Source organism: Glandiceps talaboti, chromosome 17 (genome assembly GCF_964340395.1).
Source record: "Glandiceps talaboti chromosome 17, keGlaTala1.1, whole genome shotgun sequence".
In the NCBI taxonomy this organism is placed as follows: domain Eukaryota; kingdom Metazoa; phylum Hemichordata; class Enteropneusta; family Spengelidae; genus Glandiceps; species Glandiceps talaboti.
The window spans coordinates 19,786,729-19,858,817 of record NC_135565.1 but is presented as its reverse complement, the minus strand read 5'-3'; the positions used below and the strand labels follow the sequence as shown (position 1 = coordinate 19,858,817).

General features: G+C 36.4%; 2 protein-coding genes across 3 annotated transcripts in view; one reads left to right on the top strand and one right to left on the bottom strand.

The window, feature by feature from the left end:
* The first annotated feature begins 20,745 nt into the window (after window positions 1-20,745).
* On the top strand, window positions 20,746-39,554 carry LOC144448430 (homeobox protein DBX1-B-like). The gene is made up of 4 exons (XM_078138675.1): window positions 20,746-21,190; window positions 21,952-22,065; window positions 33,066-33,265; window positions 37,205-39,554. The coding sequence occupies exons 1-4, from the start codon at window positions 20,878-20,880 to the stop codon at window positions 37,490-37,492; spliced, it is 915 nt and encodes a 304-aa protein (XP_077994801.1). The 5' UTR covers window positions 20,746-20,877; the 3' UTR covers window positions 37,493-39,554.
* A 26,941-nt stretch (window positions 39,555-66,495) lies between these two features.
* Window positions 66,496-72,089, bottom strand: part of LOC144448709 (band 7 protein AGAP004871-like) — a 27,432-nt gene continuing 21,838 nt past the window's right edge. For both annotated transcript variants that reach the window (XM_078138998.1, XM_078138997.1), the window contains exons 8-10: window positions 71,988-72,066; window positions 71,393-71,562; window positions 66,496-69,862 (exon numbers count right to left, since the gene is read on the bottom strand). In XM_078138998.1, coding sequence (XP_077995124.1) covers window positions 69,841-69,862; window positions 71,393-71,562; window positions 71,988-72,066 — 271 coding nt within the window. In that variant the 3' untranslated portion in view covers window positions 66,496-69,840. The remainder of the gene's footprint in view (window positions 69,863-71,392; window positions 71,563-71,987; window positions 72,067-72,089) is intronic.

The following is a 72,089-nucleotide window of genomic DNA, read 5'->3' as shown; positions in this document are numbered from 1 at the left end:
TAAATTGCTATTTGAAAGTAAAATACGAAACTGAGAGAAAATTGAGAAGCCTTCTGTTGTATTTTATTCAAACTTGTAAAATTCCGTTAGAAATTATTCCAATTTATGCATTTATAGTAATAGCAGAGTTTTCTCCTGATAAATTATTATCTATCTTTCTATCACCAAAATCTAGGATTGTCTTATGTGTGCTGTCACCAAACTTCATATGTTTGTCTTTTGAAGTAAAGAATAAAGGAAAAAGTCGAATATGCGTGTTTCCGAGTCCTTTGTTGTCACCCTTTCCTGGCTTTATTATTCTGTCCAGCTGGAAGATGGAAAACAATTTAGGTTAATTATCGAATCATCCTGTAATCCAATACTTCCTTCCCTTTTAATGAGGTACATTTATTAAGTGAAAATAAGGCGATACTTTTCACACTTTTTTGTAAATTCGAACTTCAAATTTAATCATTATTGGATTAACAAGGATCAGGAATATGACTTCTTTTAATTATTTAAAATATGCCCAGAACAATGAAAGAACAAATTATAACATTATGGATTATTCTTATTCGGCAAATGTAAAAGCGAAAGGTACAAGAAGTCGAGTTTTAGTTCACATTCAATTCATTAGAAAGCTGTAGATCAATTCATTCCTCCCCCTCTTTCCCGTCCTTCCTGTCTCACCATCTCGTTCCCTTTCACCCCCCCCCCTCCTCCCTCCCCCCCCTCTCTCTCTCTCTCTCTCTCTCTCTCTCTCTCTCTCTCTCTCTCTCTCTCTCTCTCTCTCTCTCTCTCTCTCTCTCATAACACATTTTCAATTAGAAGTCGGACAATCTAGGTCAAAACATTATAAGCTTAAGTATACTAATTATTCTTCACGTCTGAATTTATCATTGCACCAATATATTTTAAAATCGACGTCATCAGAAATTGAATATTTTCAAAATGCATCAGACTCCTAGATACGTATATAGTTAGTGAAGCACTGGTGTTCCACAGATCATGGGTTTGATTGTATACTGAACGGTGCCGGAAAAATAACAACCATAGATTATTAAATTCTTACTTTTCTTTCTGAAATAACGAATATGTTTTGGGTGGTTGTAATTTTGAAGGAACAAGTAGAAACTGAATCATCAGTATTATCCGCTATAAGACTGACGATAAGTTTCATTTTATTTCGTGTGTCTTACACCTACCATCCACATTGAACATGGACAGCGCCATCATCAATATCCTAACAGATTTAGTTAATGTTATCACCTCTATAGCTTATTGTTCAGGTCTAATTAGATGTCTGTAGCTATCATAGTTTCGTTGTCGGACAAGCTTGCCTTACTTTTATACGGCATTCAATATCTATCGTTCATCTACCAAGTATTCATAGGGTGTACATGTAAATACCTCAGCTTCCAAATCGATGATAACGCTGAAAGCGTAGGCGATCACAGTAAACCATGACAATCAAAATACACGTCGAGCTCCACGACAATTACACGAACTCCAAGTTTATGAATAGAGCTGATATCGTTACAGCCTGTACTTTCGATGATTTTCGATTCACCTTCAAGTTTTATAAATTCCCGGTGGACTTAAATAGCCGATTGTTGTACCCAATAGAGGCCGAGGTTCTCGTGCTTCCAAAAGTGGAGCTATTTCCATTTTTATTACGAATTTTCTAGGCGTCCTTGGAGATCTTACATTTGAACGTTTCTTTATCCCCAAGGGAAATTATATAGACCGTATACACGTGGGTGTAGGACGTGTGTTGCTTTCTCTTGTTTGTTTTCTGTCAGCATGGTAATATTTGTACCACCAGTGGAAGTTCTTTTTAGGCATCTAAAGTAGATTATAGGGCAGTGATTCTTACCGTCTCTACCCCCACAATGGGGCTCAGACTGTAATGAAAGGCATTATATTTGCAAGGAGACAAAAAGAAACACAAATCTCGCTTTTAAGTCTAAATCGCGTCTTTGTGTCGCGGGGTTTCACGAGATTAGCCGTCTTATGCTGATGGTTACGGACGTACACGTATTTACCTTTATTTGTCAAATCAGGCCAGATTTAGCTATGTATGCTCGCTCCCGATACGTTCTCCTACCAAAATTACATAGTCAGTTTGCAGGCTTTCTAAACGACGATTTATATGAAAAACGACAGACGACGGCCAGGTACGAGGGTTATGCTATGTACATGGATAACACTCGAGATCATAGAGTTTTCTGCTTAAAACTAAAACAAAATCATACTTTTTATGAGAATTCCCCATCTATTACTGATAGTTAACCTCAGCCTTTTGTTTTTCGTGAACGCTTCTACAAAAATCTAAACAGCTTACACTAAGTATGCGAACTGTGTGGATCTGAGTGCTTTCAGTTATGGACAACATGATAGTAATAAGGACATGGTCGTGTATTCATTCCTCGTTTGGTTAGCTATTGTTGGACAATTCAAGCCAACACTGGCTTCTCTGCTCTTCAATGCGTCTCACGCCGTGAATACATACCCGATCTATTCAAACCTAGTCTTCTGTGTCGACTTTTCAACCCGGCGTTGTTGTGTTGATAGCAACCCTATATCGGACTATAATAAGGTCACTATTACATCTGGGTTTCGTAGCTCTTCATCGTAACAAGTAGCATGGCGCCTTGCAATTATACTTTGATTGGGGAAGAGGATAAACGTATCGCAATCGACCGCTTTCATCTATTGAAATAAGTATCTTTTATGTAGAAAATTAGCAATGGAGGAAAAGAGTTGAAAATAATTTGTGCAAAAAAAAACACGATACGTTTCGAGATACCACGAGTAGAAGCAATATTGCTGACCCCTAAATTTTGTGTGGATGGACTCTGCATCATTTCGTTTTCTTTACAAAAACTTCCATAAAATGTAGCTTTATTTCAGATGACATATCAGGTTTTCCCCAGTCTCTACTATATACACATATATTAATGATTCTCCACAGTTTCTTGAAAGCTATTGTAAGGCGCACAAGGAGAGTGAAGGGTCATGGGTCATGGTCAAGGCGTAGGAAGTTGCCTCTCTACATTGACTACAACACCATACAAACACTCAAACGAAAAATTGCGTAAATTAGTTATACGTTTATAACAAACAAACAAAGGAAGGCAAAACTAGTAACCATGGTGATATCATATGACTCAACGAACATTAGACTGATTCTAACGAACTTCATGAATCATATCAGATAAGAACGAAATGTCGCTAACGGATGCTTAATAGGGGTAAGTTTTTATGGGTCGCTCTTTTTTTAGTACACGGCGTTTGATAAAGGTGGTACAGCCGTGTAAAGGGGAGTGGGAGGATCGGGAGGGAGAGTGCAGCAACTTCGGCCATGGATATTACTCTGCTGAGTTCAATGGTTGAGCACACAGTAGAGATGACATTCTCCTCATCAGTTTCTAAACAAACACTAACTCTCTACTTCCTCTTTTGTTTATAAACACAAGGCGTTGGCCAAATCTTAGGCTTATAGCGACCAGGCACAATAAGGTTACCAAGACTCGCGTGTCATCTCCATGGAAACGCTGAATTCATTATCATAATCACCCGAGTCTGACGCCGTATTCCCCCATGTACGTTACAATTCGTTACTGGCAGTAGCTTACAATGACAAAGGTAAGCTGAAACAGTCACAGGGAACCATACCTTTGACAGAGGGGTTATCAAAATTTCCCAAAATTTCACCGTTTTGTCATTATTTTGGCTGACCACCATCCCCTCTCCGATAAAAGTCTCTTGTAATGTCGAAACATGCATCTAGAAGAGGTTTATTGATAACCGTGGATAAAACGTTATCGGATATCGTTCATATATACTTATATTTTGAGATTTCATCATGTTGCTAGCTAATTTTGTTTCATTGAAAAACAGATATAACACAAGAAACCATTTAAAGCGATACTCGTTCAATAATACGTACAGTAGTACTGCTAAACTGTGAGAGTCTTCGTGAAGGCGTTGCTTAATGTTCGAACCCCACAAACTGTAACCACAGACAATCCACTCTCTCAGTGACACCGTTCTTTTCCAGGAGTGTAAATACTATAAAATAGCATGTCGACTGTCTTACCTTTAATACTGAAAAGTATTGGTCGGTGTTTTCGAAAAAGAGGTCTTCCCTCTGAAAACGAGAGTTCATGGATGACGCCCTGATGAGCAATAACACATATTACGCTTCGAACAGTTATTGATGGCTCTCCATGCACCTCGGGACAAGTTAGCTGGTGGTTTTGTATAAGTTGCTTTATGTGATTTATTCTATTGCTTCTGCTTTCTTTGCTAAAAAATTATGTATAACATTTACTATTATTTCCCTTAATGGTAGTATTGGCTAAAGTCTTTAGCCAATACTACCATTAATAGTGTTTGTTTCTTAAGAGTTTAGCGCCCATGAACTTAAAGGAAGTTTCATTGAAACCGGAACGCCTGTATTGATTGAACTAGTCGAATCGATCCAAGTAATCACTTTCGTTTTGTTTGTTTATTTTCATTGATCGCCCATGACAATCACAGTGTGAGGGTCTGTGGTATTTAAAAATGGCGTTGGCTTCTACTCTATGTCGCTTCACGATAAAGTAGACCACTGTATCTAGCATATAAACGACATCTCGAAGTATTACAATTTACAATCACCCCAGTCCTACTGCATGGACGTTTTGTCAGACAAGCTAGTTGATTGCACTCTCGTTGAAGCTACGAGTGAATGAACTCAGTTATATCAGACTTTCGTAGTTCACTTTATCTTGAAATAAAATCCGCTGTTTTTATTTGGTTTCTTGTGGGTTTGCATTGAAGTCTACAGAGAATAGGAGGTTCAGTCAATTGTGTAAATCGAACAATGAATTCTAACGATGTGATCGCATGCGCCATCTAACTAATTCGTTCTGGAGACAGTGTCCGTCCCTTACTACGGTCCCTTGTTCTTGTTTGTTTGGCGTAGAACATCAGCCAATGACACCAATCTCCGCTACCGGGAGACCAGCTTCTTTGCATCACGTTTTAGAATCGCCAAAACAGACCCAACCAGGCGTAGTTGTGAACCGGGGACATTTTCGCGGCAGATGGGAGTAAGGACTAAATTTTTTACCATTTGTTTTCGCCAACTATGAGTTGTTGATGGCGGTAAAGTAACAAAAAGTAAGCGAGGTTCCATTGTTCTTTTCTGTCTGTCCATGCGATCGGGACTACTTTGCCGATGAATTATAGGGAGCTGGAAAGTCGCACGTTGTGCGTTGTGTGCATGAGCGAACCGAAAAGACCCGTTATACTCTACCATGTGCGCCTCAATTACAATTGTATTGTTTTGTTGTCTTTAATTCGTAACCATTATGTCCCAAATTTAAACCCTGCGGCCTCCAATATATCCTGTTCTAACCTGTCTCTTTGTTTTTATGATTTATGTAGATTTGCAAGCGAGAGCGTTTGACCAGAAGCCTTGTGGTATCTTGGAACGTCCAGCAGATAATGGGTACTCTAAACCATACGTCCTACTACGCTTTTGTACAATTTTCAACTTTTGACAATTTTTTAGTTCAGGGTCACGAAATACGATGGATCGAAAAAAGTTCAGTAATTAAACCAGATAATAAAACATTGTGTATATAGAAGCGTCGTTTAGTCAACGTCTCTGTAAGTGCTATGAAGAAATTAGTTTTCAAATGGATGCAGATAGGAGCCAAAAATTATAGTTAGGTTTTTTCCGATTTTTGGGTCATAACTCGCAGCCAAAACAAGATTTTACCGGTGGATTTTCTCTAATCTTTCTCGGAAAAATATTTGTCTGTGTCTTCAAGAGCAAAACAACCAGAGAATTAAACTTTTGGGTAGTTTTGCAGAGTCCTATACAAGATATAGATAATGGTAGGTGACGGTGTGCCACTTTACATAGGAAGCGCTTCTCCGCGGCTTTTTCTGTCAAAATATTCGACGAAATTACAACTCAACTAATTCTTAAACATGTCACTTTATTATTAAATTCATAAAATATGAAAAAATCGTCGAAGAAAACCGTTTTCGCTTTGATTTATAAGACAGAACATGGAGGGGTAGTTTTGAGGCCGTAACGCACCTCTGAGCCTTACTTACTACAATACGACGGAGTTCCACTCAAACGGCGTTTAACAAAGGCTTTCTATTATCTAACAACACAGTGCAGATAATAGGTAATTGAACTGAGTGTGCGCACTCAAAGAGCGCAAAAAGTACGCTGGAAAAAAGTTTGAAGCGAAGCAAAATTTTCCTACTTATCCAAAACGTTGAACACGTTTTCGCACAGACGTTCGGCGTATATATGAACTATATATATATTAAATCTAAGGAAATTGTGGTTTAAACGTGAAAAGAACCTTTTCAGACTATTATCCTTGCTTTGTTTGAAAGCGCTTTACATTGAATGAGCCGCGCTCGCGCGTTTTTTGGCTGTCAAAAATTAACAAATTTTTGGCAAATTCGCGTTTCTTTTCAAAACGCGCATACAACACATGGCTTAAAGTACCGAAAGTTGTAATAACTTTTTATAAGGTACAATTTACCGCAAAAATGAGGCCTATTATTGCGATTAGAAGAACTTTGTACGTACTTTTGCATATGTATGCTCTGGTCAAGTTTGGAGACTGGCGGTTGGTCGCCTTATGGGAGCCTCACTTGTCCCCGCACGTGTAGCAGCCTTTTATGATATGAATAAAGCAGAGACCACGTTATATCCCAGCTCGGAGACTTTTCATATCTTTCCACAGAGAGGCTTTTATCGTACAGACGCGGCAGCTGCCGTCCAACAGATTGAATGTATTTGATCGGACCCCTTGATCAATTCCTAGCGGCTGCGACTAGTGCCCCTCGTTTTGTTTCTATGCTATAAATGAGCCAAGGCAGCTGCCTTTTCTAAATGAAGTCTTTAAAACATATAAATAACAACTATAAGACTTGACAAAGCCTGAGACATGGTATTTTTACACTGGGCAGTGTTTAGGGATCTGAATAACAATTCGAAGGCCCGCATGTTCAATCCACAGTAGGATACATATGAGAGATTTCATCTGCCTCTAAAACACTAAATAGGCGTAATTACATTTTGCCGACTAAATTGTGATGCTAACTGAGGTTTTCTTTTGTGAAATATACAAATAAAATGCGTAAAAGTGCATCTATTCATGAATGAAACAATTGTGGCTGGCAAGCAGGTGCAGGCCTGGACGACGACCAACATATCAACCTAACGCAGCAACAGTGTTTTGCAGTGAAGGAAACTCGGCGAAAAAATGTTTTTTCTTTAGAGATGTTGCGCTAAAGTAGAGAAAAAAGTTGCACGTTTTATAGAAATGGTCGGTCTTTATAGAACGATGTGGTAGTTGTTTTACTTTTAAGAAGATTATAAACTTCTGTCTCGTCTCGTCTGGGAACTTCTAGTCGGATTTAGAGTCGATAGGCAGACCGTCTGTTTGCAACGAGACTACACACGTGGAGAAGGCACCCAAGACGTGTGCTGATCGGCTGATTTAGTCGGCGTTAAATCGTGCCAAAATTATGCTGGAAACAACAGGCGTATGGCTTTGTCCTGCGTCCGATTCTAGCTCTCGCTTCCTGTCACTTCTCTTTGCCTTACAGTACTGCCACCGATGACGGACGTGGGGTACTATAGATTAGCACTGATACTACGTGAGAATTAATTTACAGTCGAAACTTTGTCAGAGAACACAAACTTTTTCTCTTAGGCTGGGTTTTATTAACATCCTAGAATATACACTGAACAAAACACGTCGTATCCGTTGCTATATATGATATATATCTTACATAAACTTTCAAACATAGGTACCAATATGAAGAATATGTTATGTTTTGAGAATGATATAATTAATCATACCCTTTATGAAAAATAAATAAAAGAATCACGAAATGAAAACTTTTAGAAATCAATTTTCTTTCTGACCTTATTACCTCAGAGATAGGTTTGTACGACCTGTTAGTCGTAGAAACATGCACCTGTTTCAGCTGTCATTGTCTTTCAGTACTTTCATCCCTACAAGCTTCAATTTTGTGTTTCATTTTCTCTGCCTAGGCGTTGGAATTGGTTGGCAAGGGTTGTCGAGTTGGTTGCCAAGTACGTATTGCACGTTTATAATTCTTTTTAGCGCGCCAATTACGCATAATTTGAGGGAAACAAAGACGAACAAGTGGGCCAGCTGTCAGCTTCTTCGTTTAGTTTTCCCCCCATCTTCCACTTCTCTGCACTCACCATGTCCGGTTGAACGAGAGAGACTTCACTCCAACTAACATTCACTGTTAGTCATCTGTTTAAGCATTAGGGGGCCTACACCATTATCAATATCCACACCCCTAATGAAACCGACACCATATCATAATCATTTCATTTTTAACGTACCATATTGCCTCCAAAAAAGATTCATCGTCCAACCAATAAAAGCTACCCTCTAACTTTGCTCCATAACATTTCAGTTCAATGACCCATTAAAGGAAAGAAGGCAACGAAATAAACAGATGTCGGATTTCATTTACTTTTCCAATGGGTCTCTTCGATTTCATACATTACGGAGACCAAAACCCATAAATCCGTGTTCATTTCGTCTCATATATTCATTCAGTTGGTGACGTCATGTTTTGTATCGCATGCATAAATCAATCTCCCAGTCCCCCGGAAGAAACCGTCCAAGCAGAAGTCTTTAAAGCAACATAAGGAATCCACATCGCGTCTCGCAGAAAACTGACACTGTTGTACGGACTCATTTCGACAGGTGCAAAATGCATATAGCCAGGAAGCAGTTGAATGTGAAATGAAATGGGGCACACACAAAATGATGATTTGGACCTAATACTCGTAGCCAGGACGTCGGCAAACTCCCTCAGGCTTCTTCCCCAGTGTTTCTCATATAAGAAATTTACATCAATATTTGAGCAGATTATGTTGTTATGATAGCTTTTATGACGTAAATCGATCACTCGATGACATGTGCTCAGTGTTTGCCAGAATAAAACGAGGGCAGGTATAGAAATGGACGAAGTTCGTCAGACTTGCCAGGTTTACATAGGAAGCATACAAGGTGACTTTTTGGCTATAAAACCCTGCTAATAAAAACGACAACTTTTATTACCATTCATTGCAGTGTGTTGATCAATACGAGATGTCTCAAATCATTTAAAAAGTAAACCAGTGTGATTTATTTGTTATCGTAAACACAACAATGTGCCACCTTTGTTGATTTCCACAAATGATATTTTACAACTGAGAAATGACCGGAATCACTGGGATTGATTTCCAAATTATATATATATATACTCTGATATATACTCTGATATATAATATACATATACTGGAATAACAAAATTTAGCGGTAAATCAAGTCAATGGTTGCCCATACGTAACACATACACAGAACACCAAAATGTGGAGCTGGGGGTTATCAATATTCTACAAAAATGTATATCGAAATAAATGCATTCGCCATTTTCGTTTTTCTGTACAATCATTGTTATAAAATGTTGACCATGTAACTTTCGACTTTACTCTGTATAAGTAACCTGATCATGAAAATACGAAATATATTAACTTAAAACTGTTAACAGAACGAAAAGAGCATCAGAAAAAAAATCAACCAATGTCATAATCAATCATATGAACGACACAGAAATACACGTAGGAGGATAATCAAGTTACTTGTAACAGACCTCATCAAAAACTACATCCTATCGTCTATTTTCTTAGGAAAACATCTCCTTTCTGGTTGCGATGCAAGTTTCCTTTAATAATATGACATATTCTCTATCCGCGATTGCCATGTACCTGTCTTGCTGTTCACCTCAGAGATGCAGGTAGCTTGAGGTCAAAGTTCACGCTATCTATTGTTAACTTCCATCGTGACAGGTTGAAGATTTATGGGCGTCACGTGATCCTTCCAAGACGACACACTCGAGTGGAGACAGAGATGCGAGTTCGAGGTAAAATGTGTACATTTATCGTCTTTGTAATCGAACGTACGTAACACTTGACGTAACAATTTTCACACTGTCGTCTCAGATCTCACTTTGTCTGTCCTCCTCGCCAGAAAACGGTCGTAATTGTCCGAATTCTTGCAGAGAATATAAGAGGAAAGTGTTGCACATGCGCAGTGCAATCAAGTATTGCCAGTGGCGTGTTGCCGTGGACGCCAGTAAACAAAGACGGCAGCCATGGGTGGTCAATCCTTTCTCACGATAAGCAAAGAAAACTGTTTTCCAATATTGTATATGCTTTTTTAACATGATGTGCTGTCACGGTGGGTGCACGAGACTACTTGACCGTAGTTTGACCTTCGGTTCTGTACATGTCCTGCGAGTTTGTCTTGCATGAACCTATTCATTTATCGATGCAGGTTACCCTCAGTCCACTTTATATCATACCTATTTGTAGTACTACACATCTTCCCGCCAATTTTAATTTAGCAAAGTTAAAATTTTGTGTACTTTCTGTCACACAAATCAACCAGATTTATCAGAATTAACCATTTGTATTTCATGTCTCTTTGTTCAATGGTCGTATTAGAAGTGTTTGCCCCAAAACCATCACCGAAATGTACAGTCTTTCATGTTTTTTCACTCTTTATGTAAAAGGGTCAGACATGTTTTGATATTTTTGATAACCGTTTCTACAGTACTAAAATAACGCTAACGGGTCTGACTTAAAGACTGCAAAAAGTCAATGATTAGTACTGGTTACATCAATAAATGTCGTCTAATTACACAGAACATTCATCAAATTTCCAAGTATTCATTTCTGTAATTTTTGATATTGATCAACTTATTTAGGTCTTAAATCCAACATTTAGCAGTTATTAACACAAATCATTAAAAAAAATTCAAATTACACGTAAACTTTCGAAATTAGGTACGACCAATATTAATATAACTTTTATAAGGTTTTTGCTGGAGATCATGATCTTTCTATTTTTTGTGTTATTTTCTGATTTTCGTGTCTTTTCTTTAGAAAACGAGCTACATTATCGAGGCACTTGATTTTTTTTCAAATTCAGAGAGTTGAAATGTTCAAGTTTCTTACATCGACTAATTTTTCCATGCTTAGACTAAAACTATGACAGAGCAGTGACGTCATAGATTATGACAGAGCAGTGACGTCATAGATACTACAAGCGCTGTCATAGATGTATGTTGTATTTCGTTCTACAATAGCCTACTGAATCAAAGAGAGGATGAATATTTGACACAGACATGATAGAGAGATTAATAACAACTAGGACTGTCGTTCACTTGGTAAAAAATTAACATTTATTATAGAATATACTATTAATTTCTTGTTATCATATTAATAGATATAAAATTAAAAATCTCAATCTCGTCACAGGACTAAGAAAAGACTGAATGACTGCAAAGCCTCATAAACTAGATAACAATGTAGTGACGTAATAATGCACAGTTCTCCAATTGTAATTCCCAACCATCCATTCATACCCCACCTTGATTGCGATGGAGGTAACGGTGGTGGTGGTAACGGTGGTGATGATGATGATGATGATGATGATGATGATGATGATGATGATGATGATGATGATGATGGTGGTGGTGGTGGTGGTGGTGGTGGTGGTGGTGGTGGTGGTGATGATGATGATGATGGTGGTGGTGGTGGTGGTGATGATGGTGGTGGTGGTGGTGTTGTTGGTGATGGTGATGATGGTGGTGGTGGTGGTGGTGATGATGATGATGATGGTGGTGGTGGTGGTGATGATGATGGTGGTGGTGGTGGTGGTGGTGGTGGTGGTGGTGGTGGTGGTGATGATGATGATGATGGTGGTGGTGGTGGTGGTGATTGTGGTGAAAATGATGGTGTGGTGATAGTGGTGGGGATGATTATGATGATGATAATCGTGGTGGTGGTGGTGGTGGTGTTAGTGGTGATGATGGTGGTGATCGTGGTGGGGACGATTAAGGTGATGGTGCTTATGATGATGGTGGTGGTGGTGGTGGTGGTGGTGGTGGTGATGGTGGTGGTGGTGGTGGTGGTGGTGGTGGTGATGGTGGTGGTGACGACGATAACGACGACGGTGGTGATACATGTATATATATACATGATGAATTCGTAAGTAAAATGAGTACGTAATGAAATTTATAACGACGTCAATAAAGCAATGACTCACTTCTTGTACAATTTAGTAAGATTTATCGAATACTCCATATTTTTACAATAAATCAAAAGTTGGAGTGAGAGACGTTGACCAGTAACGAAATACTTAAAAATTTAAGTATACCATTGTATTCATAAATCCGTTGGTTAATTGGTTTCTTTGTTTGTTTGTTTGTTTGTTTGATTATTTGTTTGTTTGTTTGTTTGTTGGCACTTTTTGTATGATTTACAACATTCAAAGTTCACTGGTCTATAAAGTCTTGATTTTGAAGGTAGATTTAGAAGACGAGTATGCAATACATACAGGAAAGTAACACTTTCTTAGACTCCAAAGACATTGTATATAGATTGTATATCAGAGTTATTACTTTAATAGTTCAGAAAAGATATCTTCAGTTTACTGCCTACTGCTTTGTTACCACTATGCTGAGAGGAACATATTCGATCAATTGTATTGATATCAATTGCTTTTTGAATAATTTATTTATTTTCAGTGATTTAAAATGAATAAGTAAAAAGTAGAAAGTTACATTGAGACCGAAGGAGGTTGCCACAATTAGATGAAATACGTCATCAGTGAACTACTCTCTTCCCTTGATTTAAAGTAATTATGATTAACCTAAATTGATGTATTTATAAATCCGATTGTAGTTAGTTAGTTGGTTAGTTAGTTAGTTAGTTAGTTAGTTAGTTTGTTTGTTTGTAAAGATATTTTATAGGTACTGGAGTACATGAAATTCAATTCCAAATGTACAGATATGACACTAAGTTCAATGTTGTAATTTGACAAGAGTAAAGTATTCATTGTTGTATGTACAGCGCATCGCAGGTTACTGTTCACTTGCTCTGCTTGATACAATCTCACATAAATCAAAAGGAAAATGTACATTCCAAACTTTCAGATTAACAAGATAGCAATTTCTTGCTACATTTTGTCTAACTGACGTACATGAACGTACTGAAACTAGATGAAGACACGCTGTTTTGATGTTTTGATGTCTGCATTTGACGTTAGTTCGTTACCTTCAGACAAAAAATGGTCAGAAACTGTATTCAGTCAATCTTGTTATCTTAAAGTGTAGCATATGAAGTTCCTAATGGTTTTTCTGTGGTTGTATCGAAAAGAGCCAGTGGACAGAAACCTGCAATGCGCTGTAACAATTTTCTCACACACCACAGATAATAAGATTATTTTTGAGGGATGTGTAATTGAAACTTTAGAACACAAGGATAAATCTGATATATCTTGATGCATAGTACTGGTATAATCAGTCTACCATGAGTATTATCATTCGAAGTGTATTGGCTTATTGACATAGTAGGTCAATGACCTTTCGTTACAATTTTAAACCTTCAGAGGTAAAATTTACATTTTAAAAATTAGAATTGAACACAAACCAAACACGACACGACACGACACGACACGACACGACACGACACAACACAACACAACACAACACAACACAACTCAACACAGCACAGCACAGCACAGCACAACACAACACAACACAACTCAACACAACACAACACAGCACAGCACAGCACAACACAACACAACACAGCACAGCACAGCACAACACAGCACAGCACAACACAACGACTCGGGTTTGCAATAATCCATTCTTTTCCCTTTCTTTGCGACTTTTGAGTTCATATCTTTTTTATCTGATTTCACGAGATTTATAAATTTGTTATTTGTTTTCTAGGTGGTGTGGGGTATGGCCTCAGAGAAGGAGGATGTGAAAATGCTTTTAACCTTTGTCAGTTATTTGATCTACAAAAATGACGGACATTATTGGTCAATTTCGTTTTGTTAGAAAACTTTACGTATCCTGTCATTTCTTTCTGTATTCAACTGAGTGTCTTCCTTTCACAAATACCAGTTTGATCATCTCAGTATCACATGAACATCTAGTAGCTGAAATAATAAAATATATTTCCATAAGGAGTATGATTGTATACGTGTTCATTAAAATCACAATTTACGTCTCGGTCGTGGGTTTGAGAATTGAACAGCTTAAATAAGTTGGCACTTTTGTAGTATGGTGGTAGTAGTAGTAGTAGTAGTAGTAGTAGTAGTAGTAGTAGTAGTAGTAGTAGTAGTAGTAGTAGTAGTAGTAGTAGTAGTAGTAGTAGTAGTAGTAGTTTGACCGGAAGAGTACCAACTGTACCCATACCAACTGTAACCATACCAACTGTACCCATACCAACTGTCACAGTACTAGTGGTGAAACAAAACAAATGCTAGGTCTAGTCCTCAGACAGTACCCCTCATTGTTCCATGGTTTGGTGATGTCGTATGAGTTGTGGGCGTTAATGTACTGCCAGGTTCACAATAACATACCTTCGTTTCATAGCCCCACACCAAACCGCCAACTATTCATGAATGATTGATCATTGTTTTATACTATCTTAGATGACAGTCGACCAACTCATTGGACTCTTGCCTCCATACACAGTCTAAGAAACTGTTGTCATGGGATACACATTTAGTAGCAGCACCCGGTATCTGAATCTTTATTATCCATGGTTTATCAATGCATCACGTGACGTACAGACTTTGCTAAGTTAAACCATCTATTCTTTATAACTGTTTTGTGGTAATTATATGCATCAGTATATATTACTATATTTTGTTCATCACAATTCATCAGATTTCCATCCATCCATCCATCCATCCATCCATCCATCCATCCATCTATCCATCCATCCATCCATCCATCCATCCATCCATCCATCCATCCATCCATCCATCCTTCTTTCTATATCTCTTTATTTCAGGAAATGTCTGTCTGTCTGTCTGTCTGTCTGTCTGTCTGTCTGTCTGTCTGTCTATCTGTCTGTCTGTCTGTCTGTCTGTCTGTCTGTCTGTCTGTCCGTCCGTCTGTCTGTCTGTCTGTCTGTCCGTCTGTCTGCACGCACGCACGCACGCGCACCTGTGCGTGCATGCGTCCGTCCGTCAATGCGTGCGTGCGTACATCAACCCATCCACATCATCCATACATGTCAGGTAGGTAGGTAGGTAGGTAGGTAGGTAGGTAGGTAGGTAGGTAGGTACGTACGTACGTAGATAGATAGATAGGTAGGTAGGTAGGTTGGTAGGTAGGTACATGTACTTACGTACGTACGTACGTACGTACATAGGTATATACGTAGGTATGTACGTAGGTAGGTAGGTACGTACGTACGCAGTTGGTTAGTGAGTTGGTTGCTTGTGGATTGGTTGTTGGCTGACTGGCTGGCTGGCTGGCTGGCTGGTTGGTTGGTTTGTTGGTTGGTTGGTTGGTTGGTTGGTTGGTTGGTTGGTTGGTTGATGTGCTAGTTTGTGTGTTTATTTTTTGGTTAGTTGACTTGTTAGTTGATTTTAAATTAATTGTTTGCTTTTGCATGGTCGGTTGGTTGATAAACTGGCTGATCAGTTCTTTGTTTGTTTAGTTGAGTTTGCACGGTACTAACATTAATGATTATAATATACTATTACTAGTATCACATTGGGTAATCGAAAGATTCAAATTATAGTATCCATTTCATTACCAATCTTTTCTAAATGTATACTGACGGAAAATCTGTTTTAGATTATGTCTATTTAGTAGCACCATATCAAATGATTCATTCATTAGCTTTATCATTTATTGCCATGGTTTCCGTGATATACGTCATCATGACGTCACCAGGGCCTAAGCCGAAACAAACGTTCTGGAATACTTGTGATGAACGAATAACTTACAAAAAAACGAAAAAGTGAAATATACAAATTTATCAAAGGTACGTTTCCGTTGATTTTTAAATTAACAGCATGAAAATGGAGCGTTCACCAGAAGATGTGGTGTAACAAATATACAGTTACAGTTGAATTTAATAGCAAGCATTCGTCAGAAGACTGTACGATGCGTAACAGATGTACACTTACATATATTAATTTACTATTGAAGACCATAGGATTATAATTTAGGGGAGTCTTATTCATTCAATCGATGCAAACAAAACTCTCCCCTCCAGAAGTATAAATATCAATTTGTGCTCAACCTGGGCAAACACATGAAATCATAATACGTCATCATTTTTGACTATGTTTTTAGAATTGGAAACTCTGTGACATAACAACCCAATTCTGTGTTTGAATTTGAACTCAATAAATAAAAACCATGCAAAATGTTTGTTGCAGTACGTACAGGAAATGATTTGTAAATAAACTGGGTATTGATAAATATGCATGATCACTTTCAATGTTTTGGGAAGCAATAGCGCATGCACCAAAACAAAACCCGCAACAAGAAGAAACATAAATAACCAAAATTACTTTGGTTATAAAACTCTTCATCTCTGTTGATTGACATACATGGTTGTAACATATTGTCGTCGTTGTAAGGCCGAGAAAATTTTTGTTGTTGTTTCTCGTTCAAGGGAAAATGCAAAAAGTGATGCGATGACGCGGTATTCTCTTTTAAGCGCCATCATTCCGATCTATGTAGGAATATAAAACCATGATCTTCGATCAACGTTAACGTTGTATTCAACTCTACAATAAACATTGTATGTTGACTCGATTTATGCATCAATATCATTATTTAAAAAAAATGGCTGAAACGATACCTATTACATTTTATGGTATTGGTGCATTATGAATCTAAAACTAAGATTTGAACAGTATCATAGAAGCACAGATAACACTGACGAGCAGCCTGTCATTTCACATGTTGGGGAAAAAAAGCCAGCTAAAAAGCTCCGTTCTCAGGTGATACGCGTGGAAACGTGAAACAAAATAATTTTTTCTTGGCCTTAATGACGTACGAAACTACAAGAGGGTAGTGTTTCATTATACTCTTCAACTTCAGCACGATAATATATCATTTTGAATTATAGGGTTTATAGATATATCTGTTTGCCTAAACTTGACATAAAGTTTAAAAACAAACACTACAAAGGTTTTTTATATGTTTAATGATAGTGTTTCCAATATTTCAAATGTCACAAGTAGACAGTATCACTGTACGGCAACTCATTGACACCAGATGTAACTAGTTGTGGTAACAGCATGAAAGGAAATGTGACATTATCATTTCAGCAAAAGTAAAGAACACATGTGTCTCTAATATAGGCCTTTACGTTACAGGTACTAACTCAATTCAGACCTTTAATGAAATGAAATGAAGGAAATTGTAACATGAGCGTTGGGGATGTTAGAATACAGGATAAAGTTGATAAAATGGTGGCGAGTGTGACATTAGAGTTAGGGATGTCAGAATACAGGATAAAGTTAATAAAGTGATGGAGACTGTGACACTAGGGTTAGGGATGTCAGAATAGAAGATAAAGTTGATAAAATACCTGTAACAGACTTTAATAAGTGTGACATCGTTATCAAATAAAGGTTGGGCTTAGTGCCTTTTAGGTATGCCTTATTGTTACTCTACCAGAATGTCATGTGATAAAAGAGGCATTCACAACCACCTCCATAACCTGACTCAATATCCATGTCCAATATTTAATTTATATTGATATACGTGTTATCCAAAATAAATTGGTTCAACTATTCATGGCTAGATCTGTGAAATGGATATTACGTAGATTGGATAAAGATGAATAAAATATTGTTTTATACAGAGATTAATAACTACTACAATGGCGGTCAGTTACTCTGGAACAGAATGTTGTCCGACACAACATATCTTACTAAAACTGATTGCTACATTTCACCAACTACGATAAACATCTTAACAACATTGCTAAATTTTTGTTTGTGTTAGCTAACTTTCGGTGATAGGCACCCTTATATGGATTAAAATGTAACAATTATACTTACACGTTTGACGCGATTTACGATACAATGTAGCAATGTTGGTTAGATTTTTGTTGAGGCAGACGACAAAATGTAACAATGTTACTAATTATTAGTAAGATTTCTGTTGCGCAAGATGACGGGGGTTTTTCAGGTTAACTGGATTCTATTTGGAATACTTGCAATCTTGAGTGTTTTAGTGCCTTAAACCAACTTTGATAAACTTTGAAAAAAAAAATATTTGTAAGTGACATACTGCAGCTAATAAGGCCAAGGGTCGGTTTTCAACTTACATCTGTGAACAAAGTGCAAATACGTTATGAATTTAGAAGCAAATTAGAGTCGTCAAATATGTGATAGATGTATTTAAGGCTGGGGTCAGAATTTACGGCAGGGAGAAACGGGGGGGGGGGGCATGAAAAAAATGAGGGTTCAAAGGGGTGGCATGAAAATTCTGATGGTCTGAAAGGGGGCTAACCATGCGAATGTATATGTGTATGCCTTCCTCTGTCTGTCTGTCTGTCTGTCTGACTGTCTGTCTGTCTGTCTGTCTGGCTGGCTGGCTGGCTGTCTGTCTGTCTGCCTGTCTCTCGGCTCTCTCTCTTTCTCTCGAATATATTTTGAACAAACTAATTTCTTCCCAGCCACCCTCCCTCCCCCTCCCTCAGTAAATTCTGACCCCAGCCTAAAGAGCCTCAGGATAGAAAAGCGAAACTGTTTTAGTCCCCGAATTATTATACCCCAACGTGATACCACGATGTAACTAAAATTGCTAAAATTTTCTTTCAAGAGTTGCCATTACCTCATGAAATTATGCACAGTTAACAACGTGCATTTCTGTATGTGCGCGTGTTTATGTGACAACTTAATCCCTTTGTCCTTCAACTCCAACCAGAACATACAACCCATCCTGTGACCACACTCCTTGTACATCCCGCATTTAAACAGTTGATACCCCTTGTGTATATTCATTGCACGTGAGAAAAAGAGTGCATGGAGATTCTACACGGACGCAAAATACCACCCAATGGCTCAGAACAACAATTCACAAGTGACGGGTCTGAGCCGAAAGTATAACAAGCTTTCTTTATCTTTCATTTGTCATTATCATTTTGTGTAAATCTGAGGTTAACTCTTAGTGAAGTTAAAGGCCTGGATCTCAATCATAGGTTCTCGTGTTATTCTGTCTTTAATGTAGTCATCAAGTCACACAGGATCAATTTTTTGTTCTGGACTAATCTTTCCTATAGCTTTGTCAGACAACCTTTTTCACAGCTAACTTGTAATCCTAATACGAAAAGGGGCTTTGAACGGTGTTTCAGAAGAGGACAGTTTCCTGACAGTAGTTCGATTTAATCATAGCGGTACACTCTCAACCATGGTCAACCACCACTGTACCAATATATCAATCACGCCGCTACAAGACTCCAAAGTACAGTATTAATCAAAGCGTTTAACAAATGTGTTAATTGAAAACTAATTGTATCTTTCACTGTGTCTTAAAAGAGTAAATGACAGATCCAGGACACCAAACAGTGGCGATCTCTGAGTTTCACAAATACAGCATAAAAGTGTATCTGAAACTTTACAAAGAAATTCCCAAAACCACTTTATGGTACAAATCGAAACCAAATCGTCATGTTCGAGTAAGTGACCCATCCTTTTCTGACTTTTGTAGGCTAGATGTAATGTTGAACAGAAGTCATTGTAATGTCTTTCTTTTTGAATCTTGTAGTATAATTTGGTTTGTTGTAGTGATTACTAGTAGAATCACACCAAGTTCTATAAGGTCGTGTTACTCACTGATGCGGTACTGAATTTTATATTCAAAGAGGGATATAAATGCTTTGCCTTCAATTCATGGTATTGTTCGGCAAGTCATACAATTTATTAACATTGTGTTATATTTGGTTTGTTTCTTACATTTGTGTGGGTTTTTACTATAAATGCTACAAGGGAATTATGCTCAGTTTCGCCGCAGGCGGTCTTATACGACAAACAGAGCCTTTCCGCAGCACAAGAGCGCCACTTCGGAAAGCTTATTTAGGTACCTATTGTTTACCTCGGAAGTCGTTTTGGTTTTGTTTGAAAGATCACACACGCAAAATTTATGGACTCGGTCTACAATACAGAGAATCCATACAATGAACATTTGTGGAATTCTGAAATATTTGACAATGTTATGTTAAGGAGACTTTTTGAATATTAAATTGCGGAACTCCAATGGCATTAAAATTGAGTCATAAACTATATGAGATTTTATTAAAATATGCATAACAGGAAAAAAATCAAACTTGCAAGCAATTTGAGTACTTTTAATTTCATTTTCGTAAACAGGTGCTGAACAGTTATTACATGGAAAATTGGTTATAAAATTGTTTAGCGGATGTTTTTTGATTTAGTAGAGTTATGTTGATGTTTTATATTGATGGTGATCATGGCAATAGTTGTTATGGTATTGGAACTACTGAATTCATTGGCATTGGGAAGCTGTCCAAATGCTGTACCATTGCCCCGTGATTAATTCAATGAGTCCTTCAGTAGCCGATTTCGAGTCGTTCTCAATGACCATTACATAGGAGGCGTTCTTTCCAATACGCGACAAAAGCCAGACACGAGTGATGAAAAAATTATGCCCGCCCTCTTCTCTTTGGTAGAGCTATAGCAAACATGGCTACAACCGAGGCAGTGGACCAATCCCCGCCCACTAGCGACTGTCAATCAAAATGACGAAGCAATGACACCTGTGAATGGATAGTGTTGATAAACCGGTCCACAGTGTATCTCATATACAGTGTGCCAAAGCATTGATACTGTGGGTAACCATTCAAAGAACAGTGGATGAGTGTTGGGAGACAACTTGTGTATGTGGCGAAAATATTGTCACGGTCACGTCCCTTCTAGCTTTACTGAAAGCGAAGTATATTACGACCTTGGATAACACATTCGATTTTGTTCCACTATGTTTCACAACGTACTTGCACCTTCTCCCGTCTACCAAAACGTGTTCCGTCCCCCAACAGCCCCACCGCCACCAACTTCAGCGAGTACATCTTTCTATGTGGAAAACCTACTTCGGAACAGCACACCGACTTGTTGTATAGCAAGACCCATACCAACAACGCAATCCGTTACGACGGTACCCACTCTATGCATGAACTCAGAATGCCGCACATGTACCTCGACAGCTGTTTCGACCACCGCGGCAGAAACTACGGGAACATATTTAAAATTTGGCGTAAATGCAATTCTTTCGTCGGCTACGACGTCCACAGGTGAGACGAAGTCAAACTTTCTCATTTATTTCAGTGATGTTAATTTCATTTCATTTGATTTGGTTTTATGATGGGTCTATGAATTGTATTGCTGACATTCATTGGCCGGATTAACATCAAATGGTGAGAGGTGATGGATTTCAATGAAACATACACAGCTATCGGCAATTCAGTATACAAACTTAACGTGCAATATGCTACCAATAAAACGTATTGCAATGTATACACAACCTAATTGTTGGCCAAAGATCAACATTTTACGGATTTCTACTAATTCGTTCAATAAACACTATCTTACTTGATGGGTTTTCGACACCTTATGTACATTTCTGGTTTTCAACTCCAAAATCTTGAATCAACATTGAGCGAAATTTGTTAATATTATTTTTTTTTTGTACATTTCAACGTAGACGTCTGTGATTTCAAGCCCAAAGTGACTGGTATTCTTATACGGACGATGCTTGTCTCTCCTAACCAGTGTAACTCTTTTGTCGAAGTTAACTCTACTTTGATAATTGACCTTCAACGACAAAAATAATACACCCTTAGTCAGAACACAAAAGAAGTTATCTTTTCGACTCTTAAAACATTTCACCAACTTCGAATGTTAACTAAAACCAATCAATTTTATTTGGAAATGGATTTTTACAATACTTATATTGAGACTGATTAGAAGTTAATTATTTAATTAAAGTAATATTTAAATATCAGTAAAAAAATTTATGTGATGTTTTAACATTTCATACTTAATGTTCTTCTAGGTACAAACTCAAGTGCGTTCAGTTCCTACGCTCCTGCCAAACCAATTCCAAATCTCCCCAGACCATTTTATGATTCGCCGCTACAACCGATAGCGAGAAGTCCTTACTTCCCAGGTAAATATACCCGTACGTTGCTACAAATCTACCCCGACTTGTTTCACTTAAATCGAGCTTTGCTTTCAGTGTTTTCTTTTCAATGGTTCTTGTTTTTCTTGGTCCATTGTGCCTTTGACCGGATAATTAGTTAAATGTGACCCATCAATGGTTGTTTATTTGTGACTAAATGGACATGTAGTAATTGAGTTTCATTTGAAAGTTAACACAGTCTTGGTAATTTGTAAAACCATATCACCGTTCACAGATAGCAGTGTATACGAATTAAATGTTTCGCTTCGCATTCATTGGTTGTTGCGTTCAGAGCGCCAGAAGAGCGTGTCGACCATCAGCAGAACTCCGTGAAACTTGGGGGCGTCCTTCAACTTGCATCACTCGTCAGCGTACGGATTGATAACGTAACAACCTGAAATTCCCCACTTTCTTTATAGAAGCATCGAGTATTTTCACATTTGCCGCCTAATTTTGCAATTTTACTCTTCTAAGAAAATCAAGCTGCACTATTCCTTGCATCTCTCAAACTACTCGACTACACGTCCATACAGATCGATATGTGTAGATGGTGCGCCATTTTCACTCCTCGATTTCTCTAAAACTAACGAGTTTATTTAAAAGATTTTATAAGACAAACGGACTTTTAATACAGTAAAGAGCCACTTCTACTTTCTACCAATCTCAGCAATCGGTGCTCGTTAGAGGGTGCCGAACGATAGTTATCTTACAAAACGGAGTTCACATTTTAACAAAGACAAAAACATACACATCGATTGTAATTATAGTTGGGTATTGTGTGTTTGGTTTGAACAAGGCTATAGTCGTGTCTCACACGTTGTACCCCCTCAGAGACAATCTGGTAGACGAGACCCCCTACTTACATGAAATACCAATGAAAAAGATAAATATCAACGACCCCCTGCAGTGATTAGCCAAATCATGATACATTTCCCATACCATATTTGGAGAAAGGCTTGCTACTGTGGCCACTGTACTTACAAGTCGTATTAACTGTAATTTGCGGCACATTGATAAAAATATTGGGTTTTTCTTTGCAAGACTATTTATTCATTTACTCTGAGTCAATGGTTTATTAAGACGTGATTTTTTTTGTTCGGCAATTTATTTATATTTTTTATTTCATTTGTTAAATCATCAATCGTTGGTACAATTCTGATATATGATATATGATATATGATATGATGTGATGTGATATGATATGATGTGATGTGATGTGATTTATGATATGATATGATTATGACGTATGAATTTATATGATGCAGTATTATAATTTATATTATATTATTTTATAATTTATATCGTATATCATATCGTGAGTGTTGTATCATATCACATCATATCATATCATATCATATATATTATCATATCATATCATATCATATCATATCATATATCATATCATATCATATCATATATCATATCATATCATATCATATCATATCATATCATATCATATCATATCATATCAAATCATATCATATCAGATCAGATCATATAGCATATCATATCATATCATATATCATATCATATCATATCATATCATATCATATCATATCAAATCATATCATATCAGATCAGATCAGATCAGATGGTATCGTATCGTATCGTATCATATCATATATCATACCATATCATATCATATCATCATAAATCATAAATCATAAATCATACCCTAATTAATACCAATCTATATCGTCAGCATACCATTGTGTAAATGTAATATCATTTCATATCTCAATGGAGTATTAAACCATATGCTGCAAAGCACAGTAAAAAAAATCATAAGTTTTGTCATAGATTATATAAATCAAAATTTTTGGTTTTCCCTTTCAATTATTGTAAGAGGATTAAAATAGATATTTACTAGATTTATACATTGGTACATACATACATACATACATACATACATACATACATACATACATACATACATACATACATACATACATACATACATACATACATACATACATACATACATACATACATACATACATACATACATACATACATACATACATGCATGCATGCATGCATGCATGCATGCATGCATGCATGCATGCATGCATGCATGCATGCATGCATGCATGCATGCATGCATGCATGCATGCATGCATGCATGCATGCATGCATGCATGCATGCATGCACGCACGCACGCACGCACGCACGCACGCACGCACGCACGCACGCACAGACAGACAGACAGACAGACAGACAGACAGACAGACAGACAGACAGACAGACAGACAGACACACACACACACACACACACACACACACACACACACACACACACTACTATCGATAAGTTATTCTAAACAATATAATTCCTGTTTCAATCGAAAAGTCCTCAGGTCATCAAATGTCTCCAATGCTTGAAAAAGAAATGTGTCATTGAAATTTGATACTTTCAAACTTGTAGTACAGAACTTGCCTCGTTTTTTTTGTATAGAACTAGTCGTACTCTTAAACGTGAGTCGGATGTCACATTGAATATACACATAGACCAACGGTTCACTTCATTTCATTTCACTTCACCCATTAGATTTATTTGGAAGTAAATATTTTGAATTTACACCTGACACAAAAAATGAGAAACTCTACAACAGCAAACTGTTTTTCTTAGAATAAAATAAACAGATCATTATGTGTTAAAACGAACATACAGGGTATACACATTCATGAAAGAGTACGAGTATTGTGACTTACTGTGAATATGAATCGCAATAAATATCATATTTTCCAAAAACAATAAAAAATCATTATTTCTATAAAAATAATAATAAAAAATAACAAAAAAGCGCGTTTTTAGTATTCATAAAAGAATAGGTATGGATCGTGAACTACTACTAATAATATGAATAGCAATAATTATGTATTCAAACCCAATATGGTACAGGGACTTAGGGCTTCTCATAGCGTTAACGATATGTTTTGATAATGTAATAATCATACAGCAATATACAGAGAGCATGGAGAGTGTTATCTGTCGACACGCACCTACCTTCACCATAGAAACAATATAACGTGTAGTTAGGGAATGAGAGGCCGACACATCTGTTGTTGCTTCAAATACCAACAAAGGGATTAATTTGATTGAGATTTACATAATGTAGAAGACCTCTTCGATAGTTTTCTCTCAAAACCGATAATCCATGTGCAGTCAACAATAGACACTGATTCCTGGTACAAATCGATGGTTTTGTTGTACACCAAAGAAAGAGACATTTTGAACTCAGCGTCCATTTTCATTGCAATTGAACATCTAAGTTTTGTTCATTTTTCGCAAATAGAATTGTATTCATTTTTAAAAAGTTTTATCAGTATATAAAATGCACATAAAGAAATTAACAAATCATAACATTTCAATCGTTACAACGTTTTTGTAAACATATTTATGCATAAAACCAATAATTCTAGACTCAAGGTCACGTGATGTTAGTGTTGAGTCAAATGTGCGGATTTTACATTCTAATAAACTGTGTATAGGGTCACGTCAATCGTATTGAAATCATACGGTCACACATTGATATTTTTAATAAGTTGACATATTTCAAATAATGTTCATGAAACATAAATCAAATGATAGGTAATGTTTACAATCTCACAAACATTTAACTAAATCCAAACAAATCATCGTTTTATGTAAATCAATTTTTTTTCACTTTTGAATATAGATATGGTAAAACAGACATATTTGGGTGTTTTAAAACAACAAGATTGCGAATTATAAAAATGATATGAGATTTACGACAATTTATGAAACAGTTACACATTTTGAAATACACAATGGAGCAAACCCAGACGATTCAAATTCCTATTCTAAAAATATTCCAAAATAGTTCCAAAATTTATAAAGTTGTGAGTACTATAATTTTCAATAATAAAAATGTTGTTGATTTTTTTTGTAAATTCTTGGTGAGATTCATTGAATGCAAACCTTCAAATAAAATTGATCAGTAAATATATACCAACGTCTGTCCAAAATAATCACATTCATTATTATTTTCATTACAAATGTCTGTATTTTACACATAATTTGATAATGACCACGTAAAAGGACACGAATACGTAATCCAATAGTTCTGATAACTTGTGCATTAGTGTAGCTTTCATTAAAATTCTTCTTTGCTACTATTAGTTCCATACACAGTAATAGAGACAGGATTATAACATGGACACTAGTTGTTATTAAATATAGGAATGTAATATGGGTTTTATTTATTCACTTTGTAATGTATTCATGTTTTGTCAAATATGAATTATTATCTGTAAATCCATACGGTCACGTTATTAATCTTATCCTGATTGACGTACCAGATTTGATAGACGTATTAATACACAGGCTTAAAATGCTAACATATATTTAATCCCAATATCTCTATCAAAACATGTTACCATTTTCCAATATATTGAGGTTGATTTCGTGTCAAAGGTCATGCGTCAATGGTTATAATTTTATCGATTTTTATGGTCATACCTAAGTATTTTTGTGACATAGACAGTTCAGTTTTAAAACATGTATACTCAATCATACACAAACTCTCTTCTTCCACTTTTGATTGGCAAACAAACACGTTTTGAACAAATCAATTCTTCTTCAGTTTCTAAACTGGGTCTGACAGAATGGTCCAGACTCGCTGGGGGTCATTTGGATCATTTCTGTTAGATCCTGTTTAGGCACTGAAGAGGTACAAGTGATTTGTTTGACACATGTCTCTTTGCCAATCAAACGTGGAAGAAGAGAAATTTTGAATGTTGGTGTTTCCATGGCCAGCGTACATAGTGTTAACGTATAACCATGTCTAACAGAGGTTAGAGATCACAACAAGAAGTTTAATATAAAGATGAAGCCATGACGTAATTCATTAGTTACTAACAAATAACGTCACAGTCTTAAAGTAACACTAGCTGTAACAGGAGTATTACTTGTTTCATCAGAAAATCAACAATATATTCACTGAAAATAGTTAAAATACCAATAACATGAAATCCATTTCATCCATAAGTTGTAGAGCAACAGGTTGAAATCATGGCTTGATAATTTTAGGGTGCGGACCTAATAATCATTTTGATTAGATTATTGTACTATATTATGTATACAGCTATATGATTACGTTTACCATCAGGTGATTCAATACTATTCAGGGTGTATGCTATTACGATTTAGTCATTATTTCTACCAATTCAAAAACAATTTTTCAGTTGCTAGTGCGGTATGTCTTGTTGCACATACTATTCCTATTAGTTAACATTAATTGATTTTTAAATAAGCTTAGGGTGTGCTCTATGTCAGTATATTTTGTAAAACACTGATTTTAACTGAAAACACATCGGTCTCGGTTACAACTGTACCACTTACATTTACTTTGTCAGGTGAAAGAATCAAATACAACAGAAAATGACTATTGTAGTGCTCAGATCGACCAGACGTTGGTGGTCAAAACATAGCATTTGACGGCGGAAATCAAAAGCGACACACAACCAGGCATATTTCAAAACAGAATTGTCGAAAATATCACAAACCATATGAACACATCAAATGACAAACCACAATAGTGTAAATCCTACAAAGCTAGTTTTGATTTCTACCAGCATGTAAGCTAATATCATTAACTAGTATTATATTGTCTCGAGTGTGAAACTGTAATCTTAGTCAAACAATATTCTGTGAATATACAGTTTGTTATGGGTCTTGTATTTTACATAACTGTGGAAGTCTTAAACAAGCGTATATATCATGCGTATATATATATATATATATATATATATATATATATATATATATATATATATATATATATATATATATATACGTGCTAATGGACGGACAGACAGACAGACAGACAGACAGACAGACAGACAGACAGACAGACAGACAGACAGACAGACAGACAGACAGTGAGGAAACGGAAAAAGAAACCAAGCAAATGTTTATCATAACACGAATCAACTATAAACCAATATAAAGTAGTCAAACTCTGACTAATATATATCTAGATATTTCAGAATCAATGCTGTAGTTATCATTTCAAATTGTAGACATGTTAAACTCAACATTATCCACGTTTACCTACATTGGACTGACATTGGTGGCGTTTTGGATGAAATCTGTGAACCTTTTTACTCTATTATGATATTAATGTTAGGAATAATTACATCGTCATCATATTTTTGTATACCTGCACGATTCAACTGTATTTTTAAAACAGTTTTGCATCTATGGGGCTTACGGCACCGTTGTAAAAACTTCATGGCCTTTTTGCGGCAACAGTAGAACGCACTTCTTCCGCGAGAGTGGGCAGATTACTCCGACTAGCGACGAACGGTTTGATGAGAATTTGGGGCCAACCTTGGAAATGTCACGGGCCAGCAAGAGCCCTACTTAAAATTGACGTTACTTTGTAGACACACGGTAGCAGGCATAATGATTAGTCAAAAGGCACTCGTGCCAATCTTTTACCTATTTGAAAACCACCAAAGTGAGTACATGAATTCGTATAAGAGACATTATAAATAAATCGCCAAGCCACTAAAAGCTTGCCCTCACCTACAGCGTTGCTGTTGACAAACTTTGAAAGACTGATTATTCAACACAGAAAGAGACTTTGTTTGATGTGGGTGGTTGGACTTTTATTCGTGTACTCACAGTCAAAGTACCTAACGTGCTTCTTTATGGTACTGTGTACAAAGCCCCATTCAAAGCAAAGTTTGCTTTCGTCAACTTCGTTTGCAAAACTGATCACACTCAGCTTCGAGATTCCGTAGACCACAACCGTTAACTGAACAAATTTGTGTACAAGAAAATACTTTGGCAAAAAAAGATAACAAAAAATACGAATGTAACATTAAAAAATATTTCTTAAACTCAAGTACTTTTCGAGGGGAAATAATGTGTGTTATATACACCATGATGTTCTTAGAATCAGACGAATACTATAGAGGGGAAAACGTTCATCTAATGTACTATCGCTTTAACCCAGAAGACCATCTGTGTGATAATTTGAATCCAAGGTCACTGGCTTGGTCGGAGTTGTTACAAAGTCACCCATCAATTAAATATAGAGTTGAAACCCCCAGTAGCAAAGACATATGTGACACAAATATGGACGCTCAATTAGTTGCAGTTTTGTGAGGGCATAGTCATTTTGAAATCACCGTGTCGACAGCAATTTATCATCTAACTATCAAAGTCTGTGTGCTTTGATTCTGGATCTGGATCTCCAATATGATGTGCAAAAAGTCTTTTTTATTCAAAACATAGAGACTTGTCGTCACTCTATGCCCAGAAAGAACCTGTGCTCAAACAGAAAGGGTTAAACAGTTTTCACATTTGACAAAGTATATAACTTTTGTTTATTTTTGGGTAATATTCCAAAGATATCTCGAAAATGACGAATACTTTAACCGGTTTGACGACATCATGTGCCAAATAAAAAACAGCAATATTTTGTGAGATAAAGAATGACCAGATTTCAAATTTGTTTCCGATATATGTTCATATTTTTATAATTATATATGGGAATGGCTCTGCTTTTCAGTGTTTCTATTTCATGGAAATGAAGAAATATTGGCAGTGATTTGACTGATAAGTTTCGGGAAAAGGGTTTCTAAGACTCCATTACTGAAATAAATCCGTATTTTTGTGAGGACTACACAGCTTTCTTTGAGGTGTCGAAACGATTCATACATATAACTATTTGTTAAAAAAGAGACTTTGCTGGCAACCTAAATAAAATGTCGTTGTCTCTGTATTTGTGATATTCTATTCAAGCCAAATTTTAGAAATAAAGAATTGTGTTATGAGAGAAGAGACACATTTTATTTCTATTTCTTTAAGTTCAAAGTTATACTTGTAATTCACAAATGCATGTGCTATAAAATCGTCTTTACAGGCTGATTTGCAAAAACTGTAACATTTTTCATTTGAAGTTGCAAAATTTGATGATGGACTTCGGAACGAAACATTAAGGCGCGAAATTAGTCGATAAAAGAGCCTATTTTTCTCCAGTCTATTTGAATTCATAATATTATTCTACTGTGACACAATTTCAGACGTGTGAGGCCTTACTGGTAGAAGTGTTAATCCTGTAACGTCAGCAATTTTTCAACTTTTTTTTTACTTAGTACATCTTACGCACCTTTAGTCGAGGATTCTAGACGTTTTTGCACTCGTTTATTGCAGAATATTTGATGAACTAAAATGTTGACGTTCAGCTGCCTATGTTGTCGTTTATCCCGCCAATTGGATTCAACCCCCATTCGAAAACTTGTACTACTATTAAGAGTGTGTTTAGTTTTATAATTGTACATGTACCGAGACAAAAACAACAATACGTTTTATGTCCAACTGATTATGTCCTCTTTAGAACCACAGTGTGTAGTTTATGGTGAGTAAAGACCACGTCTATAAATAGACAATAGTGGTGCCTTCAAGACAACATGGTTTATTCAAACCAGTGACGACAAATCATTAAATCTTGCTTTACGGTCCTGCTACCTAACACCACAGTTCCTCAAATCGTCCACAATTTACAATTCTTGTGAAGCGTTTGCTATTTGAAGGAGATCCACATTATATATTTGTTATGAGACTGTACCTTCAAAAGAGCTGCGATCATCTCTAAGTTTCAAAATCAACACGTAATTAACAGTACAGCTTAGGGGTGGGCATTTGATGGGAACCGCTTAGTAAAGAAACTCCAGGCAAAGAAATCACGACATTCTGAAGTTTTTGATCGGTGACATTGAACTCCCAAATGACGAAACTTTAGATTTTAAAAGGTTAATGATTTTCTCATTGGCCGAGTCCCCAAAGGCGGTGGGGTTTTTTTTGTTCACGATAACTATAGCAGCCAAACAGCGCGCACCCCTTCTGCTCACTTGACTAATTTCGGCTTTCAAACTCAGCGTTTTTTGTAAAACAGTCGAGAATGATAACCGACCACCATCTGTCAAATCGTAGTTCTACATTCATTTCATGTTGTTTTTGAGATTGGTCTGGATGTAGGTTGAACTATCGGCTTAGACTCTATGATTGACATGTGTTATTTCGCACATCACCCATGATTTAATTTGTCCCAGGTAATTTGTAACTCTACCCGTGGATACAACTGACCTGACGTGTACATAACACTTTTGAACACGATTCTATGATGGCATAGTTGATTGGCGTTGACAAATTTGTTAAAATTGTTTGAAGCAATTTATCAAGTGTGTTATTGAAACCATACGACAGGGTGCACCGGTGGACATTCAGCGCAAAATACGGTCGCCTCACTTCCAAATTAAAACTTAAATACCACCGGTATAAAAAAGCGACAGCTCTAACTACCCGCCTAAAATCTGAGATGTAGTTGTAGAAGTGATACTCAAATAATCTGTTAAAAGATTACATTTGACTCAAATGATAGGGATAGATAAAGTCAACTTGACACGGTGCACTAGAGAACGCTGTCTCAATTCAAAACGATTGCACGGACACTGGTGAACATACGCGCCAAACAACGCAGGGTCATGAAGGCCACTTTTGTAAAGGCATAATTCGGCGGGAAATATAGGCAGACGACGGGAGGATAAATTAGGAACAATAGACATCGGATCCATATGTTGTAGCGAAATGCACACATCAATCTAATAATACTGTTATTGATTCGGAATATAATAACTTTTGAATGAGTATAGTGTTAGTCGAGTTTTTCCGCTAATAAAGTTGTTAACTCGCAATTAAAGGTAAAAAGCTTACGCTTTGAACAGTTTGATGCCGACCAGTAGATAGCATTATAACCACTGACGTATTAACAGCCCTCCGGCTACTGTAGTCACGAGCTCGAGTTATCTCCCGCCGAATTGAAAAATAAGAAAATATCGTTTGAATGTAACTTTTTCGTAATTCAGAAATCGGTTTTGGAGTGGGATCACGAAAATTATTTTTCTGATGACAAGGATGTGAAAAATGTTTTCTTTACTTACGTTTTTTTTTAATTAACTAAATTTTTTTAAAAATCAACTTGCATCTGAAAAAGAGGACATTTACCAACCTACTTGTAAATAGAGCAGAGTGTAGATACTGTGTGTTAATATGGAAACGCCAGGAGTTATCTTCTTCATATGTTCATGTGAATGTACTATGTGATGTACTAAGTGTGGCTGTGGGGAAGGATATATGCTGTTATGCTTTTAGTTAGCAAGACATTATTTCCTAGGATCAACTTCGTTCAAAGCGTATACCAAGCAACATTACATCGATACCAAATGATCTTTTGCTTGAGTAAATTTCTTAATAAATTTCACCGTGATGCTACTATCGAACGCTTGTATTTTTGACAAATTAATTTCAGTCCATCTCATTGAATTTAATTATAGGGTTGATTTCACATAATTTTCGCCAAGAGATAACACTTTTTTTGACGAATCATAGCCGACTTCCAAATGCGGTAAAGCGACTATGCTTTCTCTGCGCTCGTTCAACTTGAACCAGTGCTGTCGAAAGTTGCTGCTTCGCATTGTCCATGGCGGTGAGAACCCACAGACGTGAGTCGAAGCAGTTAGACCGGCTAAACGAGATATAGATTTATGTTTAACGGACACTCTCCGGTACCTAACTGTTGCGGTCGCCATAAAATTGACACTTCAATGGGCCACAATTATTTATTTATCGTCGGCATTTGTTTTATTTTGCCGAGCCTTTAGGCACTGCTGTGATGACTGAAAAGTTCTAAAAGAGGCTTTGGTCTGTGTACATGATAAAGAGAAATGAATTGCTTTTTCAAAAGTCATTTATCAACGTGTTTAAACACCCTTTTAAGTACGTGTAGTAAACTTGATAAAAACCAACTAGTTTCAACGAACAATATCACCGACGCCTTTGTCATTCGCTAAGGTTTTCTATTCTTCTATTATTATTAACGGTCTTCTATTGTTTAACAAAACCCTTTTACTGGCATCTGTTGTCATCATACTTCCCCCTTTTCTTCTTCCTTAGCGTCCACGGTCATTCCCGTTCCGGGTACGTATGCTTGGCCGGCAACAGCGAGGGGGAAACCCCGGAGGGGTATGTTACGAAGAGCCGTATTTTCCGACGCTCAACGGAAAGGCCTAGAAAAGAAATTTCAACAACAGAAGTATATCAGTAAACCGGATAGAAGGAAATTGGCGGCAAAACTCGGACTTAAAGATTCCCAAGTAAGTGGTATGATGTGTTGACTGCACATAGTACTACTCGATGACAGTGTTACGTGAAATAGTCGGACATGCTGTTTGCTGTACGTGTGTGTGTATAGTTGTATGACTGTTCGTGACTTTTGCCATGGGCGGAGAACTCAAAGGTGTCACGCTGTGTGTTTCGACGGTGTATGATGAAAAAATAAGCTGTAAAAGGGTAGCCCATGAATCAACACTGTATTATCGTTAGTCACCAGCATTACATAGTGAATTTCATTATTGTGATTTTTTCCCTCATAAATTTTGACAGGCGACATAATGGAGGGTGTGGTGCTTATGGCATTTACTGAGGGGTTCACACAAGGGGAGGGAGTGGGAACAACACATCCTCGTTTTTGTAAATTTGAATAAAACATTCGTCGATAAGTACCAGCAAAGAGTTCAGTGCACTTTACAATATTACAGTTGCAATGATTCTGCTTGTTGTTGCCATTGTGATCACCATCTACCTTTCTAGTTGTCACTCAACATTGCATCCACTCAATAATTACTAAAATTACGCACAAGTTTAAGTTGAATATCATTCTAGGGTGCACTCACATGAAATATTGATCATTGTGTGTAATTCCAGTGGTGAACGATTTTTAGTGAAATATAAGACCGTATTGTTGTGGTAACGGCTCCCCAGGTCCCTTTGCCAAATGTTCCCTTTTTACGAGATTTTAAACGGACTGACGTATAGTTCTTATCTGTTCTCTAGGGGACAATGAATCAAATACTACAAAGACAATAAAAATGATTGTTTGATAACGACTAAACGTTCCAGTTATTGTAACATGCCTACGTGATTTATATTGAATCATCTCAAGCACGTGACATCAGGAAATCAAAATTTCATTTCGTAAATTATCGTTTGAGTATTTACCGTATGTTTGTAACTATGCTCACTAAAATAAGAAGCAGGGTTTTTTTGTTGATTTTTTTTTGAAAAAAGGGATTTTTCGTTGTTTTCGTTCAATTTTTAATATGTAATGATGATGCATGTGATAGTTCCATAATAAAAAAATGAAATAATGGTAAAGAAGTCGTCAGTTCTGTCGTTATGGAGTATAGCACCAGGCTGACACTGTATGTCAATAATCCAATTGGAGTAGTGTATGTTGTTTTACACGATAATTGTTATTACTATAATTGGACCGTTATCGAATTAAGCGATCTAATCTTTCGATGGCTGTTTAGTAACTCCCTCCCTGGATTCAGTCTTCAACCTGTTTATTGACAACAGTCCAGGAACCAAGAAAGAAAACGTGAATATAATTATTCAAACTATAGTCACACATCATACGATATTAGAATCGGTTCACGAACAAGAATCGTATCTTAACAAGGCCAAACTTGATCAAAATTGAAAGGGTGAGAAAATCAGGGAAAATTAATATTTTGTGCAAATAATGTAGGCGGAAACGAGCTTTGTAAGCCTACTGTAACTGTTATAACATAAACTGTGACAATCTTTTAACCAACTTGAGTTTATCTCCAATTTCCGAACTAAATTATTTGTCCAAAAATAATCGGTTTGTCGTAACTTTTCGTCGAATTTGAACTTCATTTCGGATTAATACTATATAAATGATAATTTCCAATTATGTTATATAAAATATTTAGAATAATTATGATAATTTGTCCAAAATGTTTGACCGAAAAGGAATGACATTTTTTCTTTAAAATATGTCAATGGTCGTCATGGTGATGGAGTTCAGGTCAGTTCATTTCATGGTATTCGTACTTCTACCTCAGTAATTGGCCAGAAACGTGATATGGCTGTATATCCTTACAGCTTCCGAATGTTCTTGAGTTGGGAATTCGAAATAAATGTGTTAAGGGCCTTAGACTGTAACATGATTTTGGGCTGTACATAGTTGTCTTTTCACATGAACACGTACTTTTAGTAATCAAGCCATCGAAACAAAGTTACTCTTCGGTAGCCACAGGTAAAGCTCCAAACTTGTATCTCCGCAAGACATGGTAACGATTTCATAAAAGAATTTCCATTGGGTACATACAAATGTTACACAATCATGTATACGTGTATGATATTAGATTCGTATATTTCTGTTTCAAATATCGGGAAGAAGGGGATTCCAAGTTGTGAGTGTGTTTTCTGTGACATTTCGCTTTTGTCATTTCAAACCATCTAATACAAGTACTAGTAGAGATGCCTGCTAATTGGCTCAACCCGTAAGAAATATTCTTTGCCACTCTTTAATTCTCTTGCTTACAAGTTTTTAACTTCAAAATTCGTTACAAACGAGTTTATTTTTGCAGTGAAATATTCATGTACCTTCTGTGCACTGTAAACAACCATAGAAACGAAAGTAGTCGGTACGGTACGTTAGTTTTGTGTAACTGTTACAATAGTCGTTCGTATGCCAGGCGACGTCCCGTCTATAGAACTTTGAACAGAAAGGGACTGAAGAGGTTCCCGCCAAAATCAAACGAACACAAATTCTTGTTTCTCCGTCACTTTTGCGACATTTTTTTAAAATTTCTTTTGGACAAATTGTAGAAATCAGCCTGAGTTTGATATTGATACCAAAATTTTGTTCTAAAAAGATCACGTGTTACAACTTGAAACATTTCAGTAGAATCGAATCGAATTCGAACCTACAGTACATCTCACTTTACGGACAGTTCAAATGGGGAAACAGCATATGAACACACGTACGGGCGTAATATCTCATAGAATTTCGAAGGAAAATGTCGCGGATGGTGATCGTGGCTGCCGATTTACCGTTTTTGAAAAGAAACACACGTAGCATAGAAAAGTTTGTTATTTTGTTTAATCAAATTAAACATTAACAAGGGCACATTTGGTCTACTTTTATAGTTAATGGAAAAATCCAATAAAAAAATCGACCATTCTGAACAGGGAGAACATAACACAATTGTCAAGTTAAACGTGTGGATTATGAACAGTTAAATACATTTTTATTCTAGTCAATCGACCGTTTGATCGATTTACATACTAGTTATAGAAGTAAAAGTTGTGCTTTTTACAGCGTGTGAGATTTAGTCTGACCCACAATCTGGCTATCATTTTGGTTATTTCAAGTAGAGTAAATAAAATATACTCAATTTATTGATTTGCATGTGATCAGTTTAATACTTACCGTCTGTGTTGGATTTTGACAAATGTCACGCCATTTTGCAGTTGTATATACAGCCTTTATGCTTGGTCGACGATTTTTTTTGGTCTATTCCGTACGTTTGGTTTTTATTTGTCTTTTTGTTTTTGCGTTTACGTTGTTTTATTGACATCTTCGCTAATATGATATTGTTGTCCGTTGTCAAAAAGATGGGATTCCAGAATTTAATAATGAAAAGAAATTGACGGACATTACTAGATCACGGGTACTTTGTGTTACCGCTTCTTACAGTCTTCGCGTCATATTGTGTTTTGCAGCAGTGTATTACTAGTATGTTGTGTTACCGTGAATGGGTGTGGTGTAGTGTGGTGTGGTGTGGTGTGGTGTGGTGTGGCATGGTGTGGTGTGGTGTGGTATTGTGTTTTGTGGCACACGTGCGATTCACCTATATTAATGTATGGCATTAAGAAATTGTTTTGCATTATTCGTTTGTCTATATTTTTTTATTTGAATTTTCCAAATGTATCAATCTTATTTTAACTTAGCATCAAAGTAGTGATTAATTATGAATCTATGTCAAGGGTCAAGGGTCAGGTCATGTACTGAATACGTGATTACATTTACAATAAAAATTACATGACAGTGTTTCCATCATCCTGCCACGTTACAAATATCTGTAGCGGAGGATGTGTGCGTGTGAAATTTACAATCGATTACTGACGTAATTCAGTTGATATGAAATTGTTGTAAAGCTTTCTCCCGCGTATTTGTAATTGTTACAAAACTTACACTGTCTTTTTTCTTTGGATTCCAGGTGAAAATATGGTTTCAGAATCGGCGAATGAAATGGAGGAATTCTAAGGAGAGAGAACTTCTATCATCCGGGGGTTCTAGAGAATCAACACTTCCCAACAAATCGAACCCAAACCCTGATTTAAGTGATGTTGCAGAGGATAAGAAAAAAGACCTCTCAGACTCCGATAGAGAATTGGATAGTCCGGTCAGTAGCCCATGCGTTAGCCCCCTTCCAGATGAATCCCATGATGCATTGCAACTTGAAAATAATGATGATTCGGATGAGGAAGAAATTAAAGTTTTGTAGTCACTGTAGAAACGCGTCTTTATTCGCATCCAAATGACGTCACTGTTTGTACCATGTACCAGCCACGTCTCTAGTTGCCAAGGTTACCAGTACTGTTCGCTAGATGGTCGGCACCAATTGGTTTAGTGGAGATCATGTGACCTCAGAGGCTCAGTACAGTTAGTGAAAAGAGTAGCAACACGACAGTACTATACGATTGGTTGCTAAGTGACGTTGAGTTGATTTGATTGGATCATGTCAGGTAGCAGGAACATCAATGACCTGCTGGGATCAGTCTTGAGTGTCAGAACATCGAGAAGTGACGTCTTCTATCCAATTCAAGTTCAAACTCAAGGTCAAACAGACTCGTAGTACAAAGTCAGTCAGTACTTACGTCATTACCATATCAAAGAATGGCAAACCATGTCTTCCATCGACTCAAACCATTGGACGTAGTGATTTTGTTGCGTTTTTTTTATACATTTGTTTTGCCAGGCAAACTTTTGAATGGACATTCTATACTTTAGTTTTCAGTACGTGTTATCGGACGTTCGCCTCAAAGAACATTGTCACAAATTATTTAATTCAGAAATTGACCTCTTATCAGACCTTCAAGTGATTCTATTATTAGCATTAGTTTGCTACACATATTTAACTGTGTCTTCTCAATTTCGTTAAAATAAAAGTAACGAATTTCAACTCAGTCATGACTTAAATTCACGCATGCGTAGACTGCATGACCATGATGTTTGAAGACAGCGAGTAAAGAAAAGCTCATTGTATTGAATGATAGTTACACAATACACGTTTTATCGTGTCTAATAGACAAGTACATATTTCAAATGTCCGTGGGAAGGTACGCGACAAGGAACAATCCAATTAAAGCTAATATTATATGTATTTGCTGCCACCCAATCCTGATAGACAGGCAACTTTTGAATGACTTCGCCAATAAAAATTCTTTTCCTTAAAGCCATTTTATTTCTTTAATTCTCCTTCAGATTGGAAACAAAAGAAAGGGAATAAATACTGTTGTATTAGTAGAAGGCTTGGAGTGGTTACAAGTAAAACTTAAGGCGCCATGCGTATTAGGCTCACCTTTCAGTAACATGGCAAATGACGTATTGTCCATTTGAACGTCTTTAAATACCACATTAAAATATCAACGTTGAAAGACACAAGTTTGTTCATAGTCTTTAAATTGAGATTGGGGTGGAGTGCTTTTTTTACAAGTCAAATACCGTTACACAGAGTAAGATGTTAAGTCAATTTAGTTTACTTTAATGCTTACATAATAGAAATGCTGAAGTCACCTGTAAGTCATACGAAGTGGTCTTCCCATGTGTACAAGTGAAAGACAACGAGTAGAGCATATTTAGGGGTGATGATGTCCCGCCACCTAGTATGTGAGTTTAGCTGCAAATTTGGCAACAACGACCTGTTAATAGCTGCATTCTACGATGCACAGCTCCGTTCATCAACTCTGTTTTCATTACGCATTGCTATAGAGTCTTCCTGTAGATAACTTTGCGGCTAGTGTTACTATTAATCTCATCTCATTCGTCTGATAATTTCCCCTTTGTTCCGTTTCACTTATTTTTCTTGAGGTTTTGACCTGTGAAGTTAGTGCTTACACATAGATCATCTTAATCACACCTTTTCAGTTGCTGGTTGTTGAACGCTTCTACCAATCCCGTGTTCATAAACATATACTACTGGAGTGACAGCGTTGTCCATTTCTGATCAATACATATCCACTTATTTCAAGTTTGAAATAAAACGACCCAGTTTCAGATTTTCAACAAAGACAAAAGAGACAGTCTACATGTATATATTATGGTTGCCATAGTAACACATTTTGTGAGAACTCCTGTAAAACACGGCTAGATAATCCAAAAAAAAATGTACCTTTCCTGTCCAAATACATTCTCTTTTCATTGTCAAGGAGAGAAAATTATGCAAACTTTAAAATATTTTACTTGCTCATCTATGATGCGTTCAGTTCTTTAAATTGTATTTTTTTTTCAAACTTAGAAACTGATTTGAGTACATTGAAATGAACATATCGTATCAGACAATTGCTGTGTGACCACGTCGATGTTGCCATGGCAACGCGATACAAGTTATCAATTCTATACATCTGATTAGTATGGCCTCTTTGGTCACGAAGCGATTCTTTACCATATTTATACCTTGTGGCGTTAATTTTGATGTAAAATTAAAATCCCATTTCTTAATTTATTTATGACAGTATTTTAGCATATACATATTGAAACACTGTATATTATTTTAATAAGGTTAAGTAAAATGAAAATTTTGGCAAAATATGTCGAGTGTCAAAGTTAATTGACCGTATGTTTGGTTGTGATGTGACGTTTTTGATGATGTGGAGAGAGAGAGAGAGAGAGAGAGAGAGAGAGAGAGAGAGAGAGAGAGAGAGAGAGAGAGTGTGTGTGTGTGTGTGTGTGTGTGTGTGTGTGTAGACAGGAGATGATTGCAGACATATGCCGACAGAAGTGGACAGTGGTTGCCAGTGAACTATGGATAAAGAGGGGCAGATATCGAATCAGACAAATCGGGGGGGGGGGAGTGTGTGTGTGTGTGTGTGTGTGTGTGTGTGTGTGTGTGTCACACAGTTTCAGATGTATCGGGATACATAGAAGGTGAGAGTTGTCATAATTTGGCTTCAGTAGGAAAAGTGTAGACACGACAGTGTTTAAGGGCGATGTACTAAGCTATGTGTTGGATAACTGGGTTCACTGTATTGTGTGATCTAACGACATGGTAGAGTTGGATAGCAGACATAGAGCTGCCATAGTGTATTGAAGTAGTCTTAATGTGAATGACATCCAAACAGTATTCAAGTAACAGTCACTTGAAATGCCCCGATCGTTCATTCTCATATCATTTTTATTAACAGTTCATTAGCTCGAACTGAGCCATGCTACTGGCATTCAGCGACCGAGTCAATATTGTTTCACTAATTCAGAGCCTCTCAACAAAATAGCTATTTTGCCCGCCACCATATTTACACAGGTCCATATTTTCACAATTCTTTACAATTTAAATTTGTGTGCAACTCAGACCACACGCTTTAGTGGAGTTAGTGGCATAATCACTATTGAGAGGCTTTATTTGCCAAGCATCTGTGGCATGTATTAAAATTCTCCCAACAATAGTATTAGTTTTATTGAAAATTCATTTCATGTAGTCGACACTGGAACCATATGTGTGTGTGATGGAGTGATCGTGTGTTTAGAGTCATCTACCATTCTTGTTATATAGACTAACGACAAGAGATTTATTAGCTTGCTGTAAAAGGAGAGGTCATTTTTTCAATGGAATTCGCATTAAGCTATACTGTGTCTGTATATATGAGAATATGTAATTATCAGTTTATGGTGAAAAGACTGCTACGACAGTTGGGATTTGGCATGAATTACATAATAGTACATGTATATGTGTACAGTGTGTGTGTATGAGTGTGTATGCATGTGTGTGCGTGTCTGTCTATTTGCGTGTCGGGGTGTGTGTGTCTGAGTGTATGTAGGGTCTGTCTGTCTGTCTCCCTGCCTGCCTAGGTGTATGGATGCATGTATGTATGTATGTATATATGTATGTATGTATGTATGTATGTATGTATGTATGTATGTATGTATGTATGTATGTATGTGTGTGTGTATGTATGTATGTATGTATGTGTGTGTGTGTGTGTGTGTGTGTCTGTCTGTCTGTCTGTCTGTACACACAAACAAATATACAAATATATACACACACACAAACACACGTACCCATGTATAGGCATAGAAACAAAATCCCCACACGTGCCTTCATACACACATATACATCGTTAGCTAGCTAGCTAGATAGATAGATAGCTAGATATGTACATACATACATACATACATACATACATACATACATACACACACACACACACACACATACATACATACATACATACATACATACATACATACATACATACATACATACATACATACATACATACATACATACATACATACCTACCTACCTACCTACCTACCTACCTACCTACCTACCTACCTACCTAGCTAGCTAGCTAGCTAGGTAGGTAGGTAGGTAGGTGGGTAGGTAGGTAGGTAGGTAGGTAGGTAGGTAGGTAGGTAGGTAGGTAGGTAGGCCTAGGTAGGTCAGTAGATAGGTAGGTAGGTAGGTAGGTAGGTAGGTAGGTAGGTAGGTAGGTAGGTAGGTAGATAGATAGATAGATAGATAGATAGATAGATAGATAGATAGATAGATAGATAGATAGATAGATAGATAGATAGATAGATAGATAGATAGATAGATATTAGATATACATACATACATACATACATACATACATACATACATACATACATACATACATACATACACACCTACCTACCTACCTACCTACCTACCTACCTACCTACCTAGCTAGATAGATAGATAGATAGATAGATAGATAGATAGATATTAGATATACATACATACATACATACATACATACATACATACATACATACATACATACATACATACATACATACATACATACGTGCATATATATGCATGTCCATGTGTACTTGGTGGTGAAATGGACATGCGTGATACACTCTGTTCTTTCAACCGCGTTACAAGATTACAACGTTTTGCTTGTGGAGTTACCAAACACCCCTCGTAAGCTCTTATGTTCAACTTATTCTGACAAACAAACATACAGTTTGGCTTATAGATTGTCACAAACGGACCATGATTTTATGGCGAAGATGGTATGGTGGACGTTCTTGTCTTTAGAAAATAAATATAATGTAGATGTCCAATAAGAAAAAAACGTCCTTGCTAATATACTTGGAAATATCTGTATGCGTGTAAAAGATTACCAAGGTGAATCAGTGTATTTTTTGAACATGCATACAAAAGTTAGATGTGTACGGGGATACAATATTAGGTATTCAGAAGTGGACTTGAGAAAAAAAAGGGAATCGATAAATCTCATGAAATTAGACAGCGGATTTCAAACCGGCGTTTCGAGGACTAGAAGTACACCGATAACTATAGATTTAAAACAAATTGTTTTCTATCGTTTGCATTTATCACCTGAAAGGCGTTAGGAACATAATAAAATCATTGTAGCGAGTATAAAAGGCGTTGGGAGAGTACTATATATGAGCCATCATCAACGTTACGCATACTAGAGCTCTGAACAATGCGTTGATATATGTATATTACGGGTGTCACGCTTTTCTCTTTGTTGACTTGCAGTGGCCGAAGCTTATGAATGCTTGAGAACGTCAATAGTGGCTGTATGAAAGAGCGTTTGTATTCTACGGAGGGATAAAGTGTTCAATTGGCGTCATTAAAAAGAGGTAGCGGTGTGAACGAGACAAAATGATAGATCATATGTTTGTTGAGCTTCTGTGTATGTGCATTCGCATACAGGCAACAAGCACGTACGTAAAACATTCATTTGTTTGTAATACCGCGGACGAGGTCACTAAGATCACACTGTCCACCTACTACTGGATATCATTCATCACACCACAATGTAAATTTCATCTGCCACTTTTTGTCGTCTGCCCAAATCTTGCGAACGGTCGGCAGAAATTATTTCGGCCTGTAAAACTTAACTCTTCGGAGACTAGAGAAATAGTTTTTGATACGGGAAAGACTTTAAGTGTTTATATGTTTTAGGGTATATTTTCCGTTTGTTCAAAATATATGAACTGAAAAGCTAAGGGCATCGAGTTGTCAACTGTCAACCATCATAATCTATCGGAATGGTGTAGGTTGTCGACATGGCCATATTCATTTCACTAATTGCAAACAAAACAACCCTTACAAGGTGTGAATTGAGGAAAACTGACTTAGTCCTCTGTCAATAGGAAAACGCCCACTTCGACACGTCTTGAAGAACTCATTCATTGCTTCCTTTCGACTCTTAAGAAGTATTCTATTGACCACAACTAAAGCTAACATTCTTCTTTCAAGTAGAGGTTGGATCGAATAAATCGTACCTTGTCAAAGTCGGTACATACTAACCAAAGATCCCAAGATAGTGGTGACATTGTAATTCGAAAACTATAGCGTTAAGGAGAGAGAGAGAAAGAAAGAGAGAGAGAGATAGAGAGAGAGCGAGAGAGAGCGAGAAAGACACATAGACAGAGAGAGAGACAGAGACAGAGAGAGACAGACAGACACATACAGACGGACAGACAGACAGACAGACAGACAGACAGACAGACAGACAGACAGACAGACAGATAGACAGACAGACAGACAGACAGACAGACAGACAGACAGACAGGCAGTCAGGCAGGCAGGCAGGCAGGCAGACAGGCAGGCAGGCAGGCAGGCAGACAGGCAGGCAGACAGACAGACAGACAGACGGACAGACAGACAGACAGACAGACAGACAGACAGAGAGGGGCGAGAGAGTGGGAGAGGAAGAAAGAGAGAGGGAAGGGAGAGATACATAAGTACATACGCATACATACGCATACATACATACATACATACATACATACATACATACACACACACACACACACACACACACAGTTTTGCAAATAATTCTACTATACAAGAAATTCAACCTCACTTTCAACCAATACTCGAGGTACAGCAGATGGCATTGTATCTGCACACAATTGGGAAGTTACCCTCTAAGCACATCTGAGAGACTTTAATTTTCTCAGTCCAATATGTCCTACGTGTAAGTAAGTATTCTCACTGTAGGTAGTGAATGGGTTGATGACATTCCGTGAGTTCGGCGAAGGACATGGAAATGTGTATAACTCCATTCAGCATGCATCATTCGTATAGAACAGACCGAACAGAATAACTGAATCTAAAAATCTTGCCACTGGTGACAAATACGCGAGTTACAAGAAACGACTGTGAAAACAAACGATTGTGTATAAGATTAGAGATGGCGCTGTTTTCTTATGATTCATATATTACCTAAACCTTGGAGAAAACTTAGTATAGTGCAAGTGACGTTGCCATTCTTGGGAAATGCACTTGCTACGGTCAGCGGTGAAGCATGTACCGTCTTGTAGAATATCTACCGGTTTACAAGTAACCCTGCGGAAAGAGTTATTCGGTGTATTGGATATTGAACATATTGCCACAAGGCGTTCAGCGCTTTGTATAATAAGGCTTAGAAACCTATCTACACAAAATGAATTGCTTTTCTAAACTGGTGATGAATTTTATTTGCAACCACTCATGTGATTTGGGATAACTGTATATATAGATATATACATACATACACACACACACACACACACACACACACACACACACACACACACACACACACACACATATATATATATATATATATACATATATATATATATATATATATATATATATATATATATAAATTATTAGTTGATCTCTATAAATATCGAAAGTCGTTATTTGATTGTGTGTGTAACAATTGGTAAACTTACATAGTTATATATATATATATATATATATATATATATATATATATATATATATATATATATATATATATATATATATATATATATATTACTACTGTACATATGTATAATAGATAACCAAAGACAGGAAGTTGTGTACAATAGAATTCAGTTAACCAGAAACAGAACATTGTCTGACGCGACAAAACTCTTACCAACATTGCTACATTTTATCGTCTGACTTAGCAGCAAAACTCTTACCAACATTGCTACATTTTATCGTCTGACGCAGCAAAACTCTTACCAACATTGCTACATTTTATCGTCTGACGCAGCAAAACTCTTACCAACATTGCTACACTTTATCGTCTGACGCAGCAAGCACCTTACTAACATTAATATATTTCTTTGACGCAGATGAGTTCAGATCACCACTGGTTGTACTACTAGGCGGCATTTGACTGATGCTATGAGCGTAGTCTTTGTTGCTAGGCATAGTTGGATTTATTTTGGAATGCTCATTCACTTGCCTACTTTGAAAACCTCAATTATACAAGACTCAAATATATTGAATCCAAAGTTTGTATTTGTATTTGTATTTGTATTTGTATTTGTATTTGTATTTGTATTTGTATTTGCATTTGTATTTGTATTTGTATTTGTATTTGTATTTGTATTTATATTTGTATTTATATTTATATTTGTATTTGTATTTGTATTTGTATTTGTATTTGTATTTGTATTTGTATTTGTATTTGTATTTATATTCATATTTGTATATGTATTTGTATTTATATTTATATTCATATTTATATTTATATTTATATTTATATTTATATTTATATTTATATTTATATTTATATTTATATTTATATTTAAATTTATATTTATATTCATATTTATATGGGTATTTCTATTTGTATTTGTTGTCAATAAAAGTTTAGTGAAAAGGCTTGTAAGCGTTGAGAGATAATATACAGTAGATACAGGAACGTGAAGAACTTCGTTTTCCATTGTTGACTACGAAACCAGCATTCGCCATTTTTAATTACCAATCATCGATACATATATATGCTATCAAGTTAATCTTAAATGTTCAAAGAAGTTAATAATTACTTCAATATATTCATTTTGGTGGGAAAACGTCACATCAGTGTAGTATCTTTCCAAGCAACACGACATCGTATACAATCCAATGAAAATCTCTCAATTTATTTCCAACGGAAGTGGCTGATCCCTCAGACGACCCTATCAGAGTTAGAAATATCACGGAACGACATTTATTTCCGTAGATTGACGTGCGATGGTTGTGAACAAAGCCTAGCTGTCAGTACAAGATGTTACTCAATGAGATCTATAAAAACCCATAGATAACTCTAAAGTGATTCCAATAACATTTGTAATGCATACAACGATGACAACAATATATGCATTGAAATCTGTAATGACAAACCTGAACCGTTTACGTCACACGAAAATAGCCTTTTTTCTGGACTATGTTTAATGTCGATAATTGCTTGTTTGCCAAACAGTACACAGCTGACACGCACACTGTTATCATTGCAAACATATGTGCAAAAACAGTTGTGACAAAAGTAATTCAATTTTGACAATTTATTATAATAAATTTTTATTGAACGGTTTTATGATGTCGGCAAAACAGTAATATTTACTCTCCATTTAATTTTAATAATTAGTCGATCTTTGACAAGTTCGCAGATTCGGGTTTTTTTTTTGTTTAACGTAATTTTAGTGTGTACAAAGAGAGTGTCACGTGTTAAGCATCTCCCCAGACAGAATAAAATAATGAATTCCATATCCATAGCTGTAACGTGGTTAGTATTAAAATTGGAGAAGATTATATAGAAACTGTACGTAATCATTGGTTTTATATGCCACATTTACATGAGCACTTTGACCTGAACCATGTGTTACGTACTCATATGTCACATATTGTAATGAAAATGTCTCACTTGACGAGTGTGAATTTGGGGGACTCCTGGAGTAATGACTCGAACAGTCGGGAACGATTACTCACACGGAGCCCGCAGGTGCTATGTTGTCGAGACTGGGTGACTCCAGAACAGACTGTGAATTGAGTGGGAAACCTGGCCAGCACTATACATCTACAACGACGTCATATGGAGAGTGCAACATAACCCCGTAATGTAGTCCCAAACACGAATAGTTTCTGCAGAAATATGTAATTGTGTTAAATGTGTGTATATGTCTACATAAAAGGAAATCGCTGTTTTAAAAAAAAAACATTGTGTTCCGGTTGTATGACTAAATGTCTCGCCAGCTAAAAAACCAAACCCATCTATATACAACACTACATGCCAATCAATCCACCTGTCTGTCTGTCTGTCTGTCTGTCTGTCTGTCTGTCTGTCTGTCTGTCTGTCTGTCTGTCTGTCTGTCTGTCTGTCTGTCTGTCTCTCTGTCTGTCTCTCTGTCGCTGTCTGCCAGTCTGCCTGCCTCCCTGCCTGCCTGCCAGTCTGTCTGTCTGTCTGTCTGTCTGTCTGTCTGTCTGTCTGTCTGTCTGTCTGTCTGTCTGTCTGTCTGTCTGTCTGTCTGTCTGTCTGTCTGTCTGTCTGTCTGTCTGTCTGTCTGTCTGTCTGTCTGTCTCTCTCTCTCTCTCTCTCTCTCTCTCTCTCTCTCTCTCTCTCTCTCTCTCTCTCTCTCTCTCCTCTCTCTCTCCTCTCTCTCTCTCTCTCTCTCTCTCTCTCTCTCTCTCTCTCTCTCTCTCTCTCTCTCTCTCTCTCTCTCTCTCTCTCTCTCTCTCTCTCTCTCTCTCTCTCTCTCTCTCTCTCTCTCTCTCTCTCTCTCTCTCTCTCATACATGGGGATGTACATTTTTTCCGGTAGTATTATATAAAATACATTCAACCATTAGTTTCATTTTATTACTGTGTGATCAAAACTTTATAACAAATGTTATTGTAAGTACTAAAGACCAGCTGACCAGTAGAGACCAGATGACAATGCAATAATAAAACAGCTTCAGAACAAAAAAGCAATAACGATAAAAATAAACGACAAGATACACATGTAATGTGTCTAGGGTTTGCAGACAATACGTAATTAAAGTTTATGACTTTAACATATATATGTATGTGAATGGGTTAATAGGAAGATAAGAGAATGCCGCCTACTTCAATATATAATGTCAATATTTTATGTTGGACACATATGTTGTGTTGACGTAGTCTTTGCTATATATTCCACATCTCATTTAAGTAATAAATTATAACTAATGCTTTCATTTAACAGACAGAAAATAAACTAGGAGACGGACACATACACACACACACACACACGCTCTCTCTCTCTCTCTCTCTCTCTCTCTCTCTCTCTCTCTCTCTCTCTCTCGCATCCATCCATCCATTTATCCATCCAACCATCCTTCCATCTATCCATCCATCCATCCATTCCATCCACCCATCTATCGATCCATCCATCCATCCATCCATTCTTTCTTTCTTTCTTTCTTTCATTCATTCATTCATTCATTCATTCATTCATTCATTCATTCATTCATTCATTCATTCATTCATTCATACATTCACTCCTTGTTTGCTTGTTCGTTTGTTCGTTCGTTCATCTCATAGGTTCGCCCGTCCGACCATCCATCCATCCATATAGATAGTCAGTCAGACAGACAGACAGACCCATGCATGAATACATTCATTCATGCACGCACACACACACGCACGCACATACATACATACATACATACATACATACATACATACATACATACATACATACATACATACATACATACATACATACATACATACATACATACATACACACATACATACATACATACATACATACATACAACGACTACATGCAGCAATGTACGTAGTAGTAATAAAGTAGTCTATTGCAAACCAAGGGGCAGTGTAAATTTTGATTTATTTTGAATTGTTTTGTCTTTTAATCAGGAAGCGAATCAAGGTGCTAATTCGTTCAAAGACAAAATTTATAATCTTATGTTATCCCATTAAATTCAAGACAGTCTTGTGTTTGTACGTAAGATGGCAGTGAACCTATAGAACACGAGTTATAAAGTGAAATATACCAACTATTAATTCGTAACTATAAAAACTCATTACAATGCTGTCACGTGATCAAGAATAGATACGTTGATATTCATAATAATGGCGTAGTATGACGGTTGTCGTGATTACATCTTCATTCAATCTCCCTTAGTATTGTAGTCCTTCTATACAATGCAAAAACGACCAGTCTTTCGTCATTTTTTCGTCAAATAATAACAATTTTATCTTTAGTAGAGGAGAGACTCACGTTAGTAGCTTACTATCCTGTTGATCTGTACACGTCAGAGCAATGGGAATTGTACCGTCAATTGATATGGTTGTTATTAAGAAAATTGTAATAATTATCATATGTAACAGATGTATTGGATAAAAACTATGCTTTCTCAGTCACATTGCTGATCAGATTGATTCGTAAGATTTGGGTAAATATTAATATTGTCAATATAATGGACTCATTGTATGGTGCTATGTTCATTACTATGGCAACAACCAGATGTTCAATTATCGACCCCATACCGGACAGAAATTTGAAATAAAAGAAATACTGTCTGGATTTTGTTTTAGAATTTGTGTAAAGATCCTGTTTAGTTTATGTATATTGTGTTTGTCGGTTCGATTCATAAGCTGTTACTAAGCAAATGGGGTTACAGAGACAGGCACGTAGGAGGAGAGATGTTGATATGAATATGTTGATCAGAAGAGAATATGGTGATTGGTAAATGCAGAGAGAGAGAGAGAGAGAGAGAGAGAGAGAGAGAGAGAGAGAGAGAGAGAGAGAGAGAGAGAGAGAGAGAGAGAGAGAGAGAGAGAGAGAGAGAGAGAGAGAGAGAGAGAGAGAGAGAGAGAGAGGGAGGGAGGGAGGGAGGGAGGGAGGGAGGGAGGGAGACAGACAGACAGACAGACAGACAGACAGACAGACAGACAGACAGACAGACAGACAGACAGACAGACAGACAGACAGAGACAGACAGAGAGACGGTGGACATCATTCTAGGAAATAAAGGCCTTCTGTACACTCCTGGTTCCGGGAGAGGAATTTCATGCGTTTACATTATTACTTATATTACCTTGGATCGTCGAGAGAAACTGATCTGAAAATTGTTCTTCTATCACTCACTGTGATATGATTCTACACATCCCAAAGTTTACAAAAATGTCTTTATTTTCTGAGGCGGCGTTCCCCTGGGGTAAGGTTTTGGCCGGCTCACGGTGGGAGCTAGACTAACAGAGAGCGAGCAATGGAGAGAAGAGTGAGGGGAGAAGCGGCCAGAAGGGGAAGAATGAGGAGAGGTGAGGAAAGAAATGACAAACTAAGAGACAGACCTCTATGAAATCCAAACATTTTTAGACCGTTCTACTGCAGTGACGTATAGCACTAACGGCCTTCCGTGTGAGGGCGCTATAAACTACGAAGGCATATATCGACATTCATTTTTTTTTTAATAGTGTCTTTCCGATAACTCCACCGACTCTAGTTCAAGTCTCCCACCCTAAACATTTAAAACAAAAAGTTAAAAAATTCTTTGTCTTCTTCACCTTCATGCATGTCTGTTTTCTTTCCCCAGTGATACCTGTACATATTTCATCAAACTATCACAGAAGGGGTATTTCGGCCGACATTTTGTTTGTTTGGGGTCAAAGCAATTTTTTCACACAAAAATTAATTAGAAAGATAAAATAAAATAAAAAATCCCGACCTACGTACACTATTTTCTGAGGCTATGTTATCAGAAACACACAATTTGGCCTCATACTTGTGTAGTTTACTTAGGGTTTAAATATAGATATTTTCACTCCACTCAAGTCTTGAATATCTTGTAAACTCAGCTTGTACCTCGACTATGCCACTTAATAGACTTTCACGACGTAAGAGTATCAAATGGCGGAAAGACATTTCACAATCATCTGTAACTATATTGTAAAATAGTTTAACAGAATTTTAAACCACTTTGTGTTCATAACCTGTTACCTGCAAGACATACTAAAAATGAAGACTTCCTCTCTTAAAGATCCAGACATTTGTCACCGACAAAATTTAATGTAAACTACTTTCACAAACATTTAGTATCAAGGACGATTTCCTGTATTCAAAACCAAAATAAAAGACAGTATATATCTGCATAGTTAAAAACACAAAAATGGGTTCTTTATAGGTTGGAATAACGTTGGTCTTGAAAGAGCTTAAAGCAGCTAGTACCCCGGTGATGGTTTCACAACTTGAAACTAAAGTTATTCTCCGAACATCAAAACTTCAAAATTTACAGTTATGATAGTTCCAGTATGTGGTGGAATCTATTCTCGTCTATTTTCTCAGTTTATTGCAATAGAAGCAGTGATGAAGCAGTGGTGTTAAAATTCCAGCGTCCAAACGCCTAGTAGAGTGGAGACGTGAGTGAGTGAGTGAGTGAGTGAGTGAGTGAGTGAGTGAGTGAGTGAGTGAGTGAGTGAGTGAGTGAGTGAGTGAGTGAGTGAGTGAGTGAGTGAGTGAGTGAGTGAGTGAGTGAGTGAGTGAGTGAGTGAGTGAGTGAGTGAGTGAGTGAGTGAGTGAGTGAGTGAGTGAGTGAGTGAGTGAGTGAGTGAGTGAGTGAGTGAGTGAGTAGGGCTGTGAGGATCGGAGGGAGGGAAGGGGCCGGGCAAGGGAGGGGAGGAGTGTGGGATGGGGGGAAAAGGGATGGATGCACGGATGAGGTAGAAAGGAAATGAGTGAATACGTGAGTACGAGTAAGTAGAGTTTTGACTTTTTTTGACGTACCAAAGCAACTTATAGTTGACAGGAATTCGTAAGGGCTGTACCAAGGATTGAAAACACTTCTGTACAACTACATGAACATTTACAATATTTTAAAACGATTAAACTCACATTTTTCACTCCTCATTCACTTCTCATATCGACCACCAGGGTTGTGAATAGACCTACCCTCAAGGTCAATTGAAAATGAAGAGAAAGTTTGGACGGTCCATAGGGAGATTAGGCTCGGGGCCCAGTATAGCTTTAAGTGCAGCAAAATGTACTGAGTGACGTCACAAACATTCCAAAGCAGTATGTTTTGTCCTCTGTGATCGACAGAAGGAGATATGTCAACTTGACAATTACTTACACGACTTACAATTCGTTTACAATCGTAGACCAATTACCGAACCAATGGAACTTAATACCCATTAAGAAAGTTTCATAGGGGCACTTTATCCCTGCATCTTTATCGTAGTCTTTATATTGTTAAATGTGCAGACAAGTAGAAGTTGCCTGTAAGGGACTGGGTCTCATGAATAGATGTTCCAATTTGATTTCTTTCCCAAGGTAATTGAAACCTCCCTTTAAATTATAATGTTTTCTTTTACCACTTACAGTGAGAATTGTGAAAAGCTTTGGTAAAACGTGTTGTTTGTGTAAGTACCAGGTGTCGGATTATTAGGAGGACGACATAAACGTGATCAACACAATTACACCCAGCAATCCAACGTTTCTTGTACACTGATGTGAGATTGGACATATATCAAGACACGTAAAGTTTGGTGGCTTAGCAATAGAATATATAGACAAGCATTTGGCATCAAGCTAGTGTGCTAGGATTTGGACACGTATTTGGGGGTCACCTGGCATTGAACTACATGTTATAGACATACCCAACTTTATCTTGGAAAGGCACCGACATTAATGTGCACATCTAATGTATGCATTGCAAGAGTACAAATTACTACACATTGTCATTGGCAAGAGCACTCGATCGAAAGAAGCATGCACACAAACTCACGCTCATGCACATACATACATACATACATACATACATACATACATACATACATACATACATACATACATACATACATACATACATACATACATACATACATACATACATACATACATACATACATACACACACACATACATACACACACACGCATACATACATACATACATACATACATACATACATACATACATACATACATACATACATACATACATACATACATACATACATACATACATACATACACACATACATAATAAATATGCCTATCTGTCACTGACAAACTTAGAAATGTGAAGGGTGTGAATTATGGTCATTATAAAATTGACGTCAGTTTTTTTTGAAGCATGTTGAAATTGTGGTAAACTGTGGAAAGTAGGTGGTGATGGATATTAATGCTTGTACTGGTGGTGTGGCATTCAAAGGTCTGGACCTGTTAATCATTTGTCAAAGTTAAAAACGTGTTATCTTGATGGACACACGCGTTGTAGTCATATGCACGGTTTCAATTTGTATGAAAAATAATGTAATAAAAGATATGAGATTAGCGTTTTGATGAAAGTAAAACGATTATGAAACAAATATAACACCGTGCAAGCTGTCACCATAATAACATTTCTATGAAAATTGTGTTTATATTGAAGTTTTAAGGGCGTCTTTTACGTTGAAAAAGACAATGGATGGATAACGGAGTTGTCAATTCATACAGATAGAAGCTTATGACTTTACAGCCACAATGATAACCACTGGATTTTCCTCTACTAAACGGGTCAATATTCCTGTGGGTCTAGATTTCCTAAGTAGTTCAATATAACCACTCTAAAAAACACATAAAAAGGTACAAATGACTATGCTATTTCAATTTCAGCTGTTCCATGTTTTATTTAATAACTTGTACCAAATATCAACTAAAACGTTCAACAAATATTTGTGAAGATCATTTCCTGGACTCACGGGTCCGAATTTCAGTCTAGCTTTGTAAAAAAATGATTTACAAAAGGGGGGGGGAGAAATTTATTGAATCCAACAACTGTAAAGGAGAACTTGTTTATTTATACTGTGTTGCAGTATTTAATTCTAGACCAAACCGTGTTGTACCACACACAAACCAGGTTGAACACGTTCTAACAAGCAATGTGGATTGATATACCCTGGTCGTTCTACGTCACAAAAATGGTGTCTATGTCATCGTTCTGTGGTGATCGAAATATGAGTCAAAAGCCTAAACGTTCAAAATCACTCATTTTTTCACGATTTGTCATAAATTAAACTTAAGGCGGTCTGATTATATTATTCCCAGTGTGTTTCTTTGCAACACTAAACTAAGGGGTCTGCCACTGCGAGTTTATCGACTTTTAGCCATAAGGCCCCATAGGTGGCCTCTCACTTTCCTTGGCTGACCAAATTAACATGAACCTCAACATATTTTTAAAATAAAATATTGTGTATTAGTTCCTCAGCATTTCTAAAGGCAAACGGTGTCAACTGTGCAACTTTTATGTAAGGTTATTCAACTTATCATCTTTATCCCTAATATTTTCAAATTGTCATGGAATCGTAAAGGATGCCGGGTCAATCGTGACGAAGGAGAGAAAATACAGAAATTGACTTAAACAATTCAAAACTTAATACATTATACTTAAAATCCCAAATAAGAACGGTAAATTGACTTATAAGTTGTAAAATATGAAATTGGCTAATAATATTTGTTGTAATAACTAATATAGACCCCCCCCACCCCCCACTACCACAGAGATTCTGGGTAGGTATATGTTTTTTTAATTCAGCCCACACACTAGTAGTAGTAGTAGTAGTACCTCATACATGCTATCACAAGTATGATGGATATTATGGGATGTAACAGCTGTAACCTGTTCATTGAGTAGACTCTCTATATTGATTGATTTGTGTAATTTTTACATTATTAAAATTGGTAGTATAATAGACTTATTGTCAGGCTATCTTCCATCTTTCCGTTGATATGGTTATTTTATCTCTTCGATTTATCGGCTGGCAACATACCATAGCCTAATTCACTTTCGCTATAAATCGTATCAGGTTTTCTATTGTATCAGATTGAATGCAGGGACCACTTCAAATCAACCAACACTCATTAACAAGTTTCACAATTTTGTAATTAAAATATGCTATCTTCTGCTTTCTGGGGGGTTACAAAATATGTTATCTTCAATCTGCTTGGGGGGGGGGGTTTAGAAAATATGTTACCTAACTCTGGAAACATGCTCTTTGAGAACTCCGACACGGAGAATGAGATGTTTCAAGTATATTTAATTTCAGGAGGTAGATGTTACCTGTGTTTAAAAAATAAGATATTTGAGTTTGAGTATTTTACAGTCGCTTCTACGTGTGCTGAGGTTTCTGAGACAATTTTATCGTTAAAATTGATACCCAAATGACGCTAGATTGTGAAGTCTATCTTATACTATATTCTTTTGTATTCTGAAACAAGAAAGACCTAAGCATTCATGGGATCAATAGTTACTATGGCAACATTCATATTGGCCATGGGCAGCAACGAAAACGTCACTAAATGGGCAAGTATCCCGGATGTTTGTCTTTGAATCTATGATTGGCATGATTGCAAGTCGACTCCGGTTGCAGCATGTCACACATCGCTTTATCACTTACAAGGGCACAGTTCAGAGCTGTAGACATCTTTCTAAGTCAGAAGGTATCCATGGTAACTAAGTAATGCGTATTTTAATCGTTATCTTGCTTCAGGAGAAAACACACCAATGGAAATAGTGAAAACTTATCCCAAATGAAAAATTAGCATTGTGATAATCATAAACAAACTTTTAATTTCGTTAGTTTAGTAAAATGTCCAGATATAAAAGGATATTATCTAAGTGGTAAAAGCTGATTTTGCTCCCTTACAGATCTTTTACTTTCTCTAGTGAAAATACTTACATAAACCACCATTGAATAGTACAATGTCGTAGCATATCCTCGACGGCACTAAATCACTCTCTGGTATTTGACGTCATAACAGTGAGCTCCTAGACATATGATATTGTTAACATATTGTAAGTTATGGCATTATGGTATCGTTGCTGTCTGAGATCACATTTGAGTTCTGCCTATAGAAATCTATTGTTTAATTTGAAGTGTGCGTCAGTAGGTATGGAATACCCGGGGTAGAATACTGTATGTACTATTTAATACGCAGTAAAATCAGAACCAGAAACGCACTTATGGTTAAACTCTTGCGTCACATTTTTGTTCAAGATCCCAAACTTTAATTTAAGACTGTGTCCGCAATGTCACACCGATATAAACAGCGGTACGTGTAATCTATAAATGATCACGACATTGACCTTGGTAGTGCTTCTTTATTCATATGTACTTCGTAGTTAATTCCAATTACAACAGAGATATAAGACACACTCTCTCTTTTTCATTCGGCTTGACCCCCTCCCCTCCACACAAGATCTCTCAATGCAAACATACATGTCACCACTTTTCTGTACAGTAACCAGTATTACATGGAATTTACAGAATAAATTCTTGTTGTCTCCGAGGCCAATTGGAGAATAAAAGACACTGTTATTGCAAAAGAGTCGTCCTAAGATGTACGACCACCGGGTAGAGAGTTAAGTTGTCCCCGAGGCGTGAGACACAAGAACAGGTGAAAATGTCAGACGGGAATTTCTACTAGAGTCCGTGGGCTCTGTACAATAAAAACATGTTTGGTGAAGTATGAATGAATCTCGTAAATAAACTTGTGTTAATGCTAAATATGTTTGACAGGGGTGCTTTAGAGTTAAGTTACCACCAATAGCAGAGCAATTATCTAACAATTGCAATCTAATACTTGTTTGCAGTAATCTCCATTCACCAAATTTCATCTCGTATTAAAGACATGTTTTACAAGAGGGGGACCCCATCTAAAGTGGTAAATTCCCCGATGAAAGGAGAATACAAGTTGCCTGTAAGCAATTAGGCGATATAATGAATAGATGTGCCAATTTTATTGGTTTCTAGTGGTAATTGAAACCACGTGCTTTGTACGACTGCTGTTTTCTTTTACATTGACGTGTACAATAAATATGTAGAATACATGCAGTTATTGACGCAAACAAGGATCAGAGGTTCTATTACCAGTTGGCTTCAACTAGGCTGACCAACTATACTGAGTGACCTTTCCAGTGAAACACAGGTACACACACACACACATACATACATACATACATACATACATACATACATACATACATACGTACATACGTACATACGTACATACGTACGTCCGTCCATCCATCCATCCATCCATCCACCCCCCCTACACACACACACACACACACACACACACACACACACACACACACTCTCTCTCTCTCTCTCTCTCTCTCTCTCTCTCTCTCTCTCTCTCTCTCTCTCTCTCTCTCTCTCTCTCTCTCTCTCTCTCTCTCTCTCTCTCTCTCTCTCTCTCTCTCTCTCTCTCTGTCTGATTTCCTTTGAATGCCAGTCCACCAATGTTACATGCATCATGGTTAAAACCTCTGTAGGGCACGAACCAGTCCCCCCCCCCCTCATCTATGTATTATATCGTTAGTAAGTCGTGTAATTCTAGTAATATTTCAAAATTGTGTTATTTCCGTAGATTGACGTGCGATGGTTGTGAACAAAGCCTAGCTGTCAGTACAAGATGTTACTCAATGAGATCTATAAAAACCCATAGATAACTCTAAAGTGATTCCAATAACATTTGTAATGCATACAACGATGACAATAATGTATGCATTGAAATCTGTCTACCTCGTCAGTCCTCGTCTCGTTTATGGAGTAAAACTGTAAACACAGGTTTATGTCTTCTCAGAATAAGCTCTTTTTTTTAAAGATCGAGTTTAGATTAAACGTTACTGGTTATAATAAAAATAAAATTCCATATGTTACCAGCACAATCAATGTATGAATGAAAGTAGAGGATTTTTGTAATAATAATTTAATTGTATAAGTAAATGTTAATACCAACACAGCTTATAAGAGGATAGTACCCCAAGGACATTGCTACTTGACTCATCATATTAGCCAGACAGAACCAAACCTTTTTCTACTAATTATAAACGACGTTGTCGAACCGGATAGCCAAGTCTATAGACTATGTACAAATTAAACGTTTACTCTCGGAACGCTGAGGGTAGAAATGTTCACTTGTGAATATTTACAGATCAATTTTGACAAGTTTACATATGACCGTAGTATGCGAATAGTAATAATAACGAAGAGATGGAAGGTTTATTTCGGATGACTGGTTTTGGAAAGAAAGAATGATACTAATAATTAAATAATATTATAAATTCAATTTGGATCCGATTACCACTTGTACAGCGTCCAAGTATATTAAAGCAGGAAAAAACTACGTTGTTTGGTAGGATCTAATTAAGTTTGTTATATACAAATAGTGATTTTTTTTACATCCTAACCCGTGCGGCTAACTCTGGGCGGGTTTTAATCTAGACTGCTGTGGTGTAAGAGGCACGTGAACCATAAATCACTCGGCCACCGAAACTCAAATATCTTATGTTGTATGAAAGCTGAGTTGATTTGAATGAAGGTGTGGAGGGATTTTATTGGAAAGGGATTGATTTGATTTGACTTGACTTGATTTGAGAGAGATAGAGAGAGAGAGAGAGAGAGAGAGAGAGAGAGAGAGAGAGAGAGAGAGAGAAAGTGTTTCATTCTTCTTTCGCCAAGCAGAGTGCTCAGTCACCTTGGAGAGCTATCATATACATATATATCATATATATATATATATATATATATATATATATATATATATATATATATATATATATATATATATATATATATTATATATATATATATATATATATAGTTTTGTAAAACTATTACGCTCTGCCACTGCGGTATAGAGCACTGTCTTAGCAGATTGATACTCACCGAGTTTTATATATATATATATATATATATATATATATATATATATATATATATATATATATATATATATATATATATATATATATATATATATATATATAGTTTTGGTAGTACTGGAACTCTTTCTTGGTTGTAACTCGGAGTTTCACGCATTGCGCGATCATCATATAACTCGGTGAGTATCAATCTGCTAAGACAGTGCTCTATACCGCAATGGCAGAGCGCAATAGTTTTGGTAGTACTGGAACTCTTTCTTGGTTGTAACTCGGAGTTTCACGCATTGTGCGATCATTGTATGATGATCATCACCCAAGTGGCTGCTTATAAAAGTGAGACGAAACATTGTAACCTCTGTTTAACTGAGAAACTTTGTATAATCAATGCTGAAAAGAGAATGTTATTGAACAAAAAAATCCGAACTGGTCTCGAAATGTCGCTTTGAAGGTAAATACTCGCTCGCCAACTATAGAAGTAAACCCCCGTAAAGAATAGTTTAGTCCGACCATCTTCTTACGCAATATATACATACAAACAGCAGAGTAAACAAAATGGTAGACCGTAGTAGAGCTAGGGGGCAAGGCGAGGACAGGAGACGAGAGGAAAGGAGAGCAGAGAACAGCAAGGTGAGGTGAGGCAACAAGTGTATGTACCGACCTTGACAATCCCAATTTAGTTGTCTGAAGATCGCTCGAAGCGTGAACTCTGAGTACCGACTTATTACATCATTTATTCCTTTTAAAATTAAGTCTATAACATTCATATATGTATGTATGTATGTATGTATGTATGTATGTATGTATGTATGTATGTATGTATGTATGTATGTATGTATGTATGTATGTGTGTGTGTGTATGTATGTATGTATGTATGTATGTATGTATGTATGTATGTATGTACAGTGTGTGTGTGTATGTATGTATGTATGTATGTATGTATGTATGTATGTATGTATGTATGTATGTATGTATAATATGATGTTTGATATTGACATGATGACGTGTGGTATAGATATGATAATGTTTCCTAGAGACATGATGACGTTTCATATTAGATATGGCGACGTGTGATATTGATATGATGACGTAGATCGGAACATGCATAGTTTGGAATTATTTTTATCGTTGGGTTCGATGAAGTGGGTGACAATGTGTTTTTGGTAGGAAGGGATGAAATGGACATGGTAGGATATTTTGAATATAATGAATACTATGTGGGTGGGTGTGATAGGATTATTAGTGACTATGGGTGGGTGTGATGGGACAATTAGTGTAAGTTAATCACAGAAATGTAGAAATATATTGAATGCAATGAAATTCGTCAACTTTATGTACTAGGCGGCCATCGAACCAAATGACCAGAATTTTTTTTTTATTCTTAATTTATTTATTACGCTTCATCACAGGGAAGTAAAAAATTACACAATACTAAAATTAAAGTAACATGTACAATAGACTACAACAGGACAGAAAAAAAACATACATATACCCAACACACACTACCGACAAACAAACAAACAATAAAAATACAAAATACAACCTGTAAAGGGAATGGACAAACAGGTGCCAAGCACGTCTACTAGTGTCCAACCAATATACAAAATACATCAGTTCTAAAAAAAAAATCACCAAAGTGAATGTACAACAAATGAAATTAATAACAAATTCATTGATATCAAGTAATATTGCACTCACAACATTATGCTTGTTTGTTTGTTTGTAATACTAGTTTTATGAGTCCACTGATGTAAGTCTCACTGTCATCACGTGACTCATTCAGGTTTAACTGTAAGTAGAATGTCAAAAGCACGTCACGTGATGCTGTGAATATCTTCATCAATTGGGTTATCATTGAACCTAACTATTATAGTTATTCATTCAGTTCTTTTATTTCACCTTTGTTTAATATTTCTTTGTCGTGTAGTAGTTGATAGTGAAAGTTACTAGCCAATTTGTCCTTTCGCGCCGCCACCACTAGATGGCGCTATACACTACAACCTGTATCTCGCCGCGAATGTACCACAACGTATACATAGCACATGATTTTGCAAAACTTGTGATATTGGGTTACGATGTTTCCGTTTTTTGTTTGTTCTCGTCTCTTTGATAGTCTTGTATAGTTCATTTTTACAGTGACTTTCAATTTCGGATGGAAAATGCATAAGATTGTCACACTGCGACATCAATTTGTGGAATCCATCTTGTTATAAAAAAATGAATGATTTCTCAAAAATTAAAAATATAAAATTATAGCTCATGATCGTAAACGTAATTTTGTAATAAGCACAGTTTTCACTCTAGCAAAATATGAAGAATTCAATGACAAACGTTCGACTCTCATCACCGAAGCGGAAAATAAATAAGCCTGTATATTATGTAGGGTTAGTAATTGTAATGGCCAATGTAACGTATGGTTGCTGTATTATTAGGTTTTTATGAAAGCAATTGAGAAAATTGATAGGTTTAATACATTGCGCAGTGCACTTATTCGTAAAGCAATTTTAGTCGAAAATGGTTGGTATTCAGGTTTAGACACAAGCGTATGCACTTGCCATGCACATGATAGATTGGGGCCACTTGTATCACGGATTTTATATGTATGTTCTACTCGAGGAAATACTTATTGGTTATTTGTGGAGGATTTGTAAAATGAATGAATGATTAAAAAATTCTTGGTTGTTTTCTATGTGTTCTTTGGTTAGAAAGTAATAATCGGGATAATGAAGCGTTCAAATTCGCCATATGGCTACCTATCAAGTAGTTTTTATTCATTTCAATCCAATTACATTTACTAATGTTGCTATGCTTAAGGGAGAGAGAGCGTTGGAGAGAGAGAGAGAGAGAGAGAGAGAGAGAGAGAGAGAGAGAGAGAGAGAGAGAGAGAGAGAGAGAGAGAGAGAGAGAGAGAGAGAGAGAGACAGAGAGACAGAGAGACAGAGAGAGACAGAGAGACAGAGAGAGAGAGAGAGAGAGAGACAGACAGACAGACAGACAGACAGACAGACAGACAGACAGACAGACAGACAGACAGACAGACAGACAGACAGACAGACAGAGACAGACAGACAGAGAGGGGAGGGAGGGAGGGAGGGAGAGTGAGAGAGAGAGAGAGAGAGAGAGAGAGAGAGAGAGAGAGAGAGAGAGAGAGAGAGAGAGAGAGAGAGAGAGAGAGAGAGAGAGAGAGAGAGAGAGAGAGAGAGAGAGAGAACAAACAGACTAACAACAAAGACATCGAGATAAGATTATAGTGGACCTAATATGGGAGATATAGAGAGAAAGTAAATAGACAATCAGAGAAGTGGAGACATATTAATGGGCATCTAATTAATACCGTTTGTCTTCTATGAGTCTGATTAGCCTTTGTATTGAGATACAATCAATTACGTCTATATTTACATTGTGACTGAATGGACACGTCAAACTATAGTGATATTAATTGATGGGTGAAAATTAACCAATTACAAAAGATTAACCCAATTAATAAAGGAGACCTAATCACTATAAAGAAAATATTGTAAAACCTGTTACCTTCATTGTATTGGCAACATATTTATTTTCAAGTCACGTGGTTATACAGGTATATTGGATACTGACGTCAGCTGCCAGTCAATGACCATGTTATTTCATCACAATCATAATATTGACCAACTATTATGTTGTCGATTACAAAGTTAAACCGGAAATCTAATAGTAACACGATTGAAAATAAGCTTTTCCTTCTGTAGATTCCGTACAATGTTTTACATGCACAAGTTTTATACAACATTCTGTTCAATCCACCATTTATATTATAACAATTCCCTTTCAAGCAATTGTGCATGCCCTCACTCTATTAAATCTCTCGAGGTAACAGAGTTCATTTAACCAATTTGATTCCTCTGTGTCATTAATTATAGTTTTCGACGGGTTCGGTTTCCATAGATACCAGTACAGTAGTGTTTGGCTTTGTTAGCCCAGAGTATAGATTATGCTAATTAGGAGGTTGGTCGATTTCGACATGTATCACAATTCGATTTCTAAATACTTGCTATTCTAAAAAAAAATGATTTAAAGATGCCATAAACGAGATTTCTCCTATATTTCTATCACTCATACCTCTATGAACTGTAGCTATCGTAAAGGGGACAGTTGTTATCGTAAAGGGGGCAGTTGTTTACGATGGCGCCTCAAAGTTTTAATTACGTCGTTATAAATCATAAACTTCTATCATCACCGACATCTGTCTGATATTGGAGTGATTAGCCTGTCTCATAATGGTTTTCAATTGAACAGGCTATCAAAGTCGTTAATGTTTTCAGAGGAGACAGTCATATCCGAGCATTGGTGTGTGCTATATCGTTGCAAACAAAGCCTGCCTGTCAGAACAATATGTTACTCGCTGTAATCCGAAAGCAAACCATGATAAGACCGGGATGAAAGTAATTTAGCCCGCAACTCTATTCAAATCTGATGGCATTATATGCATTGCCATTCAAGCTTTGTTCGGTGATGACAGACAATAAGTTAACATAATACTACCATTAATCACATTCATGATTTTGCGATATGTTTATATAGAACTGGTTTCCCGCCAATTTCTGTTATCAATATAATATTACATACATTAATTTCGTTCGGTGAACATACGATGTTAATAACATAGAAAATATTGCTTTTGTTTTATCACTGATCTTATCGCCATACTGTTCCCGCCAAAATTTACGAGAAGGGTGTAGAATTATCGACATAAAGAAATGTCATTCTAATATTTTGAATGTATAATTTTTGGTTGATGCTGGTAATTGTGATGTATGGCAACTGTAGAGTACATTCCCCAAGGGACACTTTGTGAAAGAACGGAAAAAATATTCTTCCTCTGCCGATAAATGTTATACCATTTTCCCTACATTGTATCCATGGTAACGGTAGTGGTTCGATTCTTACAGCCTGGCCGGGAGTTGTGAACAGCTGTATATGACAGAATCGAAATCAGCAATGTCGCTAATAACGGTAGAGATTTCATTAAAAATATCGATAATATACTTCCACATCATTCATAAATGCATACGTTATCAGACTATTATCTCGATTTGGTTCGTCTGATACAGCATTATACTCATTGATGTTGTGTTATCGCAGATTGACTCTGAAAACCACCGTGGCCAGTAGTGATGGAACTATATGGGGGCAATAAACTATTATGCAGAGAGTCAGTATACAACATATTGTGGATATATTCCAGTCTCGATTTGTGACATGCTAATAAATTGTAATTATAACATAAACACGCACATACAAAGATTATATCCATGTGTTTCTCTACTATCTATGCCCCTGACCTTCCAAGTATATGTTTGTCCGTACCATTATATGTATGTATGTATGTATGCATGTATGTATGTATGTATGTATGTATGTATGTATGTATGTATGTATGTATGTATGTATGTATGTATGTATGTATGTATGTATGTATGTATGTATGTATATATGTGTGTGTGTATGTATGTATGTATGTATGTATGTATGTATGTATGTATGTATGTATGTATGTATGTATGTATGTATGGAATAAAATATGCTTATAACAAAACAAACAAACAAACAAGCAAAACAAACAAACAAACAAACAAACAAACAAACAAACAAACAAACAAACAAACAAACAAACAAACAAACAAAACCATATCTTCACTTTGCTTTGAGAGGATGGCAGTAAGAGTCGATCTGCCATTTATTTGACCCTTCATTTTAAATATTTTAGTACACATTTGCAAGTCAGTGTTAGTGGTGTTCATATATAACTTAAACAATTTCTGTAGTTTAATAATATTTTGTCTCAGTTATTTGGAATTGTTATTTATATTCAGGCTATTTCTTTAGTAGGAACCAAACATACGATACTATATTTATGTATAAACAATTTTATTACATCGAATTGAAAGGCTTATTTATTGCCTTGAATTTCAACGAGGAACGAATTACCAACAGACAATACATTTAACACGAGCAATATCGTCAGACCATACGGTTTCTGTATTAGAAGGCTTAATGGGCAAAATCATAAATTTGATGCGGAAATTGGGTGTGCATTTATATATGTAATTAATTTTAATAGTGTACATTAGGGTAAATAGAGACACGTATGTATTTCAATTAATGTGATATACGGTAAAGGTTGGAAGACAGGGTTCATTTTGATTATCTATATGCAAGTGAGTCACCAAACATGGTATGTTGTTCTCGAAATCGAGTTACGGATAATGCTGGGGCTACTCGGTTCTGATGCCATTCGTGTAACACCAATGTAATGTGGAGTCTGTTCGTATTATAAAACAGGATGAGTTCAATATATCGCTACTCTTAGAAAGACAAAAATCCGAAGTTTTATCATCTGTAAATATTTTAGGTGAAACCTTATTCTTCGGAAGATTATTGAACCATTAGGTCGCAATATCATTTTGGGATCCAATATTTCAAAGTTGTGTACATTATTGAACAATTGTCAGTCAATGATTTATTTAAACAAAAAGAACAAACTGGGTTTCATTTACGGTCATTACCCTTTTCTTGCCATGATATGAAATCACTCACCTAGTGATAAAAACGTGATGCGTCAAAAGTGGCTTTATGCCACACGAGGGCGCTATTTATATTCGTTGGCAAGGCCCCAAGTTGCGTGAAAGGTACGCGTATTTACAATGCATTATACGCGTATAGTATTACAGATTAGCTTCGCTTTATTTCTTATGAGAAAGAGGTTGGTTTCTTAACTTAATTATAAGATAGATATCGCTTTCTTTGCAAGCAAACACGTTTTTGATTATATTTACATAAAGAAACCTCAACTCCGAAAACTCATCAATCATAGACCTTCCACCAATTTGGTTGTGGGTCTATATGCTTCAATCTAACAACAAAGTCAATGCTCCAAACAGAAAAGACGGGTAATATAGTCCACCATGATGGGAAACAAACCTATATATGAAGTATGCACACACTGAAATATGTTTGGTTCTTTCGCATCTCCCGGATATCCCTCGTGTTCAGCTTTGCCCTAGTCTCGGTACGTGAAAGAAATAAAACCGTTCATTTTACAATAATTACAACGGGGATTCATTCCTGACAATCGTGCAAACAACATATTGCTGCTACGTTTATTCTCGTGGTCTGAGGTTTACTAGTGACTGTGACTGTCACTGTTAAAACTCCCCTGATATTTAACACCTATATACGATAGAGACAGAATAACTTTTATTAGTTGAGATAGATTACAGGAGATTAGTCGTTAGTATATAGTGTGATCCAACCTTTCCACATGTACATTATTGTTTCGCAAGTTTGAACGCCCATGACGTCACACGCTCGGTGGTATTGAAGGGTCATGCGTCATATCTTATATATAGGTTCAACCATGCAGAACGTTTCCACAAGATTTCTTTTATTCATTTGACCCCTTCTCGTATTTCACTTCATAACTACAAATAGAGCGTCAGCTCAAAATCGGTCTTGTGATGTACTGTTGAGACTGTTTGTACCATGTTGGCAAGGACACAGGCTGCTTGACTCAGCATAGTTATTGTGTAGATACAAGTTTTGACCGTAGTTGGCGCTATCGCCAACAACCCTGACGCCTGTAACTATCTCTTCACTGGGCACCAGTCCTTGAAATTTGACCATACATACTGCTGTTATTCTATATATGTGTAAAGAATCGTGTATTTGGGAACAAGCAACAGGTCCATTCGTGAGGGTGGGGGTGGGGGTGGTTGTGGAGGTGTAAGTAAGGATTTAAACACACTTTTAAGACACACAGGGAATCAGAAAGAGGAATAAGTACTGGTGGGTTTGTGTGGGTAAGAAATAGAAATTTTATTAATATCCAACAAGAAACTGTTACAAGAACTTCTGAAATGTATGTGAAGTTAATGAAGAATCGAAAACAATTCATTTGAAAGATCACAAATGAGGTAAATTAATAAAATTAGGAAAAAATCTAACTTTTGTACATACATGAATCTCTTAATGTTAAATAACAAATACAGGAATAAAACAGCCCATTTGTCAAGTCTAACTTTTATCTATTGTGTAAGTCAACCTCTTTATTTGGCAATTCTACAACGTCTACATTCAACCTCTTTAATGTACATTTAGTGCTGCAACTATATCATTGCGTTCTTATGTCAGTGTTTTTGATAAAATTTGGGGAACAGACAGGGGGAAATCTGATAGAATTTGCATAGATTTCCATACCTTGGTGCCATTTTTGATGGTGGGGAACCTCTGTAAAACACCTAGGGAATCCTGGTGAAACACCTGGTAAACCACCTGGGGAACCCTGATGAAACCACCTGGGGAACCCTGATGAAACCATCTGGGGAACCCTGGTAAACCACCTGGGGAAACCCTGAAGAAACCATCTGGGGAACCCTGGTAAACCACCTGGGGAACCCTGATGAAACCATCTGGGGAACCTGGTAAACCACCTGGGGAACCGTGATGAAACCATCTGGTAAACACTTGGTGAACTTAAAGCAAATTTTACCTACTTGCTGCCCTTCACAAAAACACTGGCAGTGACAGTTTGAAAACGTTTGATTGATGTAAATGTGAACTGAGTAAAGTAATAACTGGAGAACTAACAACACCCAATTGGTTACCATTACAACAGATATCATGCATATACTCACCCACAATTTTTGTTAATAGTTGAGGATAAAATGCCAAAGATATACTAGGATGGAATAATATAATTAACATACAAAATAATTTTTTAGTGCAAATACAAAATGTAGATGTACATTAAATTGGTTATATAAATGAGAATTGGGTATTTATTTGGATTTGTAATTTATAAAACAATTTTATCATGGCCTCCTACTTGACAATTAATGTGAAACAACAAAGACTAAGTCTGTGTTTGTAACTCCATAAATTGCAAAAGATTACTAAACATGTACAAATATTTGTTACTGTACGTACAATAACAAACTTTTTACACATTTGTTTAGCTTTTTGCAAAGTGTTGAGTTACATTACAAACACAGACTTGGTCTATGTTGTTTCACATTTATTTTTAAAGTAGGTTGCGATGATAAAATTGTTTTATAAATAAAAAATAAAAAATAAAAAACCCAATTCTCATCCATATGGCCAATTTAAGATGAAATACACACTATCCTTCTTTCAATGTGATACAAGGTCTGTAGTTGAAGGAATATCTTCGTTTCTTTCTCACTTTTCACCCTTTTTCCTAACTGTGCTTTTTTCTTGCTGTTTGAGTTCAATCTAGTATTCTACCCAGAAAATATTCCTCATCCTTATTGCCTGGTGTGTTTTTTCTTTTCTGTCCGTGGTGTGACCGAATAACAGTATTATTCATGTTCTGTGACAACTGTGACCCAACTACAGAGAGATACAACCAAACACACAGTTTGTATTGATAGTGTTCTAATCTAGGAGAAGCATCTATAGCATCAAAAATCTAGCCGATATCACGAATCAGACAATATCTCGGCTTACAGCATTCTTACACTTAGCTCTTCCAGTACAAACTATTCAATTTACCAAACAAAAAACTCGTGAGTAAGGGAAATACTATGCCATTATGTACAAAAAACAAATTATCAAATGTTATAATTACAAAACACCCTGTATTAAAAAGAACACTGTTTACCTTTTGATAACTCACACGACTACAAAGTGTATAATAGCAGAAAATGTACGACACATGGTCACAAACTGGAATGTGATATGCAGTCTTATTCTTTACCTATACAAGTTCTCTACCTGTAAGTGCTGCCACATACAAGTTCTCTACCTGTAAGTGCTGCCACATACAAGTTCTCTACCTGTAAGTGCTGCCACATACAAGTTCTCTACCTGTAAGTGTTGCCATATACAAGCTATCTACCTGTAGTGTTGCATTACACAAGATCTCAATGAAAACTAACAAATATATAGTTTTAGAGGTTGTATATGCACACGTAACAAGACTAGTTTTTTATGTGTAAATAAAACTGTATATCAAATTCCAGTCTTTAGGTTATAAGATATACATACATATAATATTAAATGAGTGATATTTTAAATATGTAATATTTGTAGCCATTCTATTATTTCACTTCAAACATAATTTATATATACATTTCGGAGTAATCACACAATAAGGGGTACTATACATCAATTTTGATTAATTCATAACAAGTAAAAATCAGAATTTAGAATTCAAATCAATGTAGAAAATTTTAGTGTCACTGTCATGACAACAGCTGACAAATTAATCCTTGTAAACATCTGCCCTCTAGAGGGCGCACATGTACATGTACTTCTTTCATATTGTTAAAATTTCCGAAATGGTATTCATTTTTAGAATTCATTGTTTTTAGATTTCATAGCTAGTCAAAGGATCACAATTTGTAGGAAATCATCTAGAGAATAGTAATTTAATTTAATAATACCATAAAGTTTGTCTTTTTCATAGAAAATTTTGAGTGATTTACAATAAATTTGAGACCATAGAACAAAAAATGAAAGTAAGACTGAGGGGAAGAAAGACTATATCGGTGTATATATTTATAGGTTCAGCCTAATTCTGATAAAATAATTTTTAAAAATGTATCAGAAAGAATAGGAATGAAAATCAGCCAAAGATAATACAGATCTGTGTTCTGTCTATTACTACAACTGAATGGTATGAGGGTACCGTTTATTAAAATTTAGCATACACAGATAAATTGCGTAACACGTTGCGGTGGTATTGCCAATAATCTGGAAAAAACACTCTCACAACAGGAGTACTATCAATTAGAATTTTCAATCTAGCTGCCTTCAGTACCATGCTATCACCCCTACAAACATAATAGAATGTTCTTACTTTTTGTCAGGATGACTTAGTCATTGTTGAAATAGGTGTGGTAGGCATTGTACTGGAGGGACCACATAACTTTGCCTTCGACTTGGTTATTGATAACGTATCATATCATAAAAGCCTCTGCAAGTGTTCTTAGGTATTTCACTCGAGGTCAACGGCAAAGTCACTTATTATAATTTCAAAATGTGAATATGACAAAAATTCATAAACACATCATAAGAAACCAATATAATGTGATTTACTTTGGAATGTGATTTATAAAACTCTAGTTTGTGATTTGGTGGCATATAGGTCTCCTGTTGTGGCTTGATGGTGTCTTCAGAACTCATCTATTTTTTCCCCATCAACCCACTGTTGACAAAAAAAACAGAACTTATTATTACTGAGATGCCATTACAATATCAAAGGCTGTTGAGTAACCATGGCAACAATATGGCAAATGACCAGTCTCACTTGTAACCATGGCAACAATATATGGTGTGTGACAAGTTATTTGTAACCATGACAATAATGGTGTCACAAGTTTCACTTGTAACTACGGTGATGAGAAAGTATGTGTGTAACTGTCACCGTCTCTTGTAAATAAAGCAATGATAAGGTGTATACGATAGATGTGATTAGTAATAATGGCAAAGGTAAGTTGAGTATTTCAGAACTGTGTTATGTGTTTATACCTTGCTTGATAGTTACTATAATGGTAATCCTCACAAAACATTTCTTACACTCTATAATTCATTAAGTGAACGACTCGTGATATCAGTAACAACAGATCTCATTAATTATAAAATACATCTTTGCAATGTTGTAACCATGGCAATAATATGGTGTGATACATTGTTCTGGTGAACACAAATATCAATTATATATAGATACACTCTATTATTACTACTACTACAGGAATCAAGCTACAAACACACTAAGATAAACACAAACTAAATCTATTGCTGCTGTATATAGTAGATTACATGAGTTGGTGACAGCAGTACATGTACCCTGTTTAAGTGGACATAATGCTACAATATGGCGCCGGTGCATGGCGACACGATTTTGCGTGCTCTTAGTATTTTTCTTTTGGTATCGTTATTCATCATTCAATCATTGGGAATCTATACCTATAGAAGAGAGGAACTCCTTGTGCTCCGTACCAGCAGTGGTGAGCCGAGCGAGGATGTGCTATCACGTATTCTCTGTTGACGCATCAATCTCGTGTTAGGAGTCCTCTACAGAATATTGTTTTTGTAAATTTTTCATTACACGCAAAATCAATGCACATTTCATTATATATGTATCAGTATATATATGACAATAAAATACATATCATATATCATATCATAATCATCTCGCAATCAAGATAGTATAAAACCTGAATGAGGTTGAATGTACATCGCCACTTGAAGAAAACTTACAACATCAGAGATGCCACCCAGCTGTGAGTGTAACTGTAACAAGTTTATTTATAATTTATATCAACATATTGCAACAATAACTTTAGTTTGTGTCTATCTTAGTTTGTCTGTAACCTGATTTCCATAGTAGTATATCAACAATAGTTTTAGTTTGTGTCTATCTTAGTTTGCCTATATCTTGATTTCCATAGTAGTATATCAACAATAGTTTTAGTTTGTGCCTATCTTAGTTTGCCTATATCTTGATTTCCATAGTAGTATATCAACAATAGTTTTAGTTTGCGTCTATCTTAGTTTGCCTATATCTTGATTTCCATAGTAGTATATTGACAATAGTTTTACTTTGTGTCTATCTTAGTCTGCCTATATCTTGATTTCCACAGTAGTACATGGTACAGGCTATACCTCAACAATCAAACAATTAAACTGTCTTCAGTTCAATACTTTCTCAAAGATTTCTGAGAAGAAAACTTACCCCAGGATATCAATTGGCAATGGGAATATGATAGTAGAGTTCTTCTCTGCTGAGATGGTGTTCAAAGTCTGTAAGTAACGGAGCTGTAAAGCAGATGGTGACTCACTGATGACATCGGCAGCCTCTTTCAGGGCACGTGAAGCATTCTGTTCACCTTCAGCAGCAATTACCTTGGTAACAGCAAGAAATACATGAACTATTAATGGTTGTCATTGTTACATGATAAACAAATGCTACAATGCAACAAAAGGTAGCGAAATAAAGATATCTATTTCCAGAATTTAGTTCAGAATTCTATTTCCTGCCTACATATCAACACATGATCACACACCCAATTACACATTTACAGATTTCACTCATTGGGCACAACTACCCTGCAAGATCTCTACTGTATAGTTCTGAACTTTAACATTCATGCACAAATTTCCTGAATATGGCATGTATGGAGAGACACGCAATGCATCTTGGAACCGACAACAGGTCTACTGATAGAAGGTGCTCTTTGAATCTTTTTATGATATCTTATCATTATAAAGAGAGACAGATGCAGCCATTAACACAGATAATTGGCTGTGACCTATGACCTTTGACCTACCTTGGCTCTAGCCTCTCTGGCAGCCTCAGCTTCAGCAGCCATGGCACGTTGTAGTTGAACTGGCAGACGTACATCCTTACTGTAATTGGTCAAATACAAAAA

Coding starts and splice junctions, on each gene's coding strand:
- LOC144448430 (XM_078138675.1), top strand. CDS start 20,878: ATGTTTCACAACGTACTTGCACCTTCTCCCGTCTACCAAAACGTGTTC. Junction 22,066..33,065: donor GAGAAGTCCTTACTTCCCAG/GTAAATATACCC, acceptor CTTCTTCCTTAG/CGTCCACGGTCATTCCCGTT. Junction 33,266..37,204: donor TCGGACTTAAAGATTCCCAA/GTAAGTGGTATG, acceptor TTTGGATTCCAG/GTGAAAATATGGTTTCAGAA.